Raw genomic sequence first — 64,592 nt, forward strand, 5'->3', positions numbered from 1 at the left:
TTCTGCTTGCTTGCTTTAGTCCATAAATGGACTTCTTACGCTTACAAACTTTCCTAGCATTGTTTTGGTCGACAAAACCTTCAGGATGTGTCATATACACAGTTTCTTCCAAATAACCAATAAGGAAGGCGTTTTTGACGTCCATCTGCCATATTTCATAATTGTAATATGCAGCAATCGCTAGGAGGATCCGAACGGATTTAAGCATTGCGACTGGTGAAAAGGTTTCATCGTAATAAATACCATGAACTTGTCTGTAACCTTTTGCCACCAATCTAGCTTTGTAAATGAATACATTTCTATCTTTTTTGGTTTTCAACTTGAAAATCCACTTACATTCGATAGGTGTATAACCTTCGGGTAAGTCAACCAAGTCCCAGACTTGATTTTCAAACATGGAATCCATTTCAGATCTCATGGCCTCTTGCGATTTAGCAGAGTCGGTGCTTGCCATCGCTTGCTTGTAGGTTGTCGGTTCATCTCCATCCATAATCAAGATGTCCTGATTCTCGGTTAATACTAAACCAAGATATCTATCAGGTTGAGATCTCGGCCTCTGAGACCTACGTAGGGTAATGGATTGAGCATTTGCATTGTCGGTTCGACTTTGCACATTTTGATCATTTTGACCTGCGTCAACAGATGCTGTTTGAGCACTTTGACTGTCATTATGATTTTGTTGCTCATCCTCACGAACTTCGTCGAGTTCGATTTTCCTCCCACTTGTTATTTTGGAAAGGTGCTCCTTCTCCAAAAAGACACCATCGCGAGCAACAAACACTTTGTTCTCCGATTTGTTGTAGAAGTAATACCCTTTGGTTTCTTTTGGGTAGCCCACAAAGTAAACCTTGTCAGATTTGGGATGAAGTTTGTCAAAAATCAATTTCTTGACATATGCTTCGCATCCCCATATCTTTAGAAAAGATAACCTAGGAGGTTTCTTCATCCATAATTCATATGGAGTCTTTTCTACAGCTTTTGATGGAGCACGGTTCAGTGTTTGTGCCGCAGTTAGAAGTGCGTGTCCCTAGAAAGAGATAGGAAGATCACTAAGACCCATTGTTGATCGTACCATGTCTAACAAGGTTCGATTTCTCCTTTCGGATACTCCGTTCCATTGTGGAGTTCCTGGAGGTGTCAATTCTGAAATTATACCCTTTTCTTTCAGATGGTCATCGAATTCTTGGCTCAAGTATTCACCACCTTGATCCGATCGAAGGGCATTGATTTTCTTGCCAAGCTGATTTTCAACTTCACTCTGAAATTCTTTGAACTTTTCAAATGATTCAGATTTATGCGACATGAGGTAGACATAGCCATATCTACTATAGTCGTCTGTGAAAGTGATGAAATATCGATGTCCATTTCTTGTGGTTGAGCTCATTGGTCCACATACATCGGTATGTATAAGACCCAATAAGTCACTTGCCCTTTCTCCCAACTTGGAGAATGGTTGTTTAATCATCTTGCCTAATAGACATCCCTCGCAATTCTCAAACGATTCTAAATCGAAAGAGCCAAGAACACCTTCTTGTAAAAGTTTCTTGATGCGTTTGATGTTGATGTGGCCAAGACGACAATGCCACAAGTAAGTCTGATTTGACTCTATGGTCTTAGCTCTTTTGGTATCATTATAAACAATTTGTTCAAAGACACAAATGTGTCATTCTATAAATATAAACAAGATGATAAGTCTTGTGATCAAGTTCAAAATGACGTCCAACGCCACAAGATCAAAATATGGTAGATAAAACTAAACAAGTTTTAAGTCTAGACAAAATATGAGATTACAAGATTTCTTTGAAAGATTATCTTCTTTTCCACTTGTGTACTCATGTCCACTTGAAAAGCACCGCTCACTTTGTTCCTGAAACAGGAGCATATAGTGAGCTAATTTTCCGGTATCTAATACCTTATAAATGGCTTATGTTCAAGTGTAAAGATGATACCTGAGATTGAGGTTACTTTTATTTTCGCCTCATCTTCTAGATACATGCTACATTCTCTTTTGTAGTGTCCGAGTCTACTACAATAGAAGCAGCGCATCTTAGATTTGTTCTTGAACTCCTTCTTCTTTGGTCTCAGAGTAACCTTAGCCTTCTTGCAAGAATAGGTTTTCTGGAGCTCTTGAACAACTTCTATCAAGGACAATTTGTTCCGCTTGGCCGTAAGTCGCATCTTTAATGCAACATACCCCGAATGGAGTGAGCTTAGTAGCATGAGAGCCGCTAGCTCATCGTCCACTGGTTTGCCAATTAGCTCCAGATGGGTGAATAGCCTTGTCATGTTGAGCACATGAGCTTGAAGTGGCATCCCAGGTCTAAGTCTTGCATTATAGACCTTAGCCCATACTTCTTGTCTCTCTTTCGTGAGACACCCATCTTGCGGTGGCTTGATCCTCATGTTCGAGAGTGACCTAGTCACATCTTCCACAAGTCCATCATAGTTTCCTCTGGTACTTTTGGTGACTCTCAAATTGACTACATCTTCTAGAGCTTTGAGCATCATGTCCGGAAAATAGTTGGAGAACTTCCCCTTCCATTGTACCGGGATGGAGTTTGCCATGAGTCTGGAAACTCTTTTACAATCCGCACTCCATACCTCATGTGCCTCATCACTCATAATCCCCTTTGAGTAAAAACTCGGGATTTGAGTGTCAAGAATGTGCTCTAGGTAGCAATTTCGGAGGGTCTTTCGGAGTTCCTCTTCCCATTCCTTAAAGTTTACCAAGTTTAGAGAAATTGGCAACTTTTCGGGCAATTCCGGGAGCATAAGGTTGTTGACATTAGTTAAAGACATGATTCTACAATTGAAAGAATTTGAAATAAAAAAACATTCATTATACTTAAATAAGATTGAATTCATGCATTTTAATCAAACTTATTTAAAACGTCTTATTCACACATTAAAGATTGTCCCCATTTTAGGTGAGAATAAGTCGATTCCAAGATCCAAAGAAACAAAGAGTGGTTAAGCATGCTTTGGCTTGTCTTAACACTCAATCTCCTAAGGTAAGCAACGCTTTGCTAATGGCTCCAAGCCACTCTTGGTTGAATAAATCGTCGCATCCAATGCTCTCTAAACAATTTATTCACTTTGCCACGACATGTTAGGACTCCATCACTCATATCGTTGAGTATAACCAAAACCACCTTGCATACCCGATATGCCTTACGTTCCTTGGAGAAGTAGTGATGCCTCGCTTTGGCGTAGCCCACCACTACCCTCGTTCGGTTGGTAAGTGTGTTTTGGAATGGCAAGTTTTACTCAATATTTTAGGGACCTAGGGTTTCTATGTTGGTTGATTTAAGTGAACTTAATTAATCATCTCAACATTCGAAATCCTAAACATGCATCTAACATATAATTCATATATATATAAACATAAATATATATCGAAAACATAAATAGAGATGCATTTGGCAACTAGCATGACCCCTTGAGATCTTTAAGTCTTCAAAAGGTCTTCATTTGCAACTTCATGGCTTTGTCTTCTAAGAACCCCGTCTTCAAGACTTGACCAAAATATTACTATTGCTAGTATCTACGATTAGGACTAATCTAAATATTAAGGTACACAAATACTCAACGGTTCGCAGACCGTATTTAGAGTTACAAAAATACATCACGGATCACAGTTCGTATTTTCTATCCTAATCGGGCCCCACTAGTTGCCATTTCCTAAAACCTGTGAGAGAGTTTTACATTCCATTCATTCATTCACTATCTGTGAATGGCCCATGCATTTTACAACGATAAACAAGTAACAATGCATAAAATGCGCGAGAACTAGTAACTAATCTAGGTGGTTAATCCAATTAACACGCCTAATTAAACTAGTCAAAGTTGTTTTAACCGGTTATGGTAATAACGTAGAGACGCTCCCACTAAATTCCGAATCCAACTTAACTAATCGATATTTGCCAAAATTAATTTTGCAAATGTCGCTCAAAACCCGAGGCCTAGCCTCCAAAAAATTTAATTAAATAAACAAAATAATTAAAATAATTAAAACGACAATTTATGCAAAATGCGTATTACAAAATGTCTAAGTGCCTAGCACTAAGACTTGGAGTCCAAAAAATACCCTTATTTACATATTAAGCAACGCTAAAATTTAACTTTAAATAGCATCGCCTTAATAACATAGGGTTATTGTGCCAATTATGAGAATGTACGTACCGTACAACAAGCATGTAGTATGCCCATGCGCACCCCCGCAACACCAAGCATGCATGTGGGCTGCTTGTGCTCGCATGCGCCACGCCCAGCCCAGCCAAGCGTAGCAGCACGCACAGCGCGCACAGCCTTATGCTGCTGCTGCGCCATGCTGCTGCTTGCTGCTGGCTGGCGCGCTATGCTGCTGGCAGCGAGCAACAACCCACACACTTCCTCGCACAAACAGACGCACATCACCACGCACCTAAGAACGAAGCGCCCAGCAGCCTCGACAGCCACATATGCGTTGCGTGAGCAGCCCAGCTGGCCGAGAGCTAGCTCGGGGCTCTTAGGCCTCGTGTTGCGTGCTAATGCTTCGAAAATTATCGATTTTTGTGTGTGAAATTATAAATCAATTCTAAATTAAGTTTAGAATCAATTTTGAGGAAAAATGAAAAATAACAAGTCCAACTTAGGCCTCGTGTTGCGTGCTAATGCTTCGAAAATTATCGATTTTTGTGTGTGAAATTATAAATCAATTCTAAATTAAGTTTAGAATCAATTTTGAGGAAAAATGAAAAATAACAAGTCCAACTTAAATAATTCATCCAAATGCAATTAACCAAATTTATTTCCAAGAACCATTCTTTAATAAAATTGGTTTAACTTGGTGTGATAAAATAAATTAGGGCAATTCTCACTATTAATTTAATCACTTTAAATTAATCTTGAGATTTTGACAAAATAAAAGGGAGTTGGAAAAAATAAACATAAGTTCAATAAAGACTCCAACTTTAATACTTGTGACTTCATGAAAAAATATATCTTCCAATATGAAGATAAACCAATTTCAATCACAAGTTTTAAATTTTACGATTCCAATCAACTAAAAAATGATTAAATCAACAAAGTTTAACCAAAATTCATGGAATTTAGTAACTCAAAGTTTCAATCCCTTATCATAAATAAAGATTGAATCTTTAGTACTTGGAAGCAACAAAGAACAACAATTTCACACTTAATGCAATTAATTTGCAATTATATGAAAAAATAAAATCAAACTTTCAAGCACCAATTACTACCAAGTAATCATGCTTAAAGTGATCTAAAATTGCATATAAATAAAGGAAAGAACCAAATTCATAACCACCATAAATATGCAATCAATTTTCAAGGTTAGAAAGACTTAAAAATTTTCGTCAAAACGAAAAATCCCTCGAAAAATACATTTCTGGTCGTTCTTTGGCTAAAAACAGAGCCCTAAAGGGCAAAACCATTTCCAGAACGCCTTTGCCACCCAAAATTCCCTATTTTTGGGTCGAAATCTGGGTTCGGGAGCTGAAGACAGCTCTAATACAAGGTAAAAATTGAAAAACCGAGTTACTAATCTAATTAGCAACTTAAAACCAGAAAAATTAAGCCATAAAAACACCTTGAAAATATTATGATTTTAAAAATAAACGAGCGAGGCTCAGATACCGCTGTTGGGGTTTAGTTAGTCCGACTCACCGCAGAAACAAACCCAAAAAACAAGATCGCACTCGCAATAAATAAAACCATAAACATAATTAAATTAATCACAAGATTAAGATAATCTAATTACCTTTGACGCGTGCTTCGCTCCAAAATGAGCTCTTACTTGAAAGCTTCAAGTCCCGCTCACACGGAGACCTCCAACAAAGCCCACCCGCACAAACAAAACCGACTAGGTCCAATGTCTTGGGGTTAGCAAGACCCAACCAATAAAACCCAAGTAATTATATTGAGTTCAAAGGTTTTCACTAATTGTGATGCCTTTTTCAACTCTTACTCAAGCCACATTCCCAATGCCCATACTTGGGTATATATAGGAAATGATGGGAGTATCATTTACTCTCCCATCAATCTGGGATAGTATGATTTTTTCCATTTTATTTTAAAGCTAAAATAAAATTAATAATCAAGCTAGTTATAAATCAACAAGTGGCAAGCTCATGTGAGTGGTTAGATAAGGACCACTTGGAGAAGGGGGGGACCAAACTTGCTCCCCACTCCCTCTCCCATAACCGGCCACCTCACTTCACACACACTCAAGGACCACAAGCCACATGGCACCCACCCTTGGGCACCAAGGCAGCCAAGGTGGGCTGCCATGTGCTGCTGTCCGTGGCAGCCACGCCCAGCAAGCCCAGCAGGCCCAGCACTCGCATGCGGGCTGCCAGGCGTTGCTGGCCAGCAAGCCCAACATGCTTGTGCGGGTTGCTGCTGGGCTTGTGCCTTGGCCAGCGCTGCTAGGTAGCAAGTAATAGCCTAGCCATGTTGCTGCTAGCTGTGGCGAGCTGGCGCGCCTAGCGTGCTAGCTGCTGCAGCTTGTTGCGGCATGGCTTGCTAGCCATTGCGCGCACAAGGCTGCGCCTAGCATGCTAGCACGCACTAGGCAGCGCCTAGACTTGCGATGCTAGCATGGGTGCGCTAGCACACACCAGCCAGCCTAAGCTCGGCTTGGTGTGCATGCTAGCCATCATGCTAGGCCATACGCCCTTAGCACTCGGTTTGGCTGGGCATTCCGATGCTAAGGGTATTTTGGTCTTTTGTTGATTTATTACTATTTCTCGTCTCATCTTTCACTATTTTTCGACTCGACTTCCGACGCTCGGTTTCGACGCTCTAAGTTCGAATTTCCGACGTCTAAATAAATATTACTCGGTCGACTCATTAATTCCTTCCGAATTAATTCGTCGGTTCGGTTTGTTGAATGCTTGGGTGTGACCCGAAGGGTTCAGTCAAGATTAAGTTGTAATATTAATTATTCATTAATATTACTGATCGGAAGCGGCCTCCACCCAGACATTCCGATCACTTGACCTCACTGAATATATTAGCTTTCTAATAATTCTGAACCCACTAACGGAATAGTACACTTGTTCGAAGGACACCATTCCTTTTAGTTTAAAGGCAATTGGTACTGGTAATCACGCTTAATAAGATAATTAATAATCTTGTTTAGGGTTAATTTGATTATAATTCAAGTGATCGCCAATAATAGATTTATTTGTGCATTATTCAACCAAGATAGATAAACAGGTTTAGGGTTAATCCTATTGATTGCATGTTAGTCAGAAAGCGCACATGAATACAATCCGAATAAAGTAGAGGCCTATTATTAGGGTAGGTTCAATCTCTTTTAGGTTAGATTTGTACCTTCATCCCCGGACTACCAGTTATGGCTCCAGACCTATTGGAGTTGACGATCTCCTGGATCGTTAAGGGGTGTAACCTTCACCTCGTGAACGGTTTACAAGTTCCTAAAAGTTGTTGGAGACTCTTTTGCTCTATCTTCTTTCCCTTTGGACGCCAGCGTACTTTAGTGTATGATCACAGTGGGGTTCAAGCTAGGGATAATGCTTGAAATATTCCCTACAGTTTTTGGCAACTCCGCTAGGGAGGATTTCTATTTTAATTCCTGAAATTTATTTCTGCAATGATTTAGAATGAGTGGATGAGACTCGAAAAACTCTAAGTATTTCATGTGCGTAATTTTTATTAACATTATTGTCATATGCATAAAAAAGATCTCATTAGAAAGACCATTTGTAATGAGTTAAAAACATAGGATTTTTACACGTATGAAATTTGAGGAATATCTTTCGCAACTAAGATCGAAATAATGCTTCGCGAAACTAGAAAATTTTATCGAGCACAGAAAGCTGCTGAGGCATGTAGGAATTAGCGTCTGTAGACACCTAAAAATGTCTCCCCAAAACCAAACCCGTTGATGAACACCTTTCACCGCCATTATTGGTTGAGTTGAGTATTTAATCTTTGGAGTGCTTAAATCCATGTTCTATCCAACATATTTCATGAACCAATCCAATTTCTAGCTCATTTCCCTAAACCATAACCTATTTTCCACTTTTTGTGTCCACATATTTTTGATCCAATTATTATTTTGTTGGATAGGCCTTTAAATAAGCTTTTCAACCATATATCATAAGCCCAATTCCGAGCTATAACGAAAAAGATATGAGCAAAACACTAAACTCGACCTAAAACCGACACCCTTCCACTAAAACGGCCATATATTAAATCTACATATAATTTTGACTTTATAAGCTTTCCAATGATATATTATATGCCTTATTCCAAGTTACGGATCAAAAGTTATGATTATTTTAAAAACGGGTAAAAAACTGAAATTACCGCGCAGCAGCAAAAATGCCGCGACGCGGCAAAAGCTGACGTGTCACAGGGCTGATTCCCGTGACACGGTGCCCATTTTTGTATTTTTGCACAATTTTCTCCGATGTCACGGGATTTTTCACCGTGTCATGGTGCCATTTCCCGTGTCACGGTGCCCATTCCGTGACACTGGGATATTCCGTGTAATTTCCGCGTACTTTTTACACCGTGACACGGCATACTTCACTGTGCCACGGTGGACAATGCTGTGTCACGACATTTCTTCTCGTGTCACGGTGCACATCCCGTGCCACGGGATTGCTCCGTGTTTACTCCGCGTAATCCCTAAACGCATTTTCACTTCCCGTAACATAATTATTTCCCACGTCACTCAGTTTTTCCCCGTGTCACGGGATCTTCCCCCGTATGACGATGCCTGTAACCGTGTCACGGTTCTCTTTTCCGTGACACGGTATTATTTTTAGGGTTTTTTATCTTTTTAGGGTTCCGCGTGTTCCCTCTACTCATTTTCCCTATAAATAGGACCCCCTTTTCTGCAGTTCGGGGCACCAATAATTATTCTCTCTCACCTTACACCAAAAATCATTCTCTTCTCCCTCTTTAACCTAATTTCTAGCCTCCTTATTCTTCCATAACAATTCCCCTAAGCATTCCAAGGAGTATATACTTAACCCGAGGTTCCTTCCTTAAACCAAGGCGTGAAAGGTACAAATAACTGAGGGTTTGGACCAAATCAACTCTACTTTTTATTTAATTTAATTTTCATTTGCTTTATTTTTTTTTTATTGAAGTTGCTAACAATTTATTCATGATGTAGCAATTAAAAGGAACGCGCGGAATGTGAGTAATTAATTAATTTAATTACTTATTATTATATTGCTAGTATCATGATTAGGTTTATTTATTATTCGATTTGACTAATGATATTATTGTTAAATTGCTTCCAATATTAATGTTTATTCTATTGTTATTATGATCACCATATTGCATGTTAAAGGGAATATATAATTGAAAATCACGCCTAATAAGATAATTTGGACAACCGGTTTAGGTTCCTTTTTAATCTTGTTATTAAATCAAGTGATCACAATATTTTAGAATTATATGTTGCATTAATATTAAACCGATTTAGCTTAATAATAGTTTGGAGCGAATTGAATTTTTGTTTGTATACCTTTGAGATTGCAGGAATCACTTTTCACTATAAGAATCGAGTAGAGGCCAATACGGGCAAATGTGACTCCATGACTCACTTCGTACCATCATCCACGATCCTCCTTTCGTGGTTCCGAACCATATGGAGTTAGTAATCTCATGGATTATGAATGGGGTGTAACCTTCATGGGTCAATCGTTGTTGCCTATGGTTGTCCCTTATTCGTGGTTGCCTATTATGATCCGTGAACGGTTTACAAGTTCCTTAAAAACTTGTTGGCGGCTCCCTACTTTCCTTGTCCCTAATCGTATTATGTCAATTCCCACTTCCTATGAGTGCCAAGCATATTCACCACATGTCTTTTACGTAGGCGCACTTCGAACGACGCCTACAATTTGGCGACTCCACTGGGGAGGATTCTTGGTTATTTATCGATTTGAGTGATCGATATTTAATTAAGATGAGTGGATGAGACTTGAAAGATTCTTGAAAAATATTCATGTGATTAATTTGGCATTTTTGCATATGCATAGACGTTTTAACGTCGCATTTAGGTCTGTCCCGTAGTAAAAATTTAATAACTTGATTGCGTACGAAGGAAAATAGGGCACCAGTCAGATTTTCTGACTGCCGTGTCACGGTACAGTGCACCGTCTGACAGTCAACTTCTTTTTATTTTTCTGAAAAAACGTATGTGTTCTACATACGTCTTAGCCCGGGGGGATTTAAGCTCTATCAACCCAAAAACGCTCATGGCAATAAGGGTTCATCCGAGTTATTAAATCCACCCAAACCATGAAGTCGAGTTCGATTTCATCACGAACTCGCGGAGCCGCCCGTTGGCATACACCCTCAAGGGAGGCTGCCTTGCTAACGCGTCCAAACTCTTAACCATGGTACCCTATTGACACCAAATAAACTTTACCATAGTCGAACATAGAACTTGACCTTAGGTTGCGAACTATTCTTTGCATCATTGTGCCTACATGTTTTATGTTTGGTCATTTTGATCCTAACCTTAACGATCTTTCTTTGTCTATGGTGGATTATTTTATGACTAACGATTGCCAATGGACCGTACTCACTTAGTATTTAAAAAAAAAAAGGGAAGGGTTGCCGCGACACGGGACTGTACACCGTGTCACGGCATAGTCTACCGTGGCGCGGTGGACCAGCAGCAAAAAAAAAAAGAAAAATCTGCCGCGCCACGGGAAATTCTATCGTGTAATGGCAAATTTCCACCGTGACACGGTGGATTTTCAGTAAAAAAAAAAAAAAAAAAACCCATGCCACGTCAGCATCCACCGTGGCACGGGAATGTTTACCGTGGCACGGGAAAGTTCACCGTGTCACGGCAATTTCCACCGTTACACGGTGTATTTCCAAAAAAAACAAACCACCGCGTCACGGCAGTTTGTACCGTGACACGGTACAGTTTTTCGTGTCACGGTGCCCTTGAAATAAGTCCAGTCAAGTCTTCCGTGTTAATTTGGTCTTTGCGTCAGTCATTTTGGTTATTGTTCACATGTCTAGCCATACGATCATACCACGAGTCTTATAACATCACTTAGTCACTCACGAGTCAAGTATAGTCCACACACTTTCTTTATGTTCCGACTCGAGTCGTGCACCAGGTCGTTTATGATCATACACTAGGTTCATGCATCCTTTTTTCGTCATAATAAAAAATGAGTGGAGTTTTCTCACCTGTTTTCAAATGTCATTTTTTTTTCCTTCCTTTCCTATCTTGAGCAATGAGTCAAACAATTAAGTGAATTATTTTATTTCACAGTACTTGGTCAAGGAACAGGGATAGATTAATACGGTTCGAGTCGTTATCGCAACAATCTATCAGATCTAATAGGCGTTCAAAGAGATCTTTGCCATCTCCACATTACTTATCACCTTTCAATGGCCACTAAAGAAGACATTGAGAACATCAACAAATCCATTGAGGCACTGTCTTCCATGATGTAAACCCTTACCACTAGGGTCACTACCATGGAACAAAACAAGGTCACTGTTTCCACCCTTGACAAACTGAAGGAACAAATGAGTAAGATCTCTGAGGATTTCACTTATGTGGAACGACCTCACACTCCTTTGGATGTGAAGGACAGACTCCCTGAAAAGTTCTCCACTGCTGATATTCCAAAGTTCAAGCCTACTGACAATCCAATATTCCATTTGAAGGCGTTCTCTGCAACCATGGCTCTTAAGGGATTGGACGTAACACTCTTCCCTACGGTGTTCCCTCTCTCCTTAGAACATGTTTTCCAACAATGGTTTTATTCCTTAGATACCAAGCATACTGCGACTTGGCAAGATGTCACCGACAGTTTCATGAATCGTTACAAGTGTAACATTCAAACCAAAACTTCTGACCGTGAACTCTCCATTCTCAAACAGAAAGAGAATGAAGGCTTCACCGCTTACCTGAACAGGTGGAGGGAAACAACTTCACTCTTGGTAGATCCTCCCAAAGAAAGAGAGATGGTTCGCCTCTTTATTCAAAATCTGACTCATAAATATAGGGAACATCTCAAATTTCTTCCACTGAACACTTTCGAAGCTGTATACGACATCGGCATCAATATCGAGGATGAGCTAATAAAGACTGCTGGTAGTAACAATAATAACATTTGGAAAAACAAGAAGAACGACCATCCTTCTTCTTCATCTTCTAAGCACGAAAATACTACCAACAATATAAGCCAAGTTGATATCAATGAAGTGTTAGCTCTTGATGCTCCATTGCCCAAGAAGAAAAGAACTTACACTCCTTTAGGAATGACTTATGATGCGGCCTTTGATCTCCTTTATGGTCAAGGCTTGATCACACCTATTGGACCATTTCCAGAGCCAAAACCTGAAGAAAGGAGTGCCAAATGGAATTCCAATGCCTATTGTAAGTACCATCAAGGAAGGGGCCACACTACGGAGCAATGTTGGAATATGAAGGACGTCATTCAAGACTTGATGGAAGCAAACAAACTTCTTGTCCCTCCAGGCGGCAAGAAGTAATGAATACAAGGCGCACAGCAGATCCCTCGTGCAAGATTTCATGATTTCTTTCTTTATCATTCATCTCCATTCCCCCATTCATGTCTAGCATAGGTTTTCCACTTTGAATTTTTATATTTTTCATGTGTTTCGTTCACCTTTTCCATTAATAAAATGAGCAAATTATCTTTACATCTCGATCATAGAATTCATTCATTCTCAAAAAAAAAAAAATCAATTACCGAACTAAACCCAAGGTACACCAATGACTTGAGGCACCTTTGCAACCCTGTCATTCCCTATTAACCGTTCAATCACATTCCATTTCTTCATCAACCATTTTGAGCCTCGTCTAACGTTTGGCCTTCATTTCTTCAACCCACATTCACTTAACCCTGGGATTGGAAGATGTGTAATTGTATAACATTCAAAAAGCAAGTAAAAAAAAAAGCAACAAAGAAACAATAAAACAATGTCTAAAGGCAAATGTTCCAATGTCTTTGATATGAACATGTCTCAAATTGCGTCTGTCATCGAGTGCTTGGTACCGTGCCTGAGAAACATGAATGCTAAGTGAGTGATGGACCGCATGATCTGAGATTTCCTACATTGATTCAAAAGAATGAAAATATATATATATATATATATATATATATATATATATATATATATATATTGAAAATAAACTTGCAAAATTCAAAATTTTCAAATTCACAATTACACATCTCGGGGGCTTCTCTCGGGTCTTGAGCCTTTTACCCCTTTCTTCCTTAAACCATCAACTTAACCACATTACAACCCTTGAAAGACCTCTTTGAGGTGTACATACACTTGTGAAAAGTTTGGTTAGAGCTACGTTCGGCCTGATACCTAACGGATACGTAGGCAACCTCACATCGAGGTGCGGCCACATTCACATTCATATGCTTGATTGAGTCAAAGAATATTCGATGCTTACCCCTACCCATTTAGAGCTAGACTTGGGGGTTTGAACCCACATCATTTAGCCTACCTAGACTAAAGAGTCATCATCGTTGACTCTTCTCACATCTCTTTCCATCGTCATATCCCTTGCAGCCAGCCTTTGTATCACATTCATATTCACATTCATATTCACATTCATATTCATATCTATGCATGATCGAGTCAAAGAATATCCAATGCTTACCCCTACCGCGCATGCTTAATCTTATTATCACTTTCACACACTTCACTCACACATCCATATCCATATCCGTATGATCTTTCCCTTTAAGAACCCTTTTTCATGAAATCTTGTTTCAACACTGTGCATGCTTCATCATCTTTCAAGACAACATTTATTAGAAGAAACATTGTATACTTGATGAGCTTCCTGACCTGAGCAAAATTCATTGTTTCATGCATCGCATATCGTGCTTAGCTCCTTGGCCTAAGCAACATTCATTATGAAATACTCATCAATCATTTCATCAATATACATGCTTAGCTTCCAGACCTAAGTGACGTTCAAGATCGCTTCTTTACACCATATATGATGCTTAGCTCCATGACCTAAGTTCATTCATCTATCGTGTCACATGATGTAATTGTCCTTAGCCTCCTAACCTAAGAACATACATCATGCAAACATTATACTCAAGACGGGCAGTTTAATATCACAAGAAGAAAATCCATGTGATTCATTTCTTCTTGCTCAACAAGAAAGTTCAAAACTTCTTCCCTTTTCTTATCATGACTTTTATTTTGGGGAAGTTCAAAAACAAAACTTCATTTTTCACGTCTTTCTTTCTCGGGAGAAAGTCGGTACCCTCCACTCATGACAAAAATGACGGAAAATTTTTGCTTTTGCATTTTTAATTGCTTGTGTCAGTGCACACACTCACTCAAGACACACACAATCACAAGTCATACACATATCATGTCAAGTCAAACTTGGTCAAGTCAGTTGGTCAAGTCAATCACAGTATATACGAGTCCCTAGGAAAATTTTATTTTGCAGGTCTTATCTGCAGCCCACGTCCGGGGACAAGCAGACCATATACAGCCCACGTCCAAGGACAAGTGGACCATCTACAGCCCACGTCCGGGGATAAGCAGACTATTTACAGCCCACATCCGGGGACAAGCGGACCATCTACAGCCCACGTCCGGGGACAAGCGGACCATCTTCAACCCACGTCCGGAGACAAGCGGACCATCTACAGCCCACGTCCAAGGATAAGCGGACTATCTACAGCCCACGTCCGGGGACAAGCGGACCATCTACAGCCCACGTTCGGGGACAAGCGGACCATCTACATCCCACGTCCGGGGACAAGCGGACTGTCGACTTTCCTCAAGCATGGAAATTATTATCCGGTGGATTTCTTCAAGCATAGAAAACCGCCAAATTTATATGTCGGCTTTCCTCAAGCATGGAAAGTATCATCTGGTAGATTTCTTCAGGCTTAGAAAGTTACCAAATTCATCAGTCGGCTTTCCTCAGGCATGGAAAGCGTTTCAAAAAACGTCATCCGGTGGATTCCTTCAAGCATAGGAAGCTACCAAGCTCATTTTCCACCGATACACTGGTGTTAGATAAGCATTCTATCCCTTTACTCTTTTATCTGTAGAACTAACATTTTTCTGCAGGTATCGGTGTATACAGAATGATTAAGATCGCAGAACGTCTTTAATCATTCTCCGTCCCTATCGGCTACTTTGACTATCGTTTTTGAAACTGGCGTTTCTACAAACTCAGTAAAAGTGGGGGCTTCTGTAGACACCTAAAAATGTCTCCCCAAAACCAAACCCGTTGATGAACACCTTTCACCGCCATTATTGGTCGAGTTGAGTATTTAATCTTTGGAGTGCTTAAATCCATGTTCTATCTAATATATTTCATGAACCAATCCAATTTCTACCTCATTTCCCTAAACCATAACCTACATTCCACTTTTCGTGTCCACATCGCAAAATTGAGAGAAACTGATTTTATGGCTATATAATTTTGATCCAATTATTTTTTGGATAGGCATTTAAATAAGCTTTCCAAACATATATCATAATCCCAATTCCGAGCTATAACGAAAAAGATATGAGCAAAACACTAAACTCGGCCTAAAATTGACACCCTTCCACTAAAACGGCCATATATTAAAATATACATATCATTTTGACTTGATTTTTATTGGTTTAGAAATTAGACTTGATAATCTTTCCATTGATATATTATATGCCTTATTCCAAGTTACGGATCAAAAGTTATGATTATTTTAAAAACGGGTAAAAACTGAAATTACCGCGCAGCAGCAAAAATGCCGCAACGCGGCAAAAGCTGACGTGTCAAGGGGCTGATTCCCGTGACACGGTGCCCATTTTTGTATTTTTGCACAATTTTCTCCCGTGTCACGGGATTTTGCACCATGTCATGGTGCCATTTCCCGTGTCACGGTGCCCATTCCGTGACACGGGGATATTCCGTGTAATTTCCGCGTACTTTTTACACCGTGACATGGAATACTGCACTGTGCCACGGTGGACAATGCCATGTCACGGAATTTCTTCCCGTGTCACGTTGCACATCCCGTGCCACGGGATTTCTCCGTGTTTTCTTCGCGTAATCCCTAAACGCGTTTTCACTTCCCGTAACCTAATTATTTCCCGCGTCACTCAGTTTTTCCCCGTGTCACGGGATCTTCCCCCGTCTGACGATGCCTGTCACCGTGTCACGGTCCTCTTTGTCGTGACACGGTATTATTTTTTAGGGTTTTTATCTTTTTAGGGTTCCGCGTGTTCCCTCTACTCATTTTCCCTATGAATAGGACCCCCTTTTCTGTAGTTCGGGGCACCAATAATTATTCTCTCTCACCTTACACCAAAAATCAATCTCTTCTCCCTCTTTAACCTAATTTCTAGCCTCCTTGTTCTTCCATAACAATTCCCCTAAGCACTTCAAGGAATATATACTTAACCCGAGGTTCCGTCCTTAAACCAAGGCGTGAAAGGTACAAATAACTGAGGGTTTGGACCAAATTAACTCTAGTTTTTATTTAATTTAATTTTCATTTGCTTTATATTTTTTTTATTGAAGTTACTAACAATTTATTCATGATGTAGCAATTAAAAGGAACGCGCGGAATGTGAGTAATTAATTAATTTAATTACTTATTATTTTTATATTGCTAGTATCATGATTAGGTTTATTTATTATTCGATTTGACTAATGATATTATTGTTAAATTGCTTTCAATATTAATGTTTATTCAATTGTTATTATGATCACCATATTGCATGTTAAAGGGAATATGTAATTGAAAATCACGCCTAATAAAATAATTTGGACAACCGGTTTAGGTTCCTTTTTAATCTTGTTATTAAATCAAGTGATCACAATATTTTAAAATTATATGTTGCATTAATATTAAATCGATTTAGCTTAATAATAGTTTGGAGCGAATTGAATTTTTGTTTGTATACCTTTAAGATCGCAAGAATCACTTTTCACTATAAGAATCGAGTAGAGGCCAATACGGGCGAATGTGGCTCCATGACTCACTTCGTACCATCATCCCCGATCCTCCTTTCGTGATTCCGAACCATATGGAGTTAGTAATCTCATGGATTATGAATGCGGTGTAACCTTCACGGGTTAATCGTTATTGCCTATCATTGTCCCTTATTCGTGGTTGCCTTTTATGATCCGTGAACGGTTTACAAGTTCCTTAAAAACTTGTTGGTGGCTCCCTACTTTCCTTGTCCCTAATCGTATTATGTCAATTCCCACTTCCTATGAGTGCCAAGCATATTCACCACATGCCTTTTACGTAGGCGCACTTCGAACGACGCCTGCAGCGTCAAAAAACAGAGTCTAGCGCCGAGGATTTGACTCTGGCGCCATGCGCCACTCTTGGTGCCAGAGCCAAATCGCGGCGCCGGCCTCTGTTCACTGGCGCCAAGTTCTTCCAATACCGAGCCGGAAATATGCGTTCTAATTTTGACCAGTTTTTAGCACTGTTAACTTGATCCTACTTCCTGATTGAGCTTTTCTCGCTTTTCTGAAACCCATATGTGTTCTACATATGGACATAAACCTCTGGGAATTCATGCTCCATCTACCTGATTGAACGCTCTGTGCAACAAAGGGTACATCCGAGAATGTTGAATTCACCAAACCATGGAAGCGAGTTTTTTTAACTCGCGGTGTCCCATCCACTCGTGCCAAATGAACATAAAAATAAAAAATGAGAAATGATGAATAAACTCATAGTAGTATGTATATACAAGCATGTCTATATAATAAGTCCAAATAAAGGCAAAAATCTATACAAAGTCAAAATAATAAAAAGCACATGAACAAACTACGGCGCCGGGGAACGTACACCCATCATCTCATAAAACTACGCCGTACGAGGAGTAACCTCTCCAGCAGCTCCAGCTCTAGCTCCGTTCTCCTCCGGAGGTGGAAAACTCAGCACAGGACCCGTCCACCCAAAATCAACCTGAGGTTGAGAGTGCGGAGGATGCTGCGATGACGAACCAACCTCGTACATCCCACCACCTCTAAGAGCTGAGGTAGCCTTTCCCTGGCCTACCGGCGCAGCATGTGCACCCTAAGATGAAGAGCCTGAGCCCTCTACCGCCTCAGCACGGGCAGCCTCAGAACGATCGCCCCGACCACCAGAACTAGTGCGGCGACGTCTCGAGCTAGACCTCACCGGCTCCCTCCGCACCTCAGGACTCATACAGGTACGAGAAGGAATGGGCTCACCTTGCAAAAGAAAACAAAATCAGAAACATGCAAAACAGAAGCAGTAATGCAAAAACATAAAGAAGGGAAGCTACCTCCTGGACGGCGTCGTCATGACGACATGTAGCCACGTTCCTCATCCGGACGAGCTGGCTCCAGAAGGCATCTATGCATCGTGCCATCACAATGACCACCTCGCGCGAGAACTATCAAAAAAATAAAGTCAGTAAACATGCATAACATATGTGGACAAAAGTTGCAAATAAATAAGATTACCCGAGTCTGTTGACGAGGAATCGACCGCTCCGCAAAGCGCTCGCCCTCAGGAGCCAGAGGAATCATCTCCTCAATCGGGTCGTATGTCCCCTGGTAGTGGATGGACATATGAGGTGGCACGAACTCAGTAGGTCTACCCTGACAAAGCAAGTCAAAGTCAGTAAAGCATTACTTGGGGGCTACTTAACGAAAGGTAAAAGCTGAAAATCATACCGCCACCTCCTCAGCAGGTACAGGAACTGGATCTAAAAATGGCAGTATCTCCTCCTCATAGCACTTCCCAGGGATCGTGTAAGATTGCCAAGGGGTACCAGCTCCCTCTAGCATGCTCACCAACCTCGCGGTGTTAAACATGTGACGCGGTGGAGGAGCAGGAACGACAAAAGTGTCCGAGGAATGCTTAATAGCAACCCTATCTCCAAGATACGCGATCTCTCCATATGTCCCCAAGAAATAGCGACGCTCAGCAGTATACTACGCAGCTAGCCCAAGAACAGCCAAGTTAACCCACGGCCGATAAAGCACGTCAGGCTCCTGCAAAGAACGCCTATCAGACAAGAATCTATCAAAGGTGTTACAAAATGTTCAAATATGTAAAGAACCATACCGAGATGATCCAATCTCGGACATAAGCAGTGGACATCCCAACACCGCGGCTTCCCCATGAAGCACTCACTGAAAACCTGCGCGGCGACGGTCTCGCCGGCGTAGCTGAGGGAAAGTACTCGTAGAACCAGATCTACAAAAGGCAAAAATTATCAGCGAGTGCTAACTAAAGCTTAGAGCTAAACTTTACAAGAGATAAAGTATACCTCTACGACCCTCCAAAAGCCAGATAGAGCAACATTCCCCGTGAAGGACCGATGTCGACACGAGTCCCGTAACGCTCGGATGAAGTCAGCATAGGCCAAGATGGCCCAGTCGTAAGTCCCGATCAGATGATTATCGCGGACAGCAGGAAGATAGTAAAGCAGCGCCCTACTACCCTTGTCAGGGGAAAACGTCCCTGACAGCAAGATAAGTACAAAGATGCGCACCCGCTGCTCCCGGGTAATCGCATCATCATCAAAAGCCGCTGCTAGAGTTGAGCGGTGAATCCCCTTCGCGCTGAACTGAGTCGACTCCACCTCAGCTTGAGCCTGAACAGCAATCGAACCCAACAGCTCATCGTCCTCGGGAGAAAATACGTTGATCTCGTTGTCAAACGGCAACGCAATAGAGCTAAACTCTAATCCTGTAATGAGACTGAAGTAGGTCGGGGTGACCATCATCTCACCCCAAGGGAAGTGAAAAGTTTAAGTGGTGTCCCAAAAGAACTCCACCAGAGCGCGAACCACATTGTGACCCCTGCTAGAGGCAATCATGGCCTCTGAGGTTTCGAAGAGTGCAGTCAGTCTGCAAGACTCCGAGAGAAGTCTCGCCTCTTCGTCGTTGCTAAGTACACCTTGTACAGGTCGCCTAAAGTATCGCAACCTGAACCATGGCAACGCGTCCTCCCAACTGTGATGCCTCGTCTCACCCTCTCAGAAATGTGGTGGACGGGAGAGAAGTACAAAGTCCGCTCATCCCACTCAGGGAGTCGACCGAGTGAAGTGGACGGATCAGCGTCATCCTCTACGGGCTCATGCTCCCTTTGAACGTCTTGGGACCGTAAACCCGAACCTCTCTGTCAAACCATGCTATATTGTGCAAAATCATCATAAATTAAGGTTCTATAGTATCTAAACTTTGCCTAGCCGCATGATACTATGTTCGCAAAAAAAAAAAAAAAAAAAAAAAAACAGAGCACAAATTCGAATTGAGCATATACGGCATTTTTCAAGCATTCAAACAGTTTCTTGCAATACTATTGTAATTATTGTGACAAATTGGACAAGAATTGCTAGCAAAAACGTCAAGAACAAGCCACATTATCTTCCCGACCTTAAGAGGTCCAACAATGGTGATTTGTTCGTTTCTTCACCAAATTGAGTCAAACAAGCCTCAAATTACTCCCAAATCAATATATAAACATAATCAAGCAATTTCATGGCATAAAATTCAACAAACAAAGAGAATTAAGCAATTTAAATTTCTAATTTTCAAGAAATTCGTGAACAAATGCATGCGAAATTCATTAAAACCGGGGTGATTTTGAAGAAAACTTACATAGATCGGGGAAATGGATGGAATAAGCTTTGATTTGCAACAAATTTAAGCGAATTCGGTTGAGAAACGAGCAAGAACGAGCAAAATGAAGTTCAAAGCAAATTCTCGAGCAAAACACGAGTAGCAGCAGCAGAAATGAAGAAGAGAAGGGTATTTATGGAAAACCTGATTCTAGTTCCAAGCGACAGACTTTAGCGCCAGTCGATAAGTCTTAGCGCCTGGCGCTAGTACCAGCATCTGGTGCTACAGCCAAATATGCGGCGCTAGGAACATTTCAGTGGCGCCAGACTGTTCATCCACTTGGTGCGGTTGTTCCAACCTCTTGTAATATATTTTGGGTTCCTTGGTACGCCAGTTAGACCCTCTAAGTAATTCGACATGATTTTTAGTAATCGGTTTGATTACAATTACATAAAGTGATCGACCTGATGAATGATCGTCTCACTTAGCTCAAAGCGCCTAAGCATTGGCTCATTGCAAAGCACCAACATAATGGTTAATTCAACAAAAAAGCACTGACATACTGGTTCATTCAGCGAAAGGCACCGTCACACAGGTTCAAAAGCAGCAGAAGCGCCGAAGTACAAGCATAACGGAAACAAAGTTCAAGCGAGCTTTTAAAGATCAACAAGCGTGGATCTTCGGTAATTTTCCTTGGAACATTATCGTAACAAATGAGGATAGCTTCAAGCAAGGATATCTTCGGCAGCGTTCCCTAGCTTGCGGATAGAGGTGATTTCAAGCGAAGTTGTCTTCGATTGTATTCCCTGGCTTGTGGAAGATGGTCACAAAATATTAGAAGGTCGTTTCAAGCGAAGCAATCTTCGATGGGGTTCTCTAGCTTGCAGAAGTCTATTATAGCGGAATTGGAGGTAGTTGCAAGCGTAGCAATCTTCAGGCGACATTCTCTAGCTTGCAGAAGGTCGTCAAAAGATACAGAAATACAACAACAGCAACAAATCGGTTACTTCCAGAGACGTGTGCTCGACAGTGCAAGATACGCGTTTCTTAAATCTTTTATCTGTTTAACTAACGCTAGTTTGCAGGTATCGGTGTTACAAGAATGACTTAGGATCGCAGAACGTTCTGAATCATTCTCCGTCCCTATCGATACTTAGACTTTTGTTTTCGAAACTTCTGTTTCTCCAAACTCAGTCAAAGTGGGGGCTTCTGTAGACACCCATTTGTGTCTCCCCAAAACCAAACCCGGTGATGAGTACCTCTCACGTCGAGTTGTAATCGAATGAAGTGAAGGTGTGGAAGGTCTAGTGTTGCGGGTAGTTTTAATTTATTTTCCCTTCTCTCTGTTTTTTGAAAATCTATTTTAAGAAAACAGCCAATCCAGTTTGGTTGGTCCATGATATGGGTCTATTAATAGTGTAGTTGGATGGGGCTTGAAAAGAGCTTTCCAACGATATATTATAAGCCTAATTCCGATGAATATTGAGTAAGTTAAGGCCAAATTACTAAACTGGACCCGGTTTGAGCCTTATATGCGGCCCAATGATCTAGGGGAGGGCCTAATATGGATTTATCATTCCTAATGCAATTAGGAATGGTTTTAGTCTTCTAGATTCTTGTAGAAGGTTCTTTTCATTCCTAATTCAATTAGCATTGATAAATTGACTTTTGTTGACTTTTTAGAATTTTAATTAGAATAAAAGAGTGTTTTTGAGGAAAATACGATTTTATCCTCCTGTACGGTTAAATTCTATCTGATTTGAGAAAACGTGTCAAAACCCTGATTAGCGCCTGGCACTAACTCTGTTTTTTCGCGTCAGAACTCTAGTTCGATTTTCTATCTTTTTGGCTGATTTTCTCTATAAATAGCCTCCTAAAAACTCCGTTTCCAATCATCTACAATCATCAATTTCTTAGTTCTCTAATTCTCTTCTCTCTTAAAGCTAAACGCTTTCTTTCTCTCTTTTCTAAACCACCCTTTATACAAAATTCCGCATTCACAAGACCTGGAAACACCTAGCCAAATTCAAAGTTGCTTTCGCCCTAGACGTGAAAGGTTTTAATTTATGAGGGTTTGGTCCCAAATCTCTCTTTCAGTTATTTAATTTAATTGTTGATTTTATTATTTCCCTTGAAGTTACTAACATGTGTATTTTGTTATTAGAAAGAGGTACGAAGCATCCAAGTAAGTGCTTTAATGGTTTTTATTGTTATTATGATATAGAAATCATGCTTAGGTTGTTATTATTGATTCCTAGTGTTATGTTAGGGCGTTGTGATCTTCCTAGTATCATGTGTAGGGTAACTTTAATATCAAGTATGATTAAAACTATGATGCATGCCTTTTATTTTCTTCCTAATATTTATGATCGTTAGTCTGATGTTAGGGCTAAAGCTTTGATCTTTAATGTTTAGTGACATGCTAGGGTTTGTTATTAATCTTGTTAGTATCATGCCTAGGATCTTGCTATTATTATGCTTTATTTTTAACATGAATATGATTATAATTATTTTTATGATAATTATGTTGCTTGATTATATTTTATTGTTATTGCTTTATTACACCTTTTATGCATGTTTAAAGGGAATTTGTACTTGTAATCACGCTTAATAAGATAATTAATAATCATGTTTAGGGTTAATTTGATTATAATTCAAGTGGTCGCCAATAATGGATTTCACCTTGGTCATAGGGCTTCCCTCAGTCAAGTTCCTCATACAACATATATGTGATGCATGTGTGAGAGGCAAGCAAGTCAGGTCATCCTTTGAAAGTAAAAACATGGTGAGCACCACAAAGCCATTGGAACTCATTCACATGGATTTATGTGGTCCCATGCGTGTTCAAAGTAGAAGTGGAAAGAAATATGTTCTAGTTATAATTGATGATTTTTCTAGATTTACCTCGGTGATTTTTCTGTCTAGTAAGGATGAAACCTTTGATGAATTTGTGTCTAGAATACATGGCAAGAACAATGCTCATAGCTAGTGGCCTTCCAAGGAACTTCTGGGTTGAAGCTATTAATACTGCATGCTATATTATAAATCGAGTTATGATGAGACCAATCATCAATAAAACTCCATATGAACTGTTTAAGGGCAGAAAACCCAATATTTATCACTTTAGAGCTTTTGGATGCATGTGCTTTATTCATAATAATGGTAAAAGGAACATTGAAAAATTTGATGAAAGAAGTGATGAACCTGTGTTCCTTGGCTATGCATCTAATATCAAGGCTTACAGAGTTTACAATAAAAATACCATGTGTGTCGAAGAAAGAATTCATGTGATATTTAATGAATCTAATATGTTTATGAATGTGCAGGAACAAGACTCTAATGATTATGAAATTGGAATGGTTAGAGACAGGGAGGATGATGAAGAGGCATCTAGTCATCGCAAGGAAAGGCAAATTGAACCTGAACAAGATCATCAAGAAAATGCTAAAGTTCCTCCACCTGAAATTCAGGAGGAACAAGGTCATGAAGAAACAGGCAACGAAGAGGAAGCAGAAGAAGAAGTGCCTCAAATAGGAGTTCTAGCCAGAGAATTTCATCCAAAGCCTTTTAAATATCAAGGCTCTCATCCTATTGATCTCATCATAAGTGACATTGGTAGAGGAACTCAGACCAGATCACACATGAGGAACTTCTGTGCCTTCCAAGCCTTTCTATCCATAATTGAGCCAAGAAATCATGAAGAAGCTCTTAAAGATGCTGACTAGATAATTGTCATGCAAGATGAACTCAATGAATTTGAAAGGAACAGGGTCTGGCATCTTGAAGAGAAACCCAAGAACAAAAAGGTTATAGGACTCAAGTGGGTTTTCAGAAACAAGCTGGATGAGTATGGAACCATTGTAAGGAACAAGGCCAGACTTGTTGTGAAAGGCTATAATCAGCAAGAAGGTATTGATTTTGGGGAAACCTTTGCTCCTGTTGCTAGATTAGAAGCTATTAGAATGTTAATTGCTTTTGCTTTCTTAAATAGTTTTCTTGAAGAAAATGTTTTTGTGGAACAGCCACCTGGTTATGAAAACCCCCAATTTCCTAAACATATCTTTGAGCTTGATAAAGCTCTTTATGGGCTGAAGCAGGCACCAAGAGCCTGGTATGAAAGGCTCTCCAAGTTCTTTCTACAAAATGATTTTAAAAGAGGAAAAATTGATAAAACCTTTTTTTTTTTGTAATCTGAAGGAACTGACTTATTAGTTGTTCAAATATATGCTAGTGATATTATTTTTGGAGTAACTAACGAAATCTTGTGCAAGTACTTTGCTGTTTTAATGAGTGGTGAATTTGAGATGAGTATGATGAGAGAACTCAACTTCTTCCTTGGAATTCAAATAAAAAAACTGAAAAAGGAATTGCAATTCACCAACAAAAATATGTCAAGGAACTTCTGAAGAAATATAAACTTGATCAAGCAAAAACCAATCATACACCAGTGGGAACTAGCACAAGATTGGATGAAGATCTACAAGGAACTAGTGTAGATCAAACCAAGTATAGAGGTATGATCAGATCCCTTCTTTATTTAACTGCTAGTACACCTGATATTGCTTTTAGTGTTGGCTTGTGTGCTAGTTCTAAGATACCTCAAAGGAACTGACAATCTCTGTCTTTTCTATCTTAGAAGTGATACTTTTGATTTACACTAGTAGAAAAATTGAAAATGCCACCGCTTAAAGGCCACCGGTTTTTGTAAACCGGTGGTTTAAAAAAATGGCCGCGCAGAAGGCAAATAGTATTGCCACCGGTTCGACCGAACCCATGGCAATAATGATTAAGGCCACCGGTTTTGAACCGGTGGCAATATTTAAATAATAAAAAAACTGCGCCCCTTCTTCTTCTCTTTCCCCATTCTCTTAGCTTCACTGTTTTAATTCGACCAAACCTCCAATTCGAGCTGCAGCAACAACGAAATCTAATTGCATCCAAACCCTACCATTAGTGGCGCCACAGCCACCGCACCACCATCCACCACCTCCGCACTCCCTCCGAACCTCCTCCACCACTGAGCAAATTAAAGCAGCAAGCAGCCACGGGTTTTAGAAAATTCAAATTTTCGAGGGAACTTCCTCCACCACTGACCAGGTGCGTGGTCACTGACGCCACAGCCACCGCACCACCATCCCACAGCCACTGTCCTAAATTTAGGCTTAATTTTCTGGTAATTTTTTCTGAATTTCTGGGTTTTTTTTGTTGTTGGTAGGGTTAAAAGTTGAGAGAATGCATCTTAAACTTGCAAGAAATTGATTAATTGTTCATGAATTAGGTAATTTTTTGGTTTATTTTTCGGAATTTTCTGGCTTTTTTTTGGTAATTTTTTGGTTTATTTTTCGGAATTTTTTCTGAATTTCTGGCTTTTTTTTGTTGTTGGATGTTTGATGAATGCTTCAAGTATAAAATGTATGATACTATGATGAATGATGGATATTTGTAGAACAGAGGTGTCTAAGGATGTTTGCAAGGTTTGAGGTTTGAAGTTTTTTGAGGTGACCTAGTGATGGAAATAGTCCAAAGAATTGCTGACTGGAGATGTTATATGAGTTTTCACATTAAAGATATGTGGTTATGTTAAATTGGATGAGAATATGAAAAAGATCCATAGATATTAAGTTACTGTACACAAGTGCCTTTTTCTTTAGTTAATCCATAGCTCTTCTACGTGAACCATATGAGACCAAGACAATAAGGAGTTTTATGTTAATATGTTACACTTAGTTATAAACACATGATGGAGTATAATGTGTGTACTGTGCTAAGTGGTCAGTGTAAAATGATTATTGATATTTTTACAGGAGCTCCCTTGATAATGATGCTGGAGATTGTGAGTTTCTTTGTCATGTGTTGACTAGGGTAGAGCAGATTCATGATAATAATCTTCAAGGATGAATTGATTGAGGAAGTGAATATTAGTGGATGACCAAATGAGATAGTTTTTCATGTAACCAACCCATACAAGGCTTTGTTTTTTTTGTTGTTGCTTACTGTTGTATTTCCTTTGAACCTAGATTTTTTATGGTTGAAGCGTTGATGAGATACCCGGGTTTATCAGAAGCTTTAGTAGGGATTCAGAGTTATATAACCTCAGAATTTGGTTGGCTTAATTAGTACCTTTAAAATACATAAATATAGCAAGCGTTGATGTAATTTTAGGTTGTTTTATAGTTCTTGACAAAATTACTAACTTTTATTTTTTGTTGTCTTTTTTATTTTTGTAGATTCATATTATGTAGTGAAGCACAAGCTTATATAGCAAATTCAAGTGGAAAGTTCGAGACATTACATCCATTATACTTGCTATATTGGTATGAACTATAAACTTTATGGAGCTATATTTCTTTCTATTTATCCATTTGATAAAAGTTTGTTCATGATATTACAAGTTGTGTCTTGTTTAATTATAAATAATTACAATAATATGTTGAATGTTTGCATCATCATATGCCTAGATACCCGTTCAAGGCTTTCTCATTAGGAGAAAGTCTTGAATAGTCCCTGGTTGGGACTGTTTATGAATGTTTACTCTCACTTAGGTGGTGAATGTATGTCTTTTTTCGATTTTCAGGAACATCTTGGCTCTCCATTTCTTCTCCATGTTCTCTGGGTACATATGTGGGTAAGTAATTATTTACATCTTCTACTTGGAGAACTGGGGGGAAGTGCTGCCGGATTTTCCTTAAAATTGGAAAGTTGACATACATTCACTAGTGAGAGTAGAAATTCAAGGATGGGTTAGGTTGGAGTGATAAGGACACTTTGGAAACATGCATTTTTTCACTATATGAATGGTATATTCACCGTGTGTACTTGAAGTTGATTTACACAAGATATGTAGCAATTGTACATTATTGATAATATGTTGCTATATATGTTTAGAGACACTTTACTAAATGGGGAAGGATCGTGGTTGGATGTATGGTAGACGTGATACAATGGATTTTTGGAATGGGGTTCAAGAGTTTTGCGAGACGGATTTATCTTATCAGCGCAAAATTGGTGAGGAAGGCCTATATTGTCCTTGTGTTGATTGTAATAATGTGAAGGTGGTCAATAGTGTTGAAATCATTAGAGATCATGTACTTTGTCGTGGGTTTAGACTTAAATACCATGTGTGGATTTGGCATGGTGAAAGTGGAGAGTATAGTGAGGATCTTGATGGGAATGATGTGCATGATAAAAGCAATGAGATTCATGTGGACGAGGAATGGGAGAATGATGAATATGTTATTGATAGTGGTGAGGATGAGATCGAGGATAATGACGTGGATGAGATGTTGCATAATGTCAAAGGTGATGTGTTTGAATTACTATCGGAGGCTTCCAAAAATCCTTTGTACCCTGGGTGCAAAAAATACTCCAAACTTTCTGCCGTGCTAACACTTTTTAACATTAAGTCGAAGCATGGGTGGACGGACGTTAGTTTTACTTCTTTGTTGACCGCATTAAGTGAGATGTTGCCTGATAGGAATGAAATTCCTACGTCTTACTATTATGCAAAGAAGCTAATGTGTCCATTTGGTTTAGAGTATAAGAAGATACATGCCTGTCCTAATGATTGTATTTTGTATCGTAATGAGAATGAACAATTGGAGAAGTGTTCACGATGCAAGCAATCGCGCTACAAGCGCATGAGTTGCAATCCTTGTATGAAGGGACCTCCTGCTAAGGTGTTGTGGTATCTTCCTATTATTCCAAGGTTTAAGCGTCTATTCTCAACACCAAAAGACGCTAAAAACTTGAGGTGGCATGCCGAGGGAAGGTAGAAAAACAGAATGCTGAAGCATCCGGCTGACTCCCCGCAATGGAAGAACATTGATTTGAAGTTTCTGGAGTTTGGTAATGAAGTCAGAAATTTAAGACTTGGGTTGTGCACAGGCGGGATGAATCCATTTGGCACTCTTAGTACCCAACACAACACTTGGCCGGTTCTTTTAGTGATCTACAATTTGCCTCCTTGGTTATGTATGAAACGGAAGTATATAATACTTTCATTGCTAATAACAGGGCCTAGGCAACTTGGAATTGACATAGATGTTTACCTTGCACCACTAATTGACGATTTGAGAAAGATGTGGGACGAAGGGGTTTCTTGTTTTGATGCTCATAAGAACGAGGTGTTCACATTGCGTGCAACCCTTATGTGGACCATGAATGACTTCCCTGCATATGGCAACCTGTGTGGGTACAAGGTTAAAGGGAAAAAAGCATGCCCCATATGTATTGATGAAACATCAAGTATATACCTTAAGAATTCTCACAAAGATGTGTATATAAGGATTCGAAGGTTCCTTAGGCGTGATCACTCGTACCGTAGGCAAAAAAAGGCTTTCGATGGGACAGTGGAAGAGGAGACTGTGCCTAGGCCATTTACCGGTGTTGAGGTTTATGCTCGATTTAAGGGTATACGAACAGTGTTTGGAAAATCTGAAAAAGCTCCGGTCTCAACAGCTTTTTTAAAAAAAGAATCAATTTTGTGGAAGCTTCCGTACTGGAAACAACATGATGTTAGGCACTGTCTTGATGTGATGCATATAGAGAAGAATGTGTGTGATGCTCTTGTGGGAACACTTTTTAATATTTCAGGCAAAACAAAGGATGGAAAAGGTGTACGGTTAGATTTGGAAGAGATCGGGATTCGTGGCCTCAAGACAAGGTTACAAAGGGGAAGGACAGAAAGGGAAAGGAACCGGAACAAGAAACTGTAAATGTTTTGAAAAAAGGAAAGGTGAAGAGCAAGGGAAAGGGAAAGGCCGCGGATGCTTCAAAGAGTAGAGATGAGGGTAAAGGCAAGGTTGAGAAGAAGTATTTACCACCGGCTTGCTACACATTGTCAAGGGTAGAAAAGCGGATGTTTTGTGCATGTCTTTACGGCATTAAGGTTCCATCTGGGTACACATCTAACATGAAAATATTTGTATCCTTAAGTGGAGAGCTGAAGCTGACAAGTATGAAATCCCATGATTGTCACATGTTGATGCAAGTATTTCTACCGATTGCAATACGTGGTATTTTACCGAAGCACGTGAGGGAAGCTATTACAAGCCTATGTTCGTTTTTCAATACAATATGTAGCAAAGTGCTTGATCCTTGTACACTTGATGCTTTGCAAACGGATGTGGTTGTGACTTTGTGCAAATTTGAGATGTATTTCTCACCCTCATTTTTTGACATAATGGTGCATCTCATTCTTCATTTGGTGCGTGAGATTAAGTTGTGCGGTCCAATTTTCTTGAGGTGGTGCTATCCTTTTGAAAGACACATGGGCACATTGCAAGATAAAGTAAGGAATCTGGTTCATCCGGAAGGAAGCATGATTCAAGGGACCGTGAGTGAGGAGATTGGTAATTTTGTGGCCGACTATTTAGCCGTTGCTGAACCTATTGGTCTTCCTGCTTCTCGACATGAAGGGAGACTTGATGGTCATGGCACAATTGGGTCGAAACGAATGTCACCGGATCGAGATTAGTTCTTACAAGGACACCTTTATGTGTTGCACCATGTTGCTGATGTTCACCCATATTTAGATGAGCACATGGCTAGTTTGCATTATGAATTTCCATCGAAAGGTGAAAGGGCACTAATGCAGTTGCATAATAAGAGGTTTGTGAGTTGGTTTAGTCAACGAGTGATGAGTCGCTTGGATGATAGTGTCACCGATACAGTAAGGTGGCTTGCTTATGGTCCTAGGGATGATGTTCGCTCATTTGAGGGATATGACATCAATGGGTACACTTTTTGGACAGAGGGTCAGGATTTGAAATCTACGTCGACCCAAAACAGTGGAGTAACGCTTGTGGCATCGTCAAGGGAGTTTGCAAGTGCTAAGGATAAATCACCTGTCGATGCAAAATTGTCATACTACGGTCGAATTCAAGAAATATGGGAGCTTGATTATTGTAACTTCACGGTTGCTCTTTTCAAAAGTAAGTGGGTTGATAATATCAGGCGTAATGTCAAGTATGATGACTTTACTCTTGTAGATCTTGGGCACTTGAATGATATTGCAGAACCGTTCATCCTAGCTTCTCAAGCTAAGCAAGTGTTCTATGTAACTGACCTAGTCGATTCAAAATGGTCCATTGTGCTAGCTGGGAAAAGAAGAATCCTAGGCATTGGAGATGTTGAAGATGAGGAAGAATACGATGCATTTGATGATTCAGCACCTTTCCCTGTTCCTAGACCTATTGCATCAAATGACATAGACGACCAGACATGTTATATGCGGTCAGACCACAACGAAGGAATATTAGAATGAGGTACTATAACATTTAATTTGAAATTGTAAGCAATTAAAAGTATTATTGAATTTAATCAGAAGTTAGGTAATTTTATGAATAGTTTGAGGGAAAATGTATGATATTGTTATCTTAGTTGCTAAATTTTCACAAATTCTTGTTAATGAATGAAGTATATCTCAAAATTGACATATTATGATAGAATTTAATTTTTTTAGTGTCAACGGTACTAGAAAATAACAAGTTACGTCAAAATGCATCAAAAATGATAGAATTTAATATTTTATATGCTAACATGTATTATGACCTATATGTCTAACATTTTTATCTCTTATGGACCTAATATCGTGTTATGTTTGTAATGACAGGTGTTTATAACTCATGGAGGACGATTATGACCCACTAGTAGAGGATTTGGAGGATGATGATGATGGCTATGAGGATGAGGATGAGGACAAGGACGAGCCATATGATGTCAACAAGGAGACTGATTTGGGTGAGCCAGAAGATCAGGAACAAGATGCTTTTGAGCGCAGGCTTGATGAATTTGAAATTTTAGCTGAATGTGCGCCTGCTATTGATTCAAACATTTTGGGATGATACCAGGGCAAGTACCTCCAGGCTTGATTCAAACATTTTGGGATGATACCAGGGCAAGTGTTTTGTTACTGGTGTAGGTAGAGACCGAGTGTACACTTCTTGGGCGAATTCAATGCTTGGGCGAAGCAAATGAACTTACCCTTGCCGTTCCCCTTGACTACACCGGTCGACTCCAGTAGTCACCCAAAAGGACAAGGAGAAGATGAGAGACATGGAGAAGAGGAGATACATGAGGTAGTTTTCTATCTATTAGTTTTGGCCTAGCTAGTGAGTTACGTGAGATCTAATGTGGCATTATTGATTAATTATTGCAGGTTGTTACTCCCACACATGCGGACTCGAGGGAGGTTGATAATCCAACACCCCATGAATTTCCAGATTTAGAGGTGAATTTAGGATTCGAGGGAGCGTGTTTGGTTTTAACATAGTGAATTTCGTTACATGATCAATTGTGTAGGAAAAGACCCTTTTTGATAATTTCAGTTTTTACAAGTGAATTTCGTTACTGGTGTAGGTAGAGACCGAGTGTACACTTCTAGCCCCGGGGCTATCAAATGGAGGAGAGTTACAGTTGGTGGCGTATGGTAGTGCACAAGCGACGACTGGTGATACGGTCCATTTCCAATCGCTTAGGCCACAACATTACTTGGTCAGGATCAATTCTTATGTTGCTGGGTTTGAAAACATCCCACTACCGGTGCCTATAGTGGATGATGGGATTACTCTTCTTTGGGAAGCAAAGGGTAGCTATGTGCAATGGCCACGTGCTTGGGTGAGGTTGATCAACGAGGTAATATTTATTTTGATGTTGTGCAAAATAACAAATCTGCATGCGTACTTACTAGCTTAAACCCCGACCAAAAATTTTTGAACTCTAATTATCTTTGTTTTGATCAGATTTCGAAAAAAAGTCAACCATCAAAGAGAAGGAAGGTGGAGAAGCCTAAAAGCGTTGATCAACCTACAAAGAAGATGAGTGAACAAGGGTCGAAGAGTGAACAAGTGTGGAAAAAGAATTCTTCGAAAGGTTCAGCCATGCAACCTACTCCACTTGTTGGAGACAATGTCCTTCAATCGCTCACTAAGGATTTAACTTTTCTACACAATCGTTTTAGTCATTTGCCTAGTGACGATTCCATTGAAATTGCACTTCCTAAGGCAATGTTCCATTATGATGAGGATGCAAGTGCATGGTTAAACAAACAAGTTGTGAAGGAATTTTTAAGAGGTTTAATGCTTAACATTTCTCTCATTCAAATATTCATGAGGTACGGGCACATGCCACTTAAATTAATTATGTTATTCATATTAGTGTTGTTTATCCTTCATATATATGTCAATTAATTTTTCATTGTACATGCACGTAGAGCAATACGGGAGCACTTAAGTGACACTGATTCCCCTAGTAAAGTTGGGTGGTTATGCCCCGAACAGACATCCGAGACTAGAATCTTACACAACTCCCCCGAGGTGATGTATTATGTTAATCATAGTATTAGAGAATCAATGCGTGCGGGAGACAAGTTCACTACTAGAATTAACAGTTTTAACGACAAAGTAATAACGATAAAATGAGTTTTTTGTCGTTAATAACCTTAGTAAGTCACTTTATTACGACATTCTTAGCAGGTGGTCGTACATGGTTGAATGTGAAATATAAAAGGTTAAATTAATAACTCTATAAGCGTCGTTAATATGGTAGATGATAAATAAATAAAATAATAATAAATCATATTTTGTTGCAAGTGCTGAAAAGTGAATTCATCTAACGCGGGATTAGAGCCCGGGCAAAGTAATCATCAAAATATCAAATATTTCTATCAAAAACAAAAGGCACAATTTATTAAATCCTTATTTCCTTTCTTCTTCCCCTAAACCTCACCGCCCATTAATATTGTTAGTTTATTCAATAATCATCAAATTTCATTTGCTTGCTTCTAGTAATTTGCTTCAGCCAATTCTTCAAACAATTCTCAAGGGTCATCAACAGATTCTTGCTTGTAGGTGAATTGGGTTGAAGTTGATCAGTTATTAGGGTTCGTCGATTTGTCACAAAATTTCAGTTTGAAAGTCAATTAAAGGGTAAATTTTCTTAATTACTCTGTCAAATTTCGACCTTAATTCCTTGCATGTGCTATATTATTTTTAATTTATTCATTTTTCTGTTTAGTTTTATTGTGTATTTTTTGGGTGTTTGTTGAGATAATTAGTTTCCCGTTAGTTTAGCCGATCATCGTTTGTCTCTGTTAAGTTCAATATGTAAATCCCACTTGTCAACTCAATACAAAGTTTAATTGTTTCTTGCGTATGTATTAATTTCTTGGTTTTTAGTTTGATTGGTTTTAATTAGTTGATTCATGTGATATTTGAAAGATTATAGTGTATTATTTAATAGGATTAGTGAAAAGATTATTGAAAAGTCAACTTTAACATGTGATTGTGTTCATTATGGTGGCTATAAATCAAGTATACAAGGCGTCAATATCTTAGAAGTTCTCAAAAATTGTGGTTATGTGGCTTTATTATGATGAGTATTAGTACTCTTGTTATTTCCATCTCAAACTATTAGGACTGTTGCTGTGAGGTTATTTTTTTGCTAGCATATGAGCAATGTCCATAGCAGGCTATGTGACTTGGCTCATCTAATGTCATTGGATAATTATTGATTTATGAAATCTAACTTTCACTTAAAAAAACACTTTGAGCAACACATAATTTTAGGATAAGTTAATTGAATTTAATAGAAAAAGATGTAAGTGGAGTAGTCGAAATAATAGAAAATTATAAGAAAAGATAGTACGGTTTAAAATTTTATTAAAACGTAAGGGATATGAGAGAATAAATAAATAATAAAATAAGTAGTATTGATTTTGAGTGAGGACATGAAAGGAATAACACTTCAATAACAGCTAAATGCTATTATACTCTTAATATTTATCTAGACAATCTATCTTATTCTACTATCCTTTTTACTTTTCCTTTTTTTTCATTTTAAACACTTGATTAAAGTAGTGGCACTTTTGTATTCCTTTTAATTTTTTTTTCCTTTTCATGCATCATTATTTAAATCTTGTATATATGTACTAAGGTAATGTTGTCACATGACTAGTATTGATAGAATTCTTGTGTTGAATTTGCAGATTTTATATAGCTAATTTATTCCCTTAATTTTAATAACTTGGTAAATATGACTCCTAATAAAGATTGGATGTCCATTGAATATTATGTTAATGACCCTTCATATGAAGAAGGAGTAAATAGTTTTTTAGATTATGCTTTTGAAAAGTTGAGAACTGAGACAATTCGATGTCCTTGTTCAAAATGTGTTAATGGAGAATCTGGTGATCGTGAAAAAATTAAACAACATTTATTAGTCTTTGGAATTATTAAGAGGTATACCTTTTGGTATCATCACGGGGAAGGGTTAAATGAGCCTACTCAATCTGACGGGGATGATGATGTTGAAGAAAATGAAAACGATAATAAGGTGTTCGATATCTTGAGGGATTTATATCCTAATAATCTTGATGATATCGGTGGTAGTTCCTCCTCCAATTTTAATGATGTTGAGGAGCCAAATATGGCTACCAAAAAATTTTATAACTTGATGAAGGACTCACAAGACCCTGTCTATGAAGGTTGTAAGAGTTCTAAGATGTCTGCACTATTAAAACTTCTTCATATCAAGACTCTTGGCCGTTGGAGTAATGAGTCATTTACCATGCTTTTAGATTTCTTGAAGAAGGAACTTTTACCGAAAGAATCAAATTTACCAGATTCTTATTATGAGGCAAAGAAGACCATAAAAGATCTCGGGCTTTCTTATGAGAAAATTGATGCATGTGTAAATGATTGCATGTTATATTGGAAGGAGAATGAAAGCTTGGACTCATGCAATATATGTGGTGCATCAAGATGGAAAAGTAACAAACATAATGGGGAAGACAAGTGTAAGAAAAATGGTAAAAAGATACCCCATAAGACACTACGTTACTTCCCACTAAAACCAAGGCTCCAACGATTGTTCATGTGCTCAAAGACTGCATCTTTGATGACATGGCATCATGGTAAAAAGAAGAAAGATGGTACAATGAGACACCCAGTTGATGGATAGCTTGGGAATCCTTTGACAAAGAGTTTCCGAATTTTTCTTCCGATCCTCGAAATGTTAGATTAGGCCTTGCTAGTGATGGTTTTTAGCCTTTTGCAAATTCAAAGACACCATATAGTATTTGGCCAGTGGTACTTATTCCATATAATTTACCACCTGAACTGTGTATGAAACAGTCTAATTTGATATTATCAATGCTCATTCCTGGTCCTAAAGGACCTGGTGATGCAATTGACATATATCTGCAACCTCTAATTGAGGAATTGAGGGACCTATGGGAAAATGGTGTTGAGACCTTTGATGCATCAGCTCAAAATCATTTTAACCTACGTGCATCATTAATGTGGACTATAAATGATTTTCCAGCATATGTCATGTTATCAGGGTGGAGTACAAAGGGATATTTAGCATTCCCTTGTTGTCAGAAGGATACACGTTCAGAGTGGCTATCTCATGGAGGCAAAGAATGTTATATGGGTCAACAATGCTATTTGCCAATGAATCATAGGTGGAGAAAGGACAAGGATTCATTTGATGGGAAAGTCGAGCGTAGTCTACCTCCAAAACCTTGCTCTATAGATGAAATTCTTCATCAACTTGAGGATCTCGAAAACATTGTATTGTCTAATGATCCACAAGTGAAGAAAAAAATAAAGCACGATCTTAGAGGTGATAATTGGAATAAGAAAAGCATTTTCTTTAAGCTTCCTTACTGGAAGGCACAACTATTGCGACACGATTTAGACGTGATGCATATTGAGAAAAATATATGTGATAGCATTCTTGGGAAAATTATGAATATTAATGGGAAGACCAAAGACACTTTAAAATCACGTCTTGACTTGAAAGCCATGGGGGTAAGGTCCACACTGCACCCTATAGAAGATGGGGACAAATTTAAACTACCTCCTGCTCCATTTACATTTTCTGCCTCCGAGAAGAAAACATTCTGCAACTTTTTAAAAGAATTAAAAGTTCCTGATGGTTTTTCATCAAATATATCTTATTGTGTCAACTTAAAGGATTCTAAAATTTCGGGTTTAAAGAGCCATGATTGTCATGTAATACTTGAACATCTTCTGCCTTTGGCAATACGTGGTCTACTCACTCCACTTGTACGTGAAGCACTTACTGAGTTGTCGATGTATTTTACTTTGTTATGTGCTAAAGTATTAAATGTGGAGGAGTTGAAGCGATTAGAGTCCCAAATCCCTATTACCCTTTGTAAATTAGAGAAGGTTTTCCCTCCTTCCTTCTTTGATGTGATGATGCATTTACCTATTCATTTAGCTAATGAAGCTAGAGTTGGAGGTCCGGTTCAGTTTAGATGGATGTATCCTATTGAGCAATATATGTATAAGCTTAAATCTTTTGTAAGAAATAGGGCTCGTCCAGAGGCTTCAATTGCAGAGGGTTATCTTGCAGAAGAGTGCATGACTCTTTGCTCTAGGTATATGGACAGTGTGGAAACAAGATTTAATCGTCTTGAACGAAATTATGAAAATGCAAACGGTGGTGATGAAGCATTGACTATTTTCAGTCATCCTGGCAGAGGTTTAGGAGCTCAAACCATTATAGATATTTCAAAGAATGGTTTAAATCAAGCTCATGATTATATTTTAAAGAATTGTGAGGAGGTTCAACCTTTCCTTCGGTAAGAGTCTTAGCCCTAATACATTTTTCATTAATCTTTAGTAATTGTGGCTGTCACTAATTTTTGCTTATTTTAGAGAGTATTCTGAAGCTCATCCATATAATGATGCTGGAATCTCAGAAGAGGAATGGAGTGAAAATTTTAGACAATGGTTTAAGAATGAAGTAAGCAATTATACTATTTCTGATTTTAGGATAAGTAAAATCATATATTATTCATTTTTCCTACTATTTTTTTATAGATTGCGCGATTATATGAGTATAATAAGAGCAAGGAAATGGAAAATCTCCTCTTATTGTCACGTGGACCAACACAATATGTAACTTCTTTTACTGGTTACATTGTGAACGGTTATAGATTTCAAATACAAAGTCGTGACCACAATTTGAGAACGCAAAATAGTGGGGTCTATGTGATTGGAAACATGGGAGATGAAGATGAAAACATAGATTTTTATGGAGTAGTGACACAAATAATAGAGATGCAATACCTTGGAGGGAATAGAGTGGTGTTATTTCGTTGTAAATGGTGGGATGTGTTCGATAAGGTAAGAGGATTTAAAGAAGATGAATATGGGATTGTTAGTATTAATTGCAATAAGCAGTTAAAAACTAATGAACCATTCATCTTAGCTAGTCAAGCAAGACAAGCTTTTTATGCCATTGACAACATTAACAAAGGTTGGTTTATTGCATCGAAGACTCAGCCGCGCAACTACTCATACGATGAAAACAATGGTGATGATCCTGATGGGGATGCTTATCAGCAGGGTGAATATTCCAAACCAACATATCATGCTTCTTCCTCAACTAGTGCAAGCATTGAAGTATGTAAAATGCGGGCAGATTTAGATCCTATTGTTGTAGAAAATAATTCAAAAGTAGAGAAGCAAGATCTACAAAGAGGAGGAGAGAGGAATGATTTGTTTATCAATTGACTCTTAGAAAGCTTTTTAGTTTATTATTCTTCATAACTACCATATTTTATTTCATAGTTGAACTTTGACATCCAACTCTGTTTGCTATAAAAAGGTTATATTACTTTTTTTTTTTATCATTTACAATTTGTAGTTGAATTCATTCTTTTATTTTGTTTGTTTCTTTGTTTGTTTTTTTTTTCATTGTAGTGTATTTCATTTGTCTTAATCCTATTTTTTTTTACCCAATTCATGTTGATTACTTTTTTTTTCCTATTGTAGTGTATTTCATTTGTCTTAATCCTACTTTTTTTCTTCTTATTATTATGCAGAGAAATAATGGCTCCTCCTACCCAAAAGACTTCAATGCTTAGATCTAAAAGAGAGTATGTACCACCTCTAATGTTAGCAAGGGGGCGTGGGAAGAGGTTAGCAAATATATATTCACCCAAAAGTCCTCATCTTCAGCTTAGAGTTGGTAATGATTCCCCTATCCACAAAGGAAGTGCTGATAGAAATCTTTTACAGTCAAGGAAACCTCCGCTTGGTCAATTTAAAACTGTTAGGAATTCTGCTGTTGTCAATAGTGTTGATAATATAACTTCCTTTGATCCATTATTTGGCCCCCCCGTCCACTTAAATTGCAATAACAGAGATGATCAAGAGTCATCTTTTGAGGCAAGTGACCAAAACTTTCATGATGATGGGCTTCATTATCAATCTGAAGATGAAGATATGCATTATGAACAAGGATATGAAGATAACAATGATCATGGTCAAGATTCAGGTGGAAACAACAATGAGGCTGATAATGAAAATGATGTGGAAGTATCCCCAACAATGCAAGAAGATGTTGATGGTTATGATTTTACATTTAATTATTGCATTAAATTAATCAGATTCCTTGCTATTTTTATCTTCTCACACTTTTTACATTACATTGTTTCAGTTGAAAGTGGTGATCCATCAACTTCTAAGAAGAAGAATGATTCTGAAAAGAGGAGGGGAAGAAACAAATGTAAGGAGATAGCTAAACTGAAACCTAATGAGAAGCTACAGATTGAGTTCTTTAACAATCGAGCAGTGGGAAAGAATCACAAAGTATTTGCAAGACATTTGGGAATTATAGTACGAAATACTAACATATGTCCAGTGAGAGTGCACAAATGGAATGATATTGGAGAAAGAGAAAAGGAACACATGTGGGCAACAGTTACGGTAATCGTATTAATTTTTCTAACAATTATTCTCTTTTATTTTTTAACTTAATAATATTCATGAAATTAATTGTAGGTTATTCAATGTTTACAAGTGATGATGTTATATCTGTTTTTGTAGGATGTATTTGCCAATGAAAATATGGAAACTTACAAAGATCATATTCTCGAGCATATGAAGGAGCTATGGCGAAAATGGAGGTCAGATTTATTAAGGTACAATGTCACTAAAAAGAAAATCACCTTAGCAGCTGCATACAAGGGTAAGCCACCTAATGGGCTTGACATGAATGAGTGGAAATGGCTTATCAAGGAGATATATATGAAGGATGATTTTAAGGTGATTTGACACAACTAGAAATTGCTTTCTACTTCCATTTAATTAGTATTTTTTACGTTAAGAGATATTTATTGATAAAAAATTCCAGAAAAGAAGTGCAAGAAACTCTGAAAACAGGGGCTACTATGCTAAAGAGTTAATGCCTCGAACTGGAAGTAAGCCATTTAGACAAGTCATATGGGACGATTTGGTGAGAATTATTATTTATATTACTTGATTATATTATAGCTTTGATAAGTTATAGATTAATCAAATTAATGACAAAATAATGATTTTCTTTCTTATAAAGGGGGCAAATAAGGGAAATGAGCCAACTTTAGTTGATGTGTTCTATTCGACCCGAAAGAAAGGCACGGAACTTCCAAATGTCGAGACCACACAAAAACTGGTATGTCCATTAATTGCTTAATGTTATTACCCTGTGTAAACAAGTAACAATTTTTTGATGTTGTGTTTTAGAATGAAATTCGAGAAACAATGGAAAAAGATCCATCTCTTTCCCACGCTGAGGTAACTTTTCTTGTACTATTTTTTTTATCATTGTGTTATAATTTTCAATTTCAATCAATACCGTAATTTATTTTTTTTGCTAGAGACTTCTTTTTATATAAATAACTGAAATTGCTTGAATGATATAAACCTTTTTTTTTCCTTCAACACATCAAAGTAGTTTATTGTTACTGGAAACTTTAAACAATGCAATCCCAAACTAGTTTATTGTTGCTGGAAACTATATATAGGGTAGATAATAAAGAACAAAAATGTAGAGAGTTAAGACAATATTTATCTTAAACCTTTCTCTTCTAATGTACTTTCTAGCGTATTACCCCTTAATTACCATGTTTTTGTAATGTTTGGATTAGAAACTTGCTTCTTTGTTTCATTTTAATCTGGATTATCCTAGTTTGTTTTATAGTACTTTTTGACCATACTTGGGGTTCGATATAACTATACCGTGTTTGGACCGAGTTTGCATGGGGGGGATAAAGGAGGTGGTCTCGTAGGTGTACTAGGAGGGATGCCTCTCTGAGGTGGAGGTGTGTATGCAGATTGTGTATGTGAGGAGCGAGGGATGCCTCTCTAAGGTGGAGCTGCGTGGTCTGGCAGGCTGCCTGCGGTGTGCAGATGTGTGCCGCGGCCTGCCTGCGGTGTAGGCTGTCTTGCACGATTAATGGCTAAAAAATGATTAAAAATGGGGGATGGGTCATTGACGCTAAGAAAATAATAATCGGTGGCATGTAATTGACTAATATTTCGATACGGAAGAGTGTTTTCATCGAATGTGACATGTCTAGAGATGATGATTTTATTAGTGGTAATATCTAAACAACGATAACCCCTATGAATCACGATGTAACTCATAAAACTCAAGATGGAAATCTATGTATATTAATAGGAATATATTTTTTGATGTAAGTCATAACTAATTGTGTAACATACAATATTAAGCACATAAATTTTTGTTCTCTTAACATATATTTTCATATTAATGTATATTTTAAGCTTTTAATGATTATAAAATCTATATCACATGTGCAGATAGCACAAAAGGTATTTAAATCCAAGTCTCGAGAGTGAGTAATAGGCTATGGAGGAGGAATAAAGCTGAAAGATATTCAAGGACCACAACCTAGCAGAGAAGAACTTCAAGTTGAATTGAATGCCTCTAAAAAACAAAACCAAGTTCTTATAAACCGCGTTGAACAAGTACAAGAGGAAAACAATGAATTAAAAGGTCGCATTGGATCAGTTGAGTCTAGAATGAAATTATTTCAGGAAATGTTAGTGACACAGCTTAATGTTACTATACCTTCACAAGATGGATCAGCTTAATCTGGCACATGATGAGTAGCTGCAATATATCATTGAAGATCTAGGATCTCTAATAAATTTTTTATTTTTATTTTTATTTTTGTTTAAAGTTTAAGATATCAGAATTCTTTTTAGATATTCCTTTTTTTAAAACATACTATTTTGTCTTGTTATATTGGATGGTAGTTGGTTTTAAATACATTAAATCTAATTTAATATTAAGTTATGAATCTTTTGGTTTTCTATTTTGTACATATATGTTTATTGTGTTTTTTCCTTATTACCATAATAAGTATCTAGCAGATGAGAACGGGTGGGATAAAGCAAAATAGTTTATTAATTTTGTACGATTTATTTTAACGACGAAATATTTTGTTGTTGTAAGATATCAATTCAAAATTTAGTTACCGTTAGAAAAATTTTTAACTATAAAATTGTTGGTCGTTAGTTGGTAATAGTTCGACGTATTAAATCTACAAATCACGACAAAAAGTCAAATTGTCGTAATTAAGTAACGACGAACTACTATTTCGTCGTATAAATTTAACGACGAACGTAGTCGTTAAAACCAATAACGTCGGAACCTATTACGACAAAAGCACGACGAAATAAGTATTGTCGTGAAAGGTTTTAACGACGACTATTGAGCCTTGTTACGACAAATATTTTCGTCGTAAAAACCCCTTTTCCTAGTAGTGGTTCATATTCGCCCCATGTTATGAGGAGTACGTTTAACCATGTGTAATTCAATTCTTTCTACATTTGAATTATTTGTTGTACCCTAATTATTGATTTGTTTGTGTATTGTGAATTTATGTAGGTTTCATTAGTTCCTCATGGTGATTTGTCCTGCTAATAACACAATCTTTCACCTTGATTTAGCTCGATCAACAAAGAAGTACCTCGTGATGTCTGTACTACAAAAGTAAATATAGCTACCTAGTGTTGATTATCTTAACCTAACTCATTTAGTAGTCAAACTAATCAAATTTGAACTTACTTTCCTATAGTATTATGAAGAAGATACATGGTCGTGCTCCACGGGGTCCTACATGGAAATCACCTATGGTAATGCCACATCATATTGTGATTATCTTAATAAACATTGCTAAAACAATTGTGGATTTTATGTGACGTTTGATTCATTTGATTGGTTCCTATGCTAGTGCCCACAACAAGATAATGAAGTTGATTGTGGATTATACGTGATGAGATTCAAGCTTGACATAGCGACTCATTGTACCAACACCATACATCTTGATGAGATACGACCTTAAACTTAGTAAAATGTTCTTTCTCTGTGATTTCAAGGCTTAGCCACCTATAACTAAGTATAATTGACATGTTATGAGAAAGAACTTGGTCATTAGTTAAAATATGTAGAAAATGGGCAAGTAGAAGTCAAATAGGCCTTATTTAGGCTATTTTGGATGAAAATGCGACCTTAAACTAAGTAAAATGCTTTTTTTCTGTGATTTCAAGGCTTAGCCACCTATAACTAAGTATAATTGACATTTTATGAAAAAGAACTTGGTCATTTGTTTAAAAATGCAGAAAATGGGCAAGTAGAGGTCATTTAGGCCTTATTTAGGCTATTTTGGATGAAAATGCGACCTTAAACTTAGTAAAATGCCCTTTTTCTGTGATTTCAAGGCTTCGCCACCTATAACTAAGTATAATTGACATGTTATGATAAATAACTTGGTCATTTGTTTAAAAATGTAGAAAATGGGCAAGTAGAAGTCAAATAGGCCTTATTTAGGCTATTTTGGATGAAAATGCGACCTTAAACTTAGTAAAATGCTCTTTTTCTGTGATTTCAAGGCTAAGCCACCTATAACTAAGTATAATTGACATGTTATGAGATATAACTTGGTCATTTGTTAAAAAATGTAGAAAATGGGCAAGTAGAAGTCAAATAGGCCTTATTTAAGCTATTTTGGATGAAAATGCGACCTTAATCTTAGTAACATGCTCTTTTTCTGTGATTTCAAGGCTTAGCCACCTATAACTAAGTATAATTGACATGTTATGAGAAAGAACTTGGTCATTTGTTAAAAAGTGTAGAAAATGGGCAAGTAGAAGTCAAATAAGCCTTATTCAGGCTATTTTGGATGAAAATGCGACCTTAAACATAGTAAAATGCTCTTTTTATGTGATTTCAACGCTTATCCACCTATAACTAAGTATAATTGACATGTTATGAGAAAGAACTTGGTCATTTGTTAAAAAGTGTAGAAAACGGGCAAGTAGAAGTCAAATTGGCCTTATTTAGGCTATGTTGGATGAAAATGCGACCTTAAACTTAGTAAAATGCTCTTTTTCTGTGATTTCAAGGCTTAGCCACCTATAACTAAGTATAATTGACATGTTATGAGAAAGAACTTGGTCATTTGTTAAAAAGTGTAGATAATGGGCAAGTAAAAGTCAAATAGGCCTTATTTAGGCTATTTTAGATGAAAATACGACCTTAATCTTAGTAAAATGCTCTTTTTCTGTGATTTCAAGGCTTAGCCACCTATAACTAAGTATAATTGACATGTTATGAGAAAGAACTTGGTCCTTTGTTTAAAAATTTAGAACATGGGCAAGTAGAAGTCATTTAGGCCTTATTTAGGCTATTTTGGATGAAAATGCAACCTTAAATGTAGCAAAGTGCTCTTTTTCTGTGATTTCAAGGCTTAGCCACCTATAACTAAGTATAATTGACATGTTATGATAAAGAAATTGGTCATTTGTTTAAAAATGTAGAAAATGGGCAATTAGAAGTCAAATAGGCCTTATTTAGGCTATTTTGGATGAAAATGCGACCTTAAACTTAGTAAAATGCTCTTTTTATGTGATTTCAACGCTTAGCCACCTATAACTAAGTATAATTGACATGTTATGAGAAATAACTTGGTCATTTGTTAAAAAATGTAGAAAATGGGCAAGTAGAAGTCAAATAGGCCTTATTTAGGCTATTTTGGATGAAAATGCGACCTTAATCTTAGTAAAATGCTCTTTTTCTGTGATTTCAAGGCTTAGCCACCTATAACTAAGTATAATTGACATGTTATGAGATATAACTTGGTCATTTGTTAAAAAATGTAGAAAATGGGCAAGTAGAAGTCAAATAGGCCTTATTTAGGCTATTTTGGATGAAAATGCGACCTTAATCTTAGTAACATGCTCTTTTTCTGTGATTTCAAGGCTTAGCCACATATAACTAAGTATAATTGACATGTTATGAGAAAGAACTTGGTCCTTTGTTTAAAAATGTAGAAAGTGGGCAAGTAGAAGTCATTTAGGCCTTATTTAGGCTATTTTGGATGAAAATGCGACCTTAAACTTAGTAAAATGCTCTTTTTCTGTGATTTCAAGGCTTCGCCACCTATAACTAAGTATAATTGACATGTTATGATAAAGAACTTGGTCATTTGTTTAAAAATGTAGAAAATGGGCAAGTAGAAGTCATATAGGCCTTATTCAGGCTATTTTGGATGAAAATGCGACCTTAAACTTAGTAAAATGCTGTTTTTATGTGATTTCAACGCTTATCCACCTATAACTAAGTATAATTGACATGTTATGAGAAAGAACTTGGTCATTTGTTTAAAAATGTAGAAAATGGGCAAGTAGAAGTCATATAGGCCTTATTTAGGCTTTTTTGGATGAAAATGCGACCTTAAACTTAGTAAAATGCTCTTTTTCTTTGATTTCAAGGCTTAGCCACGTATAACTAAGTATAATTGACATGTTATGAGATATAACTTGGTCATTTGTTTAAAAATGTAGAAAATGGGCAAGTAGAAGTCATATAGGCCTTATTTAGGCTATTTTGGATGAAAATGCGACCTTAATCTTAGTAACATGCTCTTTTTCTGTGATTTCAAGGCTTAGCCACATATAACTAAGTATAATTGACATGTTATGAGAAAGAACTTGGTCCTTTGTTTAAAAATGTAGAAAGTGGGCAAGTAGAAGTCATTTAGGCCTTATTTAGGCTATTTTGGATGAAAATGCGACCTTAAACTTAGTAAAATGCTCTTTTTCTGTGATTTCAAGGCTTCGCCACCTATAACTAAGTATAATTGACATGTTATGATAAAGAACTTGGTCATTTGTTTAAAAATGTAGAAAATGGGCAAGTAGAAGTCATATAGGCCTTATTTAGGCTATTTTGGATGAAAATGCGACCTTAAACTTAGTAAAATGCTCTTTTTCTGTGATTTCAAGGCTTAGCCACCTATAACTAAGTATAATTGACATGTTATGAGAAATAACTTGGTCATTTGTTAAAAAATGTAGAAAATGGGCAAGTAGAAGGCAAATAAGCCTCATTAAGGCTATTTTGGATGAAAATGCGACCTTAATCTTAGTAAAATGCCCATTTTCTGTGATTTCAAGGATTATCCACCTATAACTAAGTATAATTGACATGTTATGAGAAAACTTGGTCATTTGTTAAAAAGTGTAGAAAATGGGCAAGTAGAAGTCAAATAGGCCTTATTTAGGCTTTTTTGGATGAAAATGCGACCTTAATCTTAGTAAAATGCTCTTTTTCTGTGATTTCAAGGCTTAGCAACCTATAACTAAGTATAATTGACATGTTATGAGATATAACTTGGTCATTTGTTAAAAAATGTAGAAAATGGGCAAGTAGAAGTCAAATAGGCCTTATTTAGGCTATTTTGGATGAAAATGCGACCTTAATCTTAGTAACATGCTCTTTTTCTGTGATTTCAAGGCTTAGCCACATATAACTAAGTATAATTGACATGTTATGAGAAAGAACTTGGTCCTTTGTTTAAAAATGTAGAAAGTGGGCAAGTAGAAGTCATTTAGGCCTTATTTAGGCTGTTTTGGATGAAAATGCGACCTTAAACTTAGTAAAATGCTCTTTTTCTGTGATTTCAAGGCTTAGCCACCTATAACTAAGTATAATTGACTTGTTATGATAAAGAACTTGGTCATTTGTTTAAAAATGTAGAAAATGGGCAAGTAGAAGTCATATAGGCCTTAATTAGGCTATTTTGGATGAAAATGCGACCTTAAACTTAGTAAAATGCTCTTTTTCTGTGATTTCAAGGCTTAGCCACCTATAACTAAGTATAATTGACATGTTATGAGAAATAACTTGGTCATTTGTTAAAAAATGTAGAAAATGGGCAAGTAGAAGTCAAAAAAGCCTCATTAAGGCTATTTTGGATGAAAATGCGACCTTAATCTTAGTAAAATGCCCTTTTTCTGTGATTTCAAGGATTATCCACCTATAACTAAGTATAATTGACATGTTATGAGAAAGAACTTGGTCATTTGTTAAAAAGTGTAGAAAATGGGCAAGTAGAGGTCAAATAGGCCTTATTCAGGCTATTTTGGATGAAAATGCGACCTTAAACTTAGTAAAATGCTCTTTTTTTCTGTGATTTCAAGGCTTAGCCACCTATAACTAAGTATAATTGACATGTTATGAGATATAACTTGGTCATTTGTTAAAAAATGTAGAAAATGGGCAAGTAGAAGTCAAATAGGCCTTATTTAGGCTATTTTGGATGAAAATGCGACCTTAAACGTAGTAAAATGCTCTTTTTCTGTGATTTCAAGGCTTCGCCACCTATAACTAAGTATAATTGACATATTATGAGTAAAATTGGTCATTTGTTAAAAAGTGTAGAAAATGGGCAAGTAGAAGTCAAATAGGCCTTATTTAGGCGTTTTTTGATGAAAATACCACCTTAATCTTAGTAAAATGCTCTTTTTTTCTGTGATTTCAAGGCTTAGCCACCTATAACTAAGTATAATTGACATGTTATGAGATATAACTTGGTCATTTGTTAAAAAATGTAGAAAATGGGCAAGTAGAAGTCAAATAGGCCTTATTTAGGCTATTTTGGATGAAAATGCGACCTTAAACGTAGTAAAATGCTCTTTTTTTGTGATTTCAAGGCTTCGCCACCTATAACTAAGTATAATTGTCAAGTTATGAGAAAGAACTTGGTCATTTGTTTAAAAATGTAGAAAATTGGCAAGTAGAAGTCATTTAGGCCTTATTAAGGCTATTTTGAATGAAAATGCGACCTTAAACTTAGTAAAATGCTCTTTTTATGTGATTTCAACGCTTATCCACCTATAACTAAGTATAATTGACATGTTATGAGAAAGAACTTGGTCATTTGTTAAAAAGTGTAGAAAATGGGAAGTAGAAGTCAAATTGGCCTTATTCAGGCTATTTTGGATGAAAATGCGACCTTAAACTTAGTAAAATGCTCTTTTTCTGTGATTTCAAGGCTTCGCCACCTATAACTAAGTATAATTGTCAAGTTATGAGAAAGAACTTGGTCATTTGTTTAAAAATGTAGAAAATGGGCAAGTAGAAGTCATTTAGGCCTTATTAAGGCTATTTTGAATGAAAATGCGACCTTAAACGTAGTAAAATGCTCTTTTTCTGTGATTTCAACGCTTATCCACCTATAACTAAGTTTAGTGACATGTTATGAGAAAGAACTTGGTCATTTGTTAAAAAGTGTAGAAAATGGGCAAGTAGAAGTCAAATTGGCCTTAATTAGGCTATTTTGGATGAAAATGCGACCTTAAACTTAGTAAAATGCTCTTTTTCTGTGATTTCAAGGCTTAGCCACCTATAACTAAGTAGAATTGACATGTTATGTGAAAGAACTTGGTCATTTGTTTAAAAATGTAGAAAATGGGCAAGTAGAAGTCATTTAGGACTTATTTAGGCTATTTTGGATGAAAATGTGACCTTAAACTTAGTAAAATGCTCTTTTTCTGTGATTTCAAGGCTTAGCCACCTATAAATAAGTATAATTGACATGATATGAGAAAGAACTTGGTCATTTGTTAAAAAATGTAGAAAATGGGCAAGTTGAAGTCAAATAGGCCTTATTTAGGCTATTTTGGATGAAAATGCGACCTTAAACTTAGTAAAATGCTCTTTTTCTATGATTTCAAGGCTTAGCCACCTATAACTAAGTATAATTGACATCTTATGAGAAAGAACATGGTCATTTGTTTAAAAGTGTAGAAAATGGGCAATTAGAAGTCAAATAGGCCTTATTTAGGCTATTTTGGATATAAATGCGACCTTAATCTTAGTAAAATGCTCTTTTTCTGTGATTTCAAGGCTTAGCCACCTATAACTAAGTATAATTGACATGTTATGAGAAAGAACTTGGTCCTTTGTTTAAAAATGTAGAAAATGGGCAAGTAGAAGTTATTCAGGCCTTATTTAGGCTGTTTTGGATGAAAATGCGACCTTAAACTTAGTAAAATGCTCTTTTTCTGTGATTTCAAGGCTTAGCCACCTATAACTAAGTATAATTGACATGTTATTATAAAGAACTTGGTCATTTGTTTAAAAATGTAGAAAATGGGCAATTAGAAGTCGAATAGGCCTTATTTAGGCTATTTTGGATGAAAATGCGACCTTAATCTTAGTAAAATGCTCTTTTTCTGTGATTTCAAGGCTTAGCCACCTATAAATAAGTATAATTGACATGATATGAGAAAGAACTTGGTCATTTGTTTAAAAATGTAGAAAATGGGCAATTAGAAGTCGAATAGGCCTTATTTAGGCTATTTTGGATGAAAATGCGACCTTAAACTTAGTAAAATGCTCTTTTTCTATGATTTCAAGGCTTAGCCACCTATAACTAAGTATAATTGACATCTTATGAGAAAGAACATGGTCATTTGTTTAAAAGTGTAGAAAATGGGCAATTAGAAGTCAAATAGGCCTTATTTAGGCTATTTTGGATGAAAATGCGACCTTAATCTTAGTAAAATGCTCTTTTTCTGTGATTTCAAGGCTTAGCTACCTATAACTAAGTATAATTGACATGTTATGAGAAAGAACTTGGTCCTTTGTTCAAAAATGTAGAAAATGGGCAAGTAGAAGTCATTCAGGCCTTATTTAGGCTGTTTTGGATGAAAATGCGACCTTAAACTTAGTAAAATGCTCTTTTTCTGTGATTTCAAGGCTTAGCCACCTATAACTAAGTATAATTGACATGTTATTATAAAGAAGTTGGTCATTTGTTTAAAAATGTAGAAAATGGGCAATTAGAAGTCGAATAGGCCTTATTTAGGCTATTTTGGATGAAAATGCGACCTTAATCTTAGTAACATGCTTTTTTTCTGTGATTTCAAGGCTTAGCCACCTATAACTAAGTATAATTGACATGTTATGAGAAAGAACTTGGTCATTTGTTAAAAAGTGTAGAAAATGGGCAAGTAGAGGTCAAATAGGCCTTATTCAGGCTATTTTGGATGAAAATGCGACCTTAAACTTAGTAAAATGCTCTTTTTTTCTGTGATTTCAAGGCTTAGCCACCTATAAATAAGTATAATTGACATGTTATGAGATATAACTTGGTCATTTGTTAAAAAATGTAGAAAATGGGCAAGTAGAAGTCAAATAGGCCTTATTTAGGCTATTTTGGATGAAAATGCGACCTTAAACGTAGTAAAATGCTCTTTTTCTGTGATTTCAAGGCTTCGCCACCTATAACTAAGTATAATTGTCAAGTTATGAGAAAGAACTTGGTCATTTGTTTAAAAATGTAGAAAATTGGCAAGTAGAAGTCATTTAGGCCTTATTAAGGCTATTTTGAATGAAAATGCGACCTTAAACTTAGTAAAATGCTCTTTTTATGTGATTTCAACGCTTATCCACCTATAACTAAGTATAATTGACATGTTATGAGAAAGAACTTGGTCATTTGTTAAAAAGTGTAGAAAATGGGAAGTAGAAGTCAAATTGGCCTTATTCAGGCTATTTTGGATGAAAATGCGACCTTAAACTTAGTAAAATGCTCTTTTTCTGTGATTTCAAGGCTTCGCCACCTATAACTAAGTATAATTGTCAAGTTATGAGAAAGAACTTGGTCATTTGTTTAAAAATGTAGAAAATGGGCAAGTAGAAGTCATTTAGGCCTTATTAAGGCTATTTTGAATGAAAATGCGACCTTAAACGTAGTAAAATGCTCTTTTTCTGTGATTTCAAGGCTTAGCCACCTATAACTAAGTAGAATTGACATGTTATGTGAAAGAACTTGGTCATTTGTTTAAAAATGAAGAAAATGGGCAAGTAGAAGTCATTTAGGCCTTAATTAGGCTATTTTGGATGAAAATGCGACCTTAAACTTAGTAAAATGCTCTTTTTCTGTGATTTCAAGGCTTAGCCACCTATAACTAAGTAGAATTGACATGTTATGTGAAAGAACTTGGTCATTTGTTTAAAAATGTAGAAAATGGGCAAGTAGAAGTCATTTAGGCCTTATTTAGGCTATTTTGGATGAAAATGTGACCTTAAACTTAGTAAAATGCTCTTTTTCTGTGATTTCAAGGCTTAGCCACCTATAAATAAGTATAATTGACATGATATGAGATATAACTTGGTCATTTGTTAAAAAATGTAGAAAATGGGCAAGTAGAAGTCAAATAGGCCTTATTTAGGCTATTTTGGATGAAAATGCGACCTTAAACGTAGTAAAATGCTCTTTTTTTTGTGATTTCAAGGCTTCGCCACCTATAACTAAGTATAATTGTTAAGTTATGAGAAAGAACTTGGTCATTTGTTTAAAAATGTAGAAAATTGGCAAGTAGAAGTCATTTAGGCCTTATTAAGGCTATTTTGAATGAAAATGCGACCTTAAACTTAGTAAAATGCTCTTTTTATGTGATTTCAACGCTTATCCACCTATAACTAAGTATAATTGACATGTTATGAGAAAGATCTTGGTCATTTGTTTAAAAATGTGGAAATTGGCAAGTAGAAGTCATATAGGCCTTATTTAGGCTATTTTGGATGAAAATGCGACCTTAAACTTAGTAAAATGCTCTTTTTCTGTGATTTCAAGGCTTCGCCACCTATAACTAAGTAGAATTGACATGTTATGAGAAAGAACTTGGTCATTTGTTAAAAAGTGTAGAAAATGGGCAAGTAGAAGTCAAATTGGCCTTATTTAGGCTATTTTGGATGAAAATGCGACCTTAATCTTAGTAAAATGCTCTTTTTATGTGATTTCAACGCTTATCCACCTATAACTAAGTATAATTGACATGATATGAGAAAGAACTTGGTAAATTGTTAAAAAATGTAGAAAATGGGCAAGTAGAAGTCATTTAGGCCTTATTCAGGCTATTTTGGATGAAAATGCGACCTTAAACTTAGTAAAATGCCCTTTTTCTGTGATTTCAAGGCTTCTACACCTATAACTAAGTATAATTGACATGTTATGAGAAAGAAATTTGTCATTTGTTTAAAAATGTAGAAAATGGGCAAGTAGAAATTATTTAGGCCTTATTTAGGCTATTTTGGATGAAAATGCGACCTTAATCTTAGTAAAATGCTCTTTTTATGTGATTTCAACGCTTATCCACCTATAACTAAGTATAATTGACATGATATGAGAAAGAACTTGGTAAATTGTTAAAAAATGTAGAAAATGGGCAAGTAGAAGTCATTTAGGCCTTATTCAGGCTATTTTGGATGAAAATGCGACCTTAAACTTAGTAAAATGCCCTTTTTCTGTGATTTCAAGGCTTCTACACCTATAACTAAGTATAATTGACATGTTATGAGAAAGAAATTTGTCATTTGTTTAAAAATGTAGAAAATGGGCAAGTAGAAATTATTTAGGCCTTATTAAGGCTATTTTGGATGAAAATGCGACCTTAAACTTAGTAAAATACTCTTTTTCTGTGATTTCAAGGCTTAGCCACCATTAACTAAGTATAATTGAAATGTTATGAGAAAGAAATTGGTTATTTGTTTAAAAATGTAGAAAATGGGCAAGTAGAAGTCATTTAGGCCTTATTCAGGCTATTTTGGATGAAAATGCGACCTTAAACTTAGTAAAATGCCCTTTTTCTGTGATTTCAAGGCTTCTACACCTATAACTAAGTATAATTGACATGTTATGAGAAAGAAATTTGTCATTTGTTTAAAAATGTAGAAAATGGGCAAGTAGAAATTATTTAGGCCTTATTAAGGCTATTTTGGATGAAAATGCGACCTTAAACTTAGTAAAATACTCTTTTTCTGTGATTTCAAGGCTTAGCCACCATTAACTAAGTATAATTGAAATGTTATGAGAAAGAAATTGGTTATTTGTTTAAAAATGTAGAAAATGGGCAAGTAGAAGTCATTTAGGCCTTATTCAGGCTATTTTGGATGAAAATGCGACCTTAAACTTAGTAAAATGCCCTTTTTCTGTGATTTCAAGGCTTCTCCACCTATAACTAAGTATAATTGACATGTTATGAGAAAGAAATTGGTCATTTGTTTAAAAATGTAGAAAATGGGCAAGTAGAAGTCATTTAGGCCTTATTTAGGCTATTTTGGATGAAAATGCGACCTTAAATTTAGCAAAGTGCTCTATTTCTGTGATTTCAAGGCTTAGCCACCTATAACTAAGTATAATTGAAATGTTATGATAAAGAAATTGGTCATTTGTTTAAAAATGTAGAAAATGGGCAATTAGAAGTCAAATAGGCCTTATTTAGGCTATTTTGGATGAAAATGCGACCTTAATCTTAGTAAAATGCTCTTTTTCTGTGATTTCAAGGCTTAGCCACCTATAACTAAGTATAATTGACATGTTATGAGAAAGAACTTGGTCCTTTGTTTAAAAATGTAGAAAATGGGCAAGTAGAAGTCATTCAGGCCTTATTTAGGCTGTTTTGGATGAAAATGCGACCTTAAACTTAGTAAAATGCTCTTTTTCTGTGATTTCAAGGCTTAGCCACCTATAACTAAGTATAACTGACATGTTATTATAAAGAACTTGGTCATTTGTTTAAAAATGTAGAAAATGGGCAATTAGAAGTTAAATAGGCCTTATTTAGTCTATTTTTGGTGAAAATGCAACCTTAAACTTAGTAAAATGCTCTTTTTTTCTGTGATTTCAAGGTTTAGCCACCTATAACTAAGTATAATTGACATGTTATGAGAAAGAACTTGGTCATTTGTTAAAAAATGTAGAAAATGGGCAAGTAGAAGTCAAATAGGCCTTATTTAGGCTATTTTGGCTGAAAATGCGACCTTAAACTTAGTAAAATGCCCTTTTTCTGTGATTTCAAGGCTTAGCCACCTATAACTAAGTATAATTGACATGTTATGAGAAAGAACTTGGTCAATTGTTTAAAAATGTAGAAAATGGGCAAGTAGAAGTCTTTTAGGCCTTCTTTTTGACCGTTTTGACCTAAGTATTTAATTTTTTTCATACTTATTACTCACATGTTTAACTTAACTAATTAATTTAATTTATCCTAACATAATTTATATATATTCCAAGTTTTGCAAGGTGCAAAAGGGAGATGCGCTAACAAGTAAGGACCTTAATGAAGTTCGAGACATGTTGGTATCTTTCATCACCTTCAATTTGTAAATGTGGCATCATTTTGAATTTATACTTTGTTAATTATTAACTTTTTGATTACAATATTGACTAGTTATTAGTATTGTTTGTATTTATGTATATATCACACTTTATTTGTTGTATTGCATTTGGTTTTTAATTATAAAAGTCTAAATATATATTTTTAATTCTTGTTATGATTATTAATAATAATTATATTATGGCAGAATTTATAGCAATAATATGGTAGAATATTATAGCAGGATCAGTTGCAGGAATAATTGCAAGCAAAAAAAAAAAAAAAAAAAAAAAGATCCCTATTATTGCCACCGGTTTACCGGTTCAAACTGGTGGCAATAGTCAGCCTTCCCCTCAAAAAAAAAAGCCGCGCCATTATTATTGCCACCGGTTAACCGGTGGCCATAATTATTATTACCATCGGTTAACCGGTGGCCATGAGGACTTTTGCCACCGGTTTTGAACCGGTGGCCATGCGTTGCTGTATTGCCACCCCCCAAATGACCACCGGTTCAAAACCGGTGGCAATGGGGGGTTTTCAACCGGTGGCCATTACGTATTTTCGCCTAGTGTTAAAAGGTTTTGTAGATGCTGACTGTGCAGGAGATTTGGTGAATAGAAAAAGTACTTCAGGAATGGTCCATTTCCTTGGACCATTTCTAGTTTCTTAGGGCTCCAAGAAACAAAATACAGTGGCCTTATCAACTGTTGCACCTTGTTGTTCTCAAGTTCTTTGGATAAAACAACAATTAAGAGATTACGGTATGAAGTATAATTGCATTCCTATTTATTGTGATAATACAAGTGCCATATGCATTTCAAAAGATCCAGTTCATCATTCTCGTGTGAAGCATATTCACATAAGGCATCATTTTCTTAAGGATTATGTGGAAAAAGGCTTAACTAAGTTGGATTTTTGTGATACTGAAAATTAAATTGCTGACATTCTTACTAAGCCTTTGAGCAGGGATAAATTTGAAAAGATGCACATGGAACTTGGTATGATACAATTGAGTTAAAAAGACCTCAAGTTCCCCCTCAAAGGTATAATTCAACTATGTATGCAATGTATGTCTTACACAAACTGAATATGTGAAAACATAGTCCTGAGCATAAGAATGTATGGCATTGCATATGGGATTATGGTTGTATGTGAAGAAATCAAATTGAATTGGGCATATCTATGTTATAACAATCTATGTTGATTTGTTCCAAGTTCCTCCGAAATATTTTATCAGCTAGTCAGTTTATTAATTTTATCTATTTGAAAATCTTATCTTCTTATTCTGATTTTGAATTATTTTCAAGTGTTTATCCTTAAAATTCAAATCTAATTACAAATTTTTTATTCAAATACCCAAGACTCTTCGAATTAAATTCAAAGTTTCTGATCAAATATTATCTTCATTTAACCAAGACCCTTCATGTCAAATCACATTAAATTTTAATTTGACCAAGTTAAAAGTAATTTCTTCCTCTATCCTTCATCAATCGACACCTACTCCATTCATTAACCTTCCACACTCTTCCACCGACTCTTTTAACCCTTGAAATTCCCATCCCTATAAAATGACGCCAAACCCTACACATTGTTCCTCACCTCCTCACTCCATAAAATATACACTACATTTTACTGATTCAGCATATTCTCCTATGGATATTTCATCAAAACCACAAATTACCTCTCAAAAAGACTCACCCATGGAGATCGAGCAAGAAAATCAAGCCAAAGCCTCGGTTGTAAAACCAAAGAACATGCCAGTAGCTCGTAGTGAATCGAAGAAACGGAAGCTAGAGGAACATGAGGATCAAGGCTGGGAGGAATTGGGTGAAAAGATTCAATTGGAAAAGACTCCATCAATTAAGAAAATTGAAGCAAGCTCTGATCGCTTCATTCATGGATTTTGCATCAATTTACCTTGGTGTGAAGTAAGTAAGTACTCTGAATTACTTGAAAATTTAGAGGCTCAAAATTGGGTGCAATTTTTTAGTGAAAGCTACATAACGTGCTTGCTCATGCTCCTTTAAAAGAATTTTGTGCAAATTTCAAAAATATTGATGGTGTATGTGTGTCTAGGGTTAAAAATAAGAAAATTAGTTTTGATGCTGATTATCTATGTGCTATTTTTGGAACTCCAAATGAGGGGTTTGATGAGTATTTTAAAGGTGCTACTGATTTAAGTGTTGGTGATGTATCTATAAAAGAAATTGTGGAATCAATTGGTGGGAAAGTGTCCAAGGTACAAACCAATCATAACCTGTTCTCACCCATTCAGAAATTGCTATTTATTTTCGTTCACTTAGCCATTGTTCCTAGAACCCAGCACAGGCACGAGGCTAATCACCTTGATGTCATGCTCATGTACTGCCTTGAAAACAAGATACAAATCAACTTTCCATCCATCATGATAAAACACCTCACTCACTGCCTTGCAAATCAATTGAAGGTTGGATATGCAAACCTAATCATCACTCTCATAGAGATTTTTGTATCTCAGTGGAGAATTGTGAACATCTCAAACTACAAACTAACCACTTTGTTCAACCTAAAACCCTTGAAAGCAGAAACTTGCATGTTGTTAATGGTGTTACCCAGTTTCTTCCAAAACAAACCCCGATCAAAGCTAAGGAAGAAGTTAAGATCATGACTGAGGAGGAGGAGTTGGATAAATGGCTGGAAGGATAGGATAGTGAAGGAGAAGAAGAAAAGAAAGAAAAAATGAAAGGCAAAGAAGAAGGTTCTGAAAAGAAGGGCAAGAAAAGCAGTGCTCCAAGTGCAGGGAAGAGGAAGAGTACTATGTTGGCTATAAAGCTTAAGATGAAAGTTGAGGCTCCACCAGCTTTTATTGATCTCAGTGAGGAGAAAGAATTTGTTCAGGGGGAACAGGGCATGTTTGTGCAAGAAACTGTAACCCGTTCTGTTCCAATAGGTGCAGGTTCAGGATTTGCTGCTTTCAGTTCTGTTATTTCCACTTTGGAACTAAAGGCTCTCAAAGATGATGTTAAGTTACTGTCTGATGCTCAACCGGCACTGCTTCTAAGGATTGGGGCTCTTGAGAAACTGGTAGGAGACCTGGTACAAGCCTCTAAGGAACTAACCACAGAAATGAAGGAGAGCACCTCAACTCTCTCTCAAGGCCAGACAGATCTGTTGAAGAAGCTGGAGGACTTAGTTGTTGAAGAAGTTCCAGTTGAAGTTGCCGAAGAAGAGCATCAGTCCTTAGCCCCTGAAGCTTAATTTTATTTTCTTTCTGCTTATCCTATGAAATTGTCTCTTTTGAACTTGGTCCGTATTGAACTTGGTTTTCTTTTGCTTCTTTTGGTCTGTAAACAATTAAACAAGGTATTTGCTTTTGTTTTTGAGGTTCTGGAGGAACATCAGTTTGTTTATATGGATGTTGCTTGCTTGCTTTATCACTATTTGCATACTATTTGCCTATATGTGCTTTGTTCTGTGCTTTGGACACAAACCATTATAATGGTGCTGTGTTTAGATATATATGTGCATTAATTTTGATGAAAGCCAAAAGGGGGAAAAGAAAGGCAAACTAAATTGTTGACAAGCTCTCCATCCATCTTCATGTTTTAGGTATAATCATCAGTCTCAGTTCCTTGTAAATATTTATAGTTCGGTTTTTTCTCTAACTTTAGTTCTTTTTTTTTTTTTTTTTTTTTTTTTCTGATAGTCACTTCTTTATTTTACTGAGTTTTCTTAGGTTTTTCATTCATAAAAAAAGGGGGATTATTGTTGACCTTATGTTTTGATGATGACTCAAGGAACCTAAGCAAACCCATATAAGTTTAACTTTCGTTTTTAGCTTTGATTAATGACAAGTTTATGCTATGAAATTCTTGAGTGAGAAGGGAGCATGGAACAAGGTCTAAGTTAGCTATGGGAGGATAAAGAAATCAATCACAAGTCGTGTTCCTTAGTGAGGAATTGAAGCTCCAGAGTTGAAGCTTCGAAGGCGAATTCCTTGAGTGAGGAACTGAAGCTTCAGAGTCGAAGCTTCTCAGAGTTTCAAGGAGTCTAATGTATTTTATCTTTATTTTAGGCTTCTTGTATTTATGCTAAGTACAATGATAATTTAGGATTTAAGTGGATTTAATTTTATATATGATAAAGATTTTATTTTCCATATTTTAACTTGTTAATTTTCGAAAAATATCTTTTAAGTTAAAATATCTTTTGTGAAAAGATTTTCTGTTTTGCTCATGCCTATCTTTTTAGGAAATCGGTTTTTGGAAAATCTTTATATAAACGTGTGTTTACTTTGTCAAAAGTATTTTTGAGAAAATTAAGGAAGCAGTAAAACCACTTCCTTTAGTTACGGTTTTACTTGCTGCCCAAGATCCCACTCCTTACACTTCCTAACATTAAGGGAGTTATGGTTGAGTGGTGATTGAGGCAACGACTATTTTAACTTCCTAATTCTTCTATAAATAGCTTCGGTTTTCTGTTGAGAAAAACACATGTTTCGGGGTTTTCTGATGTCCTGCGGGAGAGTTACAATTCCGAGACTGGAACCGGACGCCTGTACCTGCAAAACAAACGGATGCTCCGGATGATTGGAGATCCGCCTCCGACGGTCAAGTTAGTACTTGATTAAGGAGTAATTAATGCGGAAATTAAAGTGATTGGGTCTCTCTAGGTGAGAGTGTTTAATGTGTGTAATCTGCGTTTTTAGCGTTATCTCCCATAATGGGGATTAAGGGAGGTATTTATAACCTCGGGAAACGTGTCAATCTAGGTTTAGGTTAACCTTGGGCTGATTGGGCTTTCCTCAGAAGTTGGGCCTAGGTGACCGGTTATCCCAGGTTTCATGGGAAGGACACGTGTTGTGTCGTAATTGGTCCATAGTGGACGGATCATTGCTTGACACGTGGCAGGCTCCTATTGGCCCATGTGACGGACACATGGCGGAACCTGATTGGTCCACTTGTCAGATGGTGATTAGTGGGGAAAAATCCCCTAATCATTTGCCCTTCACAGGTGGCACGTGACTGGTCACGTGTTACCTGTGACAGGTATCGCCCTGTAACAGGCGACGGCCTGCTACAGGTGTCACTCGGCGAGAGGCCGAGAGATTCTCCCGCCAAAATTTTGAATTCTGGAAGTGACCCTTCGCCTTCTCACTTCGCCTATATAAAGGAGTGTTGACTTCGGTCATTTTCACACTTGAAAACTTTGTGAGAGAACATTCGGACCCCTGAACTTGCTTTGACATTTTGGACCCTTTCTGCCTACCGCCTGCTCTGACAAGCCGACTGCAAAGGATTTTCAGAACTTCATCAATCGTCACTCGTTCAGGTAACCGTCGGTTCTCTTACTCTTAATTTTCTCTTTACTTTATTCTTTTTTGAAATGGCACCACGGAAGCACACGACACGACCTAGGTTAGTGATCAGCCGGTCACCTGGGACGGCTGAATCTAGGACTAGGAGTGCCGCCTGCCCTTTTCTGGACCCATCTTTGCCCTTTATACAAAGTCCGACTGTATCTGTGTCTATGCAGAGCATGATGGCCAGAACAAAGAAGACAGCCAGGATCTCAAACTCAGACGGCTCCTCCCACAGGGTGCCGATTAGTGAAACATCTGACCAGGCGCCAGATGTGGAAGTGAAACAAAGCGGCTTGAAAGCCGGCAGTTCTGAGGGAGGAGTCAAAGTGACCCCTCCCCATTTTACAGTTGACAATTCTACATTCTCTCCTGCTCCTTTTAAAGGAGAGGAGGCGGGCCCCTCCGGGAGAGGGGAAGAGTCGTCCTCTTCGGACTCGTCAGAGGACGATTCCGAGTCTAGCTCTTCTAGCCATGCTTCCCTGGACACAGAAGAGAAAAACAGTCGCCTACAAGAGGCGAGGCTTTCTCACGCAGTTGAGAAGGGGACAATTGGGCGGAGCCATCCGCCTCTCACCGAGAGCAAAATACCCCCTACTACTGCACAGTACCTCGGGCCCGGATCACGGCCATGCAAGAGAAAGTGGAGAGCTTTATTGCAAACCACACAATGGGCCCCGGCTTTTTAGTGTTCGTGCCGGATCCAGAAGACACAGTCGTCTGGCCGGCTGGTACCAGTTATGATGGCGCCTGCTTTGGCTGCTACGAGGCGGCCATCAAGGCTGGGCTGCGCTTCCCACTACATCCGGCTGTTCAGCGAATCTTGGATGGGTATGAGTTGGGGTTATGGCAGTTATCCCCGAACTCCTGGGTCAACGTACTCGGCTATGTGGCCGGGTGCGAACTGCACGGGGTGGATCCGAGCTTCGAGGCTTTCGCCCACATGAACTACCTCAGCCGGACCCCTAAGGCAGGCGGTACCGGCTGGTATCAATTGACGAGCCACAGGGGCTACCTCATGACGAGAGGTAAAGCAAACAAATGGAAGGACTGGCGGAGCACCTTCCTCATCATTGAGAGTTCAGACACAGAGCTGAACAAGCGCTTCAACAGGTGGAACAGGAATCCGCCCCTTCTTGCAGGCGGCCGCAGCATGCCGCCTGTTCCCCCCAAGGCTAAGAAAGAGATCCTAGATAAAGGACTCTTCAAAGTAGAGTCGAAGGTGAACTCTACTTCAGGGGTACGAGAGCAAGTACCCCTGCACTGCGTCCCGAGCTTCAAATGGCTCTACGACGAGTACTTTTTGGCCGCCTGTGGCCTCAGCAGTCGGTGCTCAAGAGGTAGCCGGCCTGTCGAATACTCTGTTGTTCCGTGCATTTCTTGTTATGACTTTTATTAACTTTGCTATTTGTTTTTGCAGCGGACGCCATGAGAAAAATTACCGCCTCCAAGACTGCGGCGGCCATGTTGCGGGCCTCCATCAAGCAACAGTCTTCAACCGACTCCCCCAACAAGGGGGCACCCTTGGTGGGCTTCGAACCTTTCACCCTCTTTTTGGAGTTGTGTTTATGCATATACTGACTCTTTTCTTCTTTTTTAGACGGGCGCTCCAAGAGCTTCTTCTTCCCAACAGCCGGACCCCAAGGCCCGGAGGACGACTGTTGCGAGCTCTCCTGGTTCTGCCAGGAAACATGCGGCGGCTGAGAAACAGCCGGCCACTTCTTCTAAAACTCCAGCTGGGCCACCTAGAAGTATGAAATTGTCCTTGTAAATTTTAGACTTGCTCCCTTCTTTACTAGGTCTAATCCGTTTGTTTATGCTTGATGCAGCCGGCCCTCAGGAGCCTGACTTGGTCGAGGTGGCCAAGTCTATGATCAAGGCCGTTCCTCCAGCTGAAAGGGAGGCGGTCAGGGGTGTCGGCACCCTTGACCTAGACGGGATTGCAGAGGTCCTTGCTGAGGTATTCTTAGCATATTTTTGAGTATTTGAATTCCAGGACGCCTGTTTTCTTTTTGTTTGGAAACTGACGCCTGTTCCCCTTTTTACTTAGGCCCTGCTCCGAGTGAACGGCCTTCGCAAGCCGCTTGACCGGAAGAACAAAGAGGTAAAGGCTGCAAAAGCTATGGTCGCCTCTGACTGTGATAAGGCAATGTTTCAAATTGCCCAAAATGAAGTTCTGACCATTGATATTCTTTATTATCAGGCGCAGGCTACCGCCGCTATCCGGGCTCAGTTAGAGGCGGCCCAGAAGAGGAATAGCGAGCTGGAGGCGACCATCAACAACCTCAAGGCCGAGCTGAGACCTCTTCGCCAAAAGATGTCCTCATACGAAACCTTGGAGAAATCCTTGGCGAGCGTAAAGGTACGCCTGGTGACCCAGGAGAAGAGTCTTACTCAGGAGCTCTCGGAAAAGGCCGAGCAAGAAAAGAAAGAGCTGGTCCGGGAGATGATGGAAGACTCTGCTCAAATCCAGCGCATGACTTGGGGCCGCCTCTTCCCCAATGCCGACTTTGCCTCATGGGAAAAAACGTACCGCCAGTGTTCTGATAGATATAATCAGGAGATCCTGGCGGCTGCTGAGGAAGAGGCGTTGGAGGAGGAGGAGCAGCCGGTAGTGGCGCTTGTGCCGCTTGGGGGTAATGCATCAAAGAAGGATGCAGCTGAAGCCGAGTCCAGCAAGAAGAGTGCTGACCAGGCGGCAGCTGCTAATATTGAAGATCTGCCCCCTTCTTAAGCTTTATGTCTTCTTGTCACGGCCTGCGTGCCGTTTGTTTGTATTTACCCGGCCAGGGGGCCGGGGCTCTGAATATTTTGCCGGTCTTTAATGACCAGCTTCCTTTTAATGAATATTTTTGTTTTGCTTCAAATTTGTTTAAGTATTGAATATTCTGATCCAATTGTACACTATACCGACTGTTTTACATGGCCGATAGTTGCAGACAGGTACGGATAGTTAGTCACGCCGCCTATGCCCCTGGATGACTGGTTGTCTGTTTCCAGGCTAGACGATCAGTCGGCCATTAATCCAATCGGTATTCGAACCATTTTAAAGACTGGATCCCCTTTAGGCAGGCGGTTCTGTCATATAAAATTAACCAAGTAGGAAAGTGGTTTCCTACTTGTCATTTTTTTTAGGCTAGAGACTTTAGGCCGTCTAGGCCGACTGTTCCCCGCCATATTTAATCTAGTGTGAGCCGGTGCTGTATGAACACCTTTTTAGTTTCATACTAAATTTTTAAGGAGTGACCAAGTAAACATGATTGTTACCTAGTCGCCAAGTAACTGAGTAGTAGAGGTATCAAGCGGTGGGTACCGGTTGTTCCCCTTTATTCGCCAATGTTTGTTGGCTTTTAACTCATAGGTTGTTAACCTAGCAGGAGTAGTGGTTGAGAGCCCCTGTTTGCTAAAATCAGGCGGACGACTCATACCTTTTAGGCTTCATACTAAGTTTGAGAGAGTGACTATGAGTTAACTTTGGTGTTACTCAGTCGCCGTCACTCCTGCTTGAGTAGTAAAGGTACCAGGCGGCGGAGGCCGGCTGAACCTTTTGATTCGCCAATGTTTGTTGGCTATGAACTCAAGAGGTACCCCCTGCATTTATCCCAAGTAATACAGGCGGTCATCTGACTCAGATGTCAACTGCTACCACTGGTTTGGTTAGTGATAGAGTTATCCTTGTCTCAAAAACGGCTACGTGGTTGCCCTTGGGGCAGTCGTATAGGTGTCGTGTAATTAGTTTATAGAGCAATGTTCCACCCAAAAGGGAGCTGCTCTCTGCGACGAATTTCATCCGGAGGGATGCCGCCGAACGCTTGCTATGATGTTGGGACAGGTCGTATTAGTTTTGAAGATTGGATCAGTTGGCTTGGCGCCTGGTCTGATTATTCGGCCTGTGGCCTTGGTTAGTTCTTGGTGAACGTAGGTGCTAAGTAAAAGGAGGGTAGCCGCCTGTTTAGGCACAGGGTCGGCCTGGCCCTGATCATTTTTAGTTAAGTATAAGGGGGGTGGCTGTGTGTTTGGAACCAGTCGGCCCTCTTCTATGGAGAGTAGCCGACTATATGTCCAGACGGCGTGCCCCTATGGTGATAGAGTAAAATATTCAATGGAGAGTAGCCGACTGTAAAGGTACAGGCGGCATGCCCCTCTGAAGATAGAGTAAAATACTCAATGGAGAGTAGCCGACTGTAAAGGTACAGGCGGCATGCCCCTCTGAAGATAGAGTAAAATACTCAATGGAGAGTAGCCGACTGTAAAGGTACAGCCGGCATGCCCCTCTGAAGATAGAGTAAAATACTCAATGGAGAGTAGCCGACTGTAAAGGTACAGACGGCATGCCCCTCTGAAGATAGAGTAAAATACTCAATGGAGAGTAGCCGACTGTAAATGTATAGGCGGCCTACCCCTCTTAAGTAAGAATAAAAATTAAACATGGAGAGTAGCCGACTGTTTGTCAGCAGGCATGCCCCTCTTAGTACAAAATTGAATATTAAGTATGCAAACTTTTATTAAGTAGCCCTTGACTATTTACATCATTCAAAAGAAATATTTCTTAAGATTATCTACATTCCAAGTTCGAGGCAACGGTTGTCTGTCTGGTGTTCCCAGACGGTAGGTACCGTCCCTGACCTCTTCACAGATTCGGTAGGGTCCTTCCCAGTTGGGAGTTAGTTTGCCAGACTCATTAGCCCTACCAACTGCTTCCATTTTTCTAAGTACAAAGTCCCCCACTTTGAGTGGACGCCTGTGTACTTTTTTGTTGTATGATCTAGTCATTCTCAGGCGGTAAATTTCATGGCGCAAGACAGCATTGCCCCTCCTTTCAGGAAGTGAGTCTAATGCCAAGCGCATGGCTTCCCAGTTTGCCTCTTCGTCATATAGCATTACTCGAAGAGTCGGCTCGTAGTGTTCTATTGGAAGAACAGCTTCCGCACCATAAGTTAGGAGGAATGGAGTTTCTCCAGTCGCCCCTTTTTCAGTCGTCCTAATGGCCCAGAGAACATGTGGTAATTCATCCGCCCATAGGCCGCCTGCTCGTTCAATCTTTTTCTTGAGACCGTCTGAGATGATTTTATTAAAGGCTTCTACCTGGCCGTTTGCTTGTGGACGGCCGACAGATGCAAAGTAGTGTGCAATTCCTTGGTCACCCAACCAGCTTTTGAGAACAGACGTCTCAAATTGGGGACCATTATCAAAAACCATAGACATGGGAACCCCGAACCGAGTGATGACATTTTTCCAAATGAATGAAATTACATCCTTCGTCTTGATTCCCTTTACAGCCTCCGCCTCTACCCATTTAGTGAAGTAGTCGACGGCAACAAGTATGTACCTCCTTCCGCCTGTAGCAGGCGTATATGGACCCAGAATATCCATGCCCCACTTAGCAAAC

At 38.0% G+C, this 64,592-nt stretch overlaps 1 protein-coding gene across 5 annotated transcripts; it reads left to right on the top strand.

Moving 5' to 3' along the window:
* Positions 1–25,364: 25,364 nt before the first annotated feature.
* LOC110724166 lies at positions 25,365–54,255 on the top strand. 5 transcript variants are annotated; one of them, XM_021903564.1, is made up of 16 exons: positions 25,365–25,763; positions 26,818–26,904; positions 31,203–31,668; positions 31,749–31,820; positions 31,949–32,224; positions 32,332–32,702; positions 38,448–38,974; positions 39,065–39,333; positions 39,454–39,672; positions 39,761–39,862; positions 39,962–40,060; positions 40,132–40,182; positions 41,212–41,223; positions 42,305–42,409; positions 42,495–42,552; positions 53,784–54,255. In XM_021903564.1, exons 3-14 carry the CDS (start codon positions 31,564–31,566, stop codon positions 42,338–42,340), a joined length of 2,139 nt encoding a protein of 712 aa, XP_021759256.1. In that variant the 5' UTR covers positions 25,365–25,763; positions 26,818–26,904; positions 31,203–31,563; the 3' UTR covers positions 42,341–42,409; positions 42,495–42,552; positions 53,784–54,255. The 5 variants fall into 5 exon arrangements, with proteins under 5 accessions (XP_021759256.1, XP_021759257.1, XP_021759260.1 ...); XM_021903565.1 differs by lacking the exon at positions 53,784–54,255 and adding an exon at positions 42,651–42,759; XM_021903568.1 differs by lacking the exon at positions 41,212–41,223 and having other exon boundaries at positions 25,366–25,763.
* Positions 54,256–64,592: the final 10,337 nt, after the last annotated feature.

The sequence above is a fragment of the Chenopodium quinoa genome, unplaced genomic scaffold (assembly GCF_001683475.1).
Source record: "Chenopodium quinoa cultivar QQ74 unplaced genomic scaffold, ASM168347v1, whole genome shotgun sequence".
Classification (NCBI taxonomy): Eukaryota; Viridiplantae; Streptophyta; class Magnoliopsida; order Caryophyllales; family Amaranthaceae; genus Chenopodium; species Chenopodium quinoa.

What these genes read in the sequence shown, in the direction of transcription:
- LOC110724166 (XM_021903564.1), top strand. Translation starts at nt 31,564, where the DNA reads ATGAACTTACCCTTGCCGTTCCCCTTGACTACACCGGTCGACTCCAGT. An exon ending in AATGCAAGAAGATGTTGATG is followed by an intron (nt 38,975 to 39,064) that starts GTTATGATTTTA and finishes ACATTGTTTCAG; the next exon opens with TTGAAAGTGGTGATCCATCA. An exon ending in ATATGAAGGATGATTTTAAG is followed by an intron (nt 39,673 to 39,760) that starts GTGATTTGACAC and finishes AAAAAATTCCAG; the next exon opens with AAAAGAAGTGCAAGAAACTC.